Source organism: Zea mays, chromosome 4, assembly GCF_902167145.1.
Source record: "Zea mays cultivar B73 chromosome 4, Zm-B73-REFERENCE-NAM-5.0, whole genome shotgun sequence".
Lineage (NCBI taxonomy): Eukaryota > Viridiplantae > Streptophyta > Magnoliopsida > Poales > Poaceae > Zea > Zea mays.
The window spans coordinates 147,598,059-147,670,147 of record NC_050099.1 but is presented as its reverse complement, the minus strand read 5'-3'; the positions used below and the strand labels follow the sequence as shown (position 1 = coordinate 147,670,147).

Sequence of the window (72,089 nt, the reverse complement as noted above, 5' to 3'; positions counted from 1 at the left end):
CCAGAATATGTGGGTAATCATCCTGCAGCTTCTGTTGCTTCGGCTAGTCAGCCACAGGCTTCTTGGCCATAGCTTCCACCTCCGCCAATACTACAACCTGCCTATTCACGGGGACAGCAGCCAGAAGGGAGCCAACAGACCCATCAGCAACGAGATTTCAGGGAGGAATCCGAAGCTCGCACAGTCAACAGTACTGTGCCAGAATCAAAACACATATATTGAGAGATATCCTACCTCTGAAGCATTTTCACATTCATTTTCATTTTTTTTAAATAAGGAACAATCAATGTAAACCTAGTTTTCTTGTCATTTTTTATTTCTTGTAATAGCTTTGTTCTTGTCATAGTGAAATATAACTTTTCCATAGACTCACGAAGCTTAAAAATTGCTGAAGCCAAAAAGTCGTTCCTAAGGGAATGCAGAGCTAAAATTCGCAGCGTAAGTTTGTCGAAGCTACAAAAAGTCATTCCTAAGGAGCGCAGCGTAAGTTTCCCGAAACTACAAAAAGTCATTCCTAAGGGAGCGCAGTGTAAGTTTTCTGCTCAAAAGTCGTTCCAAAGGGAATGCAGAGCCAAATACCGCCGAAATATAAGGCGAAGCGCGAAAAGTCAACGCGAATACCGCCGAAATAGAAGGCGAAGAAGTTCAAAAGACGTTCCTAAGGGGATGCAGAACTTACACCAAAAAATAAGCGGTGAAGCCGAAAAATAAACGGCAAAGAGATTTTGATCGTTCCTAAGGGGACGCAGAGGTTGTGTTTCAGCGTGGGTATGTGTCTTCGGCATTAGCATCATTCTTTGCATCATATCATCGCATCATAGCGCATAGCATCACATCATACATCATATCACACCAACGACATGAATTGGAAACAAAGCTGATCTTCGGAGAATGATTTACAAAAATGAAAAGGTGCTAAGGCACAAAGTAAGCTGATAATTACAGCTTCATCAATTCTGTTGTGGAAGAAGGGATCTATTGTGTATGAAGCATTGATGTTTTTACGAAGTGTGGATGTTCTTGCAAGGCATAAAAACTCTTCTTTACGAAGTATAAAAAGAAGGGAAGGTGTTTTTTCGCCGAAGGCTCAAAAACGGTATGTACATAAAGTTTCATGTATCGCAAAGAATTGAATTACAAACAACTTACATATTAGATTCAAAATTATAAACATCAAATATCACAGACTTAGTTCAGCAAATGTTACATTAATATCCTAGAAATATTTTTACAATAACTACTACTCTTCCTTCAGAACTTTTTCTGCAGCTTTGTTAAACAGTTTGGTAACAACTTCGTCGATAATAGCTTCGGCCATATTAATGATCTCTATCGCCTTCTTTGTCTCCGGATCGGCCAGGGGGTCGAACGGCTCCGGTGGAGGAGGTAGCTCAGCTGCGATAGAAAAATCAATCAGTTTGAAGCCACGAAAACAAACGACGAAGATGCAAGCCATTAAGCAATACCTATCCATCTCTCAAGTTCTGCAGCTTTCTCAGCTTTCTTTGCTGCTTCTCGAGAGTCGTGGATATCTTTTTCGCTCTTCTTCATTATTTCATGGGCCATTTCTTGGTCGCCATTTTCCCAAATATCAGTGAAAAATTTGCCACCCAATGAACTTGCTTTGGCTGAGGGATCCTTCGTGTCCTCCACGGAGAAGGCAGCTTCGGCCTGAGCTAGGGTTTTAACATGATTGCAACCCGCCTTCTCCAAGATAGTTGAAACTCCTCTCGCACCAGAAAATGCACAGACATCCCCACGGTCACTCAGGATTTCCTCAAAAGCTTCGGCTTCTCCGTTGATCCACTCGATAACACCCTCGGGATCGCCTCGTATGAAGTTGTCTTCATTTGAATAAGGGCCCACATTGGTGAAGCTTGTCTTAATTTTCTTCACGCACTCCACAGATTTTTCAAAATATCTTTCCTTGGATGCGCGAAGTTCTGCAATTGTTTTTTCTAAATAATTTTTCCAGTATTCGCTGGCATCTCGATCAGCTTCAGCGACAGCGCATTTTACTTTGACCTCAGCTAGTTGTTTCTGAAGGTCTTCGATTTCATTCTTCTGGGCCTCAGCTTGAGCATTGGAGCTAGCTTCGTCTTCTTTTATTTTGTTTACCAATGAAGCAGCTTGAGCATTGGAGCATTGGAGCATTGGAGCTAGCTTGAGCATTGGAGCTAGCTTGAGCATTGGCAGCAGTCCTGGCCGAAGCAGTGGTTTTCCTCTTTTTTCCCCGTCCCCGCAGCGGGTAGCAGTAGTCGGGGTAAACAAAACCAATGGCATCAAAAACTCTGTTGAATCTCTTTTTTCCCCGACCACCAAAGGATGCAGATAATGCATTATCTTCTGTTTTGGAATACGGCCCAAGCAGTTCATCACTTGTAGCTTCGATACATTTCAGCCAGTCATCATTCGGTTCATCAAATTTATCTCCATATCTGAAGGTGTATTTTAGTCGAACCAGCTCACCTTCGTTAGACTTGGTGACAGTCTCCTTCGGCATTTCCCAGCTCTCTACAAGTGGCCATACTCTGAAGGCTATATGCTCCTGGATTGAATCTCTTGTACCAATAAAAAAGCAAACAGTACCGAAAGCCTTTTGGCATGCTTCGGCGGCTTCGTCAATCTCAACCTTTGGCCTTCGAAGGCCGAAGCGGGACCAAATGGGGCGCATAATAACTTCTTTAATATCTTCCCTTGCCTTCAAGTCATTCTTCACGTAAAACCATTCCTCCATCCAGGCTCCAGGCCACCTTTTTCTGTATGTTGGCACCGGATAGCTTGCGTTGGGGCGGGCAGTAAATCCATAACAGACAAAGTTATTGTGATATTGTTCCTTGCTCATGGCCTTCGTCTCATATGCAAGTTCAAGCATACTGCAGAAACATTTCGCGCTTGGCTCCACTCCCTGGCTTCTCACAGCCCAGACAAAAATTCCCATTCTAATAATAGCTTCGGGGGTTATCTGATGAAGGAAGATCTGATAAATTTTTAACACTTCGACCACAAACCTGCTCAATGGAAACCGAAGCCAAGCTTTGAAGAAGCTTCGGTAAATCACAACCTCGTCTTCCTCAAGGGCAGGGACGTTGTTGTCTCTGCCAGCTCTCACAATAGACATATCCCGAAAGTATCTTCCTCTCATGCTCTCAAGGTGATTTTGTTTGATGGTCGATTTTCCGAAAATCGAATGACTTGGCCTCCAGGGCCGGTCCTCAGAATCTTCACCCCCACTTTCAGCATCATAACTATCACTATCACCAGTATCTTCAGACAGACCCTCCAATATCTCTTTTGTAATCTTCTCTGTATTTGATTTTGCCATCGATTCTAAAAACCCAGCTATATAAGGATTCGCAGCCTTCTTCTGCTCAAAGAGCTTCTCCTCTTCGGTTAGCTTCGTCTCAGCAGCAACTTTCTTGTCTTGAGACATCTTTTCTTCGGAAATGGCGAAAATGTGTCCTTCAAACCGAAGCTTAGAAAGCTTGAGAAACTATGCAAGCGTTGGTGAGCAAGAGCTATAAAATTGAGCAAACAAAAAAAGTGGCACAAACAACGTACCAAATGTGGTCAGGGTGAGTTCTTATTTATATGCTTGGCGCACTCCAAATTGGAGGGTCACGTTTGTCATTGACTGTTGCTATTCTAGCAAAGGGAAGGTGTTTGTTCGGACCTTCGGCTTAAGGCCTTCGTCCATGACGCAGTCTGAATTTGTTATCTTAAACAAATTAATACTGCGAGGGGCTACTGTTGGGGGCCTTCGTCCTCTGAAGGTCCTCAAAAGTATAATTTAACAATGTCTTTCAAGTATGGCTTATGGACATGTACCTTCGGATTACACGATGAGAAGGGCGCGATCATGACGAAGGTTGCCGATACTTAAAAGGGAAAAGGCTATCCAGTCCTCATAGATTTTTCTATAAGCCAATAATAAATGTAAAGGGCATGAATGTAATTTCTCACAGGCTGCGTCCTATGCCTATAAATAGATGAACAGTACCCCCGTACTGTTCACGCTGACTGATATTCACTCGTGACTCACGCTTGTACTTTTTGCCTTCTGTCAAGCCGAAGGTACATATGTAATTCAATATTGTCTCTATTTTTCCATGTTAATATAATGAGGATGAATTGATAGTGTTATGTGATCGTTCATGTTGTTTAGTATATTTCATATACTTCTTCTTTTATTAGTATATGCTACGATGAAGAAGGTATGTCTTCCATGACCTTCGTCTGAAGATCATTATATCCTAAGGGAGATAATGCTTCCAAGGACGAAGGGCATTAACATTTAACATTCTGTGTTGCCATGTTCTTGATTCATAGCATTTGAGAACAAGTCCCCAACAAGCATACTACGAGTAAATTTAAATTTCTCATTTTCAAGCTCATGCTTGACATTTTTAGCATCCAACTTAGCTATGTGGTCATTTTTGTCTTTAATCAAAACAAGGTGACCACTAATAGCATCAACATCAATATCTCTACATCTAGTGCAAATAGTAACATGCTCAACAGTAGATGTAGAAATAGGGCAAGCATTCGATTCCTCTATCTTAGCAATCAAATTCATTTTCTTATATTTAAGACAGGAAATTGAATCATTGCAAGTTTTTAACTCATTAGTCAAGTTTTTGCATTTTTCAACTTCAAGAGCAAAAGCATCTTTTAGCTTAATAATTTTTGTTGTTCTCCTTAACGAGTAGATCTTCATGACATTCCAAGACTTTATCCTTCTCGTTAATGAATTTTATCAATTCATTGATTTTTTCCTTTTGTTCTAGGTTTGCAAAAAGAGAAGACAAATCATCATCAAATCCTCATCATCAGAAGTAGTATATTTAGGGGTGTCTCTAGTGTATACCTTCTTCTTCTTGCCCTCCTTGGCCATGAGACACTTGTGGACGACGTTGGAGAAGACGAGACCCTTGTTGATGGCGATGTTGGCGGCGTCCTCATTAGAGGAGGAGTCGGTGGAGCTCTCGTCGGAGTCTCACTCCTTTCTCATGTGTGCCTCGCCACCCTTCTTCTTGTTGTAGTACTTCTTCTCCATCTTCTCCTACCCCTTCTTGTCGTCATTCCTGTCACTATCACTTGCATATGGACATTTAGAAATATAATGCCCGTACTTACCACACTGGTAGCAAACCCTCTTGGAGTGGGGTTTGTACTCCTTCCCCTTCCTTTTTCTTGAGGATTTGCTGGAAGCTCTTAATGATAAGAGACATCTCCTCGCTGTTAAGCTTGGAGGTATCAATTGGGAGCATTTTGGTTGGCGTGGGCTCCTCCTTATTTTCTTCTGTTGCCTTGAATGCAACATGTTGTGGCTCGGGTGTGGAGGCGCCGCCTTGCTCCAAGTTGACAATATATTTGGAGTCTTTGGCCATAAGTTCAAAACTCATAAACTTGTGAATCACCTCCTTAGGAGACATTTGCTCATACCTAGGATTCTCACAGATTAATTGAACTTGAGTGGGGTTATGAAAAACAAGATATCTTAGAATAACCTTGACCATTTCATGGTCATCCCACTTGGTGCTCTCGAGGTTGCGGACTTGGTTCACCATGGTCTTGAGCTATTTGTACATGGCTTATGTCTCTTCTCCTTTGTTGAGAATGAACCGACCATCCTCAATTGTTTTCTGCTTGGTGATATTGGTGACTTTGTCCCCTTTGTGCGCCATCTTGAGGACGTCCCAAATTTCCTTGGCACTCTTCAACCCTTGCACCTTGTTATACTCCTCCCTACTCAAGGAAGCGAGGAGTATGGTGGTGGCTTGGGAGTTGAGGTGCCTCACTTGGGTGACCTCATCTGAGTCATAGTTCTCATCGCCCACATGTGGTGCCTGTGTTTCAAACTCAATAATATCTCAAATGATTTCATGGAGTGAGGTTAGATGGTGCCTCATTTTATCACTCCACATAGAATAGTCTTCACCATAAAAATATGGTGGTTTGCCTAAGGGAACAGAAAGTAAAGGAGCACATTTAGGAATGTGAGGATAGCGCAGAGGAATCTCATTATACTTCTTGCACTCTTGGCGCTTTGAAGATGTTGATTCGGCTTAGGAAGTTGTGGGCGCGGATGAGTCAGTCTCGTAGTAGACTACCTTCTTTCTCTTCTTTTTTCATGTCACAATTCTTTCCGTGCAACTTGATGAAGCCAGAGGATTCTTCCTTGTCCTCCTTGTGCTTGTCGTCGGATACGTTGACCTCCTTTGATGAAGTCTTGCATTCATGCTTTGTTCCCAAAGACTTGGGTTTCTCCTCGGTGGCCACCTCATTTTTGGCATCTTCACCCGACATCACTTCGAGCGGTTAAGCTCTAATTGAAGTTCCGGACCCTAGTACCAATTGAAAGTCACCTAGAGGGGTGAATAGGCTAAATCTAAAAATTATAAACTTTAAACACGAAATTCATCTGAGGTTATTGTTAGAACAAGTAATAATGAAATCGGAGTGCAAAATATGGTTCTTCGGGATGCAAGTTGCTCAATCAATGAGGATAACTTTGGTAGGTAACTCAAAAAGATTGCAAGCAAGACAACTTAGAGAGGGGAGAGGAAGAATCAAATCTAAATACAAGATTAACAAAAAAGTACAGGCGATTTGTTTTCCGAGGTTCGGTTCCAAAGAACCTACTCCCCGTTGAGGAGGCCACGTAGGTTGGGTCTCTTTCAACCCTTTTCCTCTCTCAAACAGTCATGTAGACTGGTGGAGTGCTTTTCCTTAATCCTGAGGGTCACTTAGACCCCGCAAGGATCACCACACAATTAGGTGTCACTTGCAAGCTTTACAAGTCACTGAGAGTTTAGAAGGAGATATAGAAAGCACGATCAAGAAAGCCAAGCAACAAGAAAAACATAAGATCACACTCTCTCTACACTTTCCAAGGCACTAATCACTAATAATCACTAGTCACAATTATGGCACTTGGAGGAGCTTGGGAGCTTTGATTGTGTCTTGGAGTGATATGATTGCTCTTGCATTGAATGTGGATGAATGTAATGCTTGGATATAATGAATGGAGGTGGTTGGGGTTGCATTTATAGCCACCAACCACTTACTGGCCATTGCCAACTTTCTGCCACACGCGGACGGTCCGCCCCTGCACATCAACAGCTGAAATCGCAACGGTCAGCAGTAACGGCTATATCAATAGCTATAAGTGAATTAAATGTGTCATCAGATGTCAGATAAAGCAATCGTGAATGGTCCGACTGCGCACCCGGATGGTCCATGAGGACGCTATAAATCAATTATACTAAACCCGACACCTTCGGGTTTTTTCTGCTTCTCAACGGGTGGACGGTCTGTGCCATAGGGCGGTCTCGGACGATGCTCTTCTGCCCTTTGGACAGTCCATAGTAGAAATGTGGTTTTCAACATAGTTCCTGTCCGAGGTCTCGCGGTGTCGTAGAGGGGTCGATGGAAGGGCCCAGACAGTTCACGCACAAGTGATTTTTCCAAAAGGCTCTCCTGTCCAAAATAATCTATGTTATTTCAGACATTTGACTTAGAACTGAGATGGATGGACTTATGCACATGTGAAATAGTCAACTAGGCAAACTAGTTAGTCCATAAGGTTGTAATGGTCATCAAGCACCAAAATCAATTTAGAGAAAATGGTTAAGGCCATTTCCCTTTCAGGTATAATCAGCACACATGCGTCACTCTACCTTATTATTTTTTAGTACAAGAACAGGGTTTACGAGCCACTCGGGGTGTAGAACTTCTCTAATGAATCCTACCGCTAATACCGAGCTAACTTTTGTCGGATCGTCTTCTCTTGAGGGTAAACCTCTAGCTTGTGCTCGGCTAGCGCGCTGGGAATCGCAGGCATTCTGCAGGTTGCCATGCAAACACGTCCTGGTTGTCCTATAGTAACCGAATGAGCATCTCTTCCTATTTGGGAGTAAAGCCTGAGCTGATGGTTGACGTCTTGCAAGCGCCGGGGACCTAGGCCCAAGCCGGGGCGTGAGCCGGTGTGACTCACGTCGCAACTGCTTGGGGTTTGGGCATGATCATTGCCAAGGTTGCCCTAGGCCTTGACAGGGGCTTCTGTCACACCTGGTTTTGGAAGGCAAACCGAATGTGAAACATGTACGTGCCAGGATCAGAAACTCACGTACACAGCGATTACATAGTTGGACATCATCACACATTGCTCAAAATAATAGCAGAAATAATACTTTATTACATCAAGATGTCCAAGACACCCACAAAGTCATTAACTTAACATAGTCACTAACATAATCAAAGTGTGGATACGAAACGTAGAAGATAGGGCCTTCACAAGCAGCTGACTGAGGGTTTGCCACTAAACACAACTAGAACTCATTGTAGTCCTATAACTCCTGAAAGTCCTCCATGTTGCCTTTATCTCCTCCTAAGCACTAATTACAATGGGGACAACCTGGGGTTGGGGGTTTTTTAAAGCAAGGGTGAATACACATCAACGTACTCAGCAAATGTCTCGTTTAGATAAAGTGGACTAGCTGTATGTGGGGTTAAGGTTAAAGCAGTTGCTTTTAGTTGATCAGATATTTATTACCAGTAGGCAAGCCAAGGTTTAGTAATAAACCCAAGTTATTACCCAAAAGTACTCCCTCCAAGAGGAAATACCAGAGACCAAAGTTATAATCATCACCATTAATCATCATCATAAAAGTATCTAGAGTTACTCTAATCAAAGAGGATCCCAAGGCTGCTCTTAACCGTGAGCACAGCTGATATACCAGTTTCTAACACTCTGCAGAGATTGCACACTTTACCCACGAGTCATGATCCATTTTTGCCTCGGGTCGATCAGACCCTCAAACACTACCAAGGTGAGTAGGCAAGGTTTCACTACGTAATCTTTACAAAGATTCCATAGAGGTCATAGCCATCCGTTAGGTTTCTCCAGTTTTATAAACATAGTACCTCTCCCCACAGGAAGAGTGACTAACAAAACCAAATCGAAAGAACCTCGGCAACCAGCCTCAGTAGAGCAAGTCTTGTGTCCGGACCCCATTGACGGCACCACGACGAAGCCGACTACACCTCAAGTTCCTCTAATTAATCAGCTAAGGGTGTCCCATTCCACCCTCATGGTTGTACTGTTATCCCGGATGGTCTCTCAACGAACAGGTCCTTACGAAGAGGTACTCAGGAAATAGCCTGAGTCCCCTAAAGTATCATAGTTCATCATCATTATCAAGATAACATCATCGTATCATAAATATTCTCATCATGTTCGTTGATTTAAAGTAAAGCAATAGCATGAAGCTAACCATAATAACCCAATAGGTATTCAAGGACAAGGTAAACACAAGGCTAGTAAATCCTTAGGTTTGAATTAAGTAATGCGGGACAGTGAATTATAAAAAAGTAAGTAGGACATAATGTGTCAGAGGACACTTGCCTTCACCAGGTTGTTGCTCAGGAAAGTCTCCGACAACACACTCAGGAACCACGGACTACTCGTTGTCTACGCAAAGCAATCATGCATTCAACACATTTTGGAAATGATAAAGGAACAATACACCAAACATATGCAATCAAGTGAACACAAGTTCAATAGAAAAGTACAAACAAAAGAGTGAAATGTAGATTCTAGGGTAGACAAATAGACTTAGGGGTTTGTGGTTCTCTAAGTACTGCTTATCTTTGTGGATTACATAACTTACTATAGTCACCTTAATGGATTATTAAAATTATACCAGGGATGGGTTCATACCTTACATGATATTAACTTCACAAAGTTAATCACTTAACTATCATTAGGGTTTTCCTTTTTATTTCCTTTAAATAATAAACCATTACTTTAAATGCACCTATAGCCTAGACATAAAATTAAGACATACAGACAGTAAAAGATACTAATTTAAACAGGTAGAGAGTAGTTTTATGAACATTTTGCAATTTGAACCACCCAATTTGGAGTTCATATGCAAAAGATATGAAATAAACAAGTTTTAGAATTTAAAACCCTAAACTAGACCTATTTGTGTGATTAGAGTAAAGTCAGGGGTTCTTTCTGCAAGATCCCAGGGGCTCGGCTGCAAACTCCAGGGACGGCAGGTTCTAGTACCAGAGAACTGGGGGTTCTCTTTACAAAATTGCAAACCGAAGGGGTATCGGGCTTTCCCAGCCGTTAGATCTCAGGTCGACGGCCAAGATTAGATCCAGCGGGGTGAGCGTGCGGGCACGGACGCTTGACAGGTGGGGCGAGACGCTGACGCGCGGGGTCCACGGGACAGCGACGCGCTAAGGGTGGGGCCGATCGGTCAGCGGACGCGCGCGCGCGGGGGCGGGCGGCTAGCTTGGCCGAAAGGCCGATGAGGGAGGGGGTTCGAGCTACTTTTCCTTTTCTTTTATTCTGATTTTTCTAATTCATTTTCCTTTTGTTTTTCTCTTTTGGATTTAAATTCAAACATGCTCCAAATTCAAATTCAAATAGTTCAAACATGTGCATCAAACAAAAAGAATAATTTAGGTTCGGCATGATGCAACATTTCATGACTCCCATAGGTTTTGATATAGTAAAGAAATAACTAATCTCCCACCTAATAGACACAATTCTAATAAAAAGGAAGAGAGAAGAAAAAGAGAGAGAAATAAGAGGTAATCACCTGAATTTGATAGACATTAGAAAAAAAAATTTATATCCCAAATTTAGAGTGTTATAGCTTCCTCCTAAACTAAGTAGTGGTGCGGGGCCTCTTGGCCTCCTTCCCCACGTCTGCTACATGGTGCAAGGAACCATTACTGTCCACGACGCAGGAAAGGGATCCAACGTGAAAAACCTTCCCGGTGGTGAAGCGGACGACAGCGTTGAAGAAGATGGCCATGGAGCTGTCATGGATCGAGGTCGCAGCCCCTACCTGGCGCAACGGGTGTCGAAGTTTGGTCCCGACGGTGCTCTACAGGGTGAACCGTGTAGTCATCGCACTCGATGGTTTGTGGTATGCACGACAAAACACAGAGAATTATACATACTCTGAGTTCGTGCAGGTGTATTACGCTGCGTTCTTGGTTACAAAGAGTTACCGAGATGTTGCCAGCTCTCCATCGCTGATGTTGCCAGCTGCACAGCATGTCTGCTGCCGTTTGTCTGTCAGGAAAATGCCGGCTGTCGTTTGTGCCCAGCTCCCATCCATTTCTTCAAAAGCCCAGTCCAATCAAGCCGTGACAGGCGTTGCCGACAGTACCCGCACCGCGACCGCGGAGAGCCGAGAGGTGGTGGGTGGCGCCGGGAGCGACTAGGCCCCAGGCGGTACCGCCGCCGCTTCAACAGTTTAACGCTGGGGGGCTGCACGATCCTGCGAGCGAACCTGAAAGCTCATGGGCCGGGGGCCCGGGGGGAGAGGGGCAAGCGCACCTGGTCCCAAGCGGGCAAGCGTCTCGCGGTCCCGTCTTTGTTGACGCCCAATCTTGTGGTAGTATAGCTCGGCGCCCCGCCAGGTCAGTGCATGCAGCAGCCAGAGCTACGGCCCACGGACAAGCATCTGTGGCGTGGGCCTCCGTCCGGCCCCGTCTTAACTTTGGATAATAAGCCTTGCGTTGTCTGCTTGGGAATTTTATTCAGGTCATCTGACTTGATTCGAATCCACGCGCAACGTTGTCCTTGCTGGATTCGCGGTGTGTCTTGTACTACTACTGTATAACAAGATAGCTAGTCCCTCTTGTCATGTCGACGTCGTCGTCTGGAATGTCGGTTTCTTTCGAGTCCGAGAACAGTTCCTGGATTATATTAGCAAGAAGCTATATCCAGACGTAGACGTAACGTAGCAGCACCTCCAGGTGCAGCGCACGCAGTTAACTCCGTGGGACCACGTAGCGGAAAATTGAAAGGATTGTGTACAACCCCATGTATTTAGATCGATTGTTTATGTATAAAATACTCCCTCCGTTTCGTTTTAGTTATCGCTGGATAGTGCAAAATTGAACTATCCAGCGACAACTAAAAAGAAACGGAGGGAGTATATTAACACACTGTATGATATTTCTTCCATTTCAATATATAAAGCTTAACCACCTTCGATTTAAAGACTAAAAAATATATTTAATTCTCTCTATCAACGTTACTACTACTGCATCGATGTACGTGTGATTACAGAGAACATGCTTATATTATGGTAAAAGAATAAAAAATGGTTACGCCTTATATACTGGGACAAGGGAGTACAACTCCGAGCCTCTATATCATAAATATAGTTAAGACACAGTATGCATAGAAATCCGTAAAGAGACAGGCTCTTCGCGAAGAGTTCATCTGTTGATTTTTTCCACTTGCCTTTCTAAAGACCCCTCAAAAGACCTCTTTATTAATGAGATTGTACATGCACTAAGGGTCTATTTGGTAGGGCTTCGCTTCAAGAATTTCATGTTTATTCTAGCTTCTTCTATCAAAACAGGTCTAGCTCCACGAGCTCCAGCTTTAAAAAATCTCGAAAACTAGCTAGAGGTCAGTTTCATGAAATTCCCAAAGCTAGCTCCTCATAGGGCGCTTCAAAAACACTGTTTTCATACATCCTCGTAAAGTTGGCAAAAGTTACCCACCATGACACTGGTTACATAACATGTCGCTTTGGTTCTCTCGCACGAAAAATCGAGGGTAATCATGGAAGCTCACACAAATCAGATGTATTGTACAAGCTGGAATCCATGTGCAAGTTAAACACTCTTAGAACCCACTTCAACAATTTGCTGAAGGTGTTTCATGGTGAAACTAAAAAATTGAAGCTACAATTGTTGAAAAGAAGCTTTGCCAAATAGAGTCAGCCTCGTTTTATCTGCGTCGGGTTGTGAAACCTCGTACAAAAGGATACAGTAGTAGCTAGCTCAGTGGGTGCTTTTTTTCCGCACGCGCAGTCTAACACTAACCCTGCAGAAAATATCCTAAGTTTTACAAAAGGCCACTAAACTCCCACAGGTGCATCACATCAATCTAAAAATCACCTACAAGCCGCGACATCGACTTGACTAGGGCTAGAAAAATGGCTCGAGCTCGACAAGTCGGGTCAGGCTTGACAAAGCTCGGCTCCGCTTGACAAGGCTCGCGAGCTGGTAACGAGCCGAACCGAGCCAAATTTATGAGCTCGAGATAATCTCGAGCCGAGCCAAGCTAGATTGTGCGAGCTCGCGAGACAGCCCAACAGCCCCAGCCCAAGTCGTCCAGCAGCCTGACCTAGTGGGCTGCCTTATCGAAGCCCGCGAAAGGACACGGTCATACGGCTAACCCTAAGACAACCTTCTAGTTCTGCCTCCAGGGACTAGGGACCAGGACACCGTCATCGTGCCCCCGTGTAAGGGAGAGTGGAGCTGGCCCACCACTCTTCGACGCCGATCTCCCATCCCCAGCTCCCTGTCTCCAGGCTCCAACCCTCTGCTTCCTTTCCCTCAAGCTCAAGAGTCGAGGGCTCGAGGCCTCGACCAGCGACGACCTCCGCCTCTATCTCCGACGACCCCTGTCAATGTCTGGTTGTCTGCCCCCACATGCCCGCCATCGCTTCCCTGAGCCAGTGCCACCGCCTGTCATCGGATCACTACTTCCTTCGACCTCCTCACTACCGAAATCGTGTTCTTTGCCGAGTGGCAAAGGCTATTTTACACTCGGCAAATATTTTATCGGCAAAGGGTTCTTTGACGAGTGCTTTTTTTTCGGACACTCGGCAAAGACTTTGTCGAGTGTTGAAAAGCACTCGGCAAATAAAAACACTCGGCAAATTAAGAATCGAAAAATCAGAAAAAACAGCAAAACATTTTTTTAATTATAGGAGCAACTCTCCAACCCTATCCTATCACCTTACCCATTGTCCTATCAGTTTTCACTATTACTAGTTAGATGCCCGTGTGTTGCAACGACATATAAAATATTCGATAAAATATTAGTGTCTTATCTCGACTGAAAAAGCTAAATGACGCTATTTTACCTTTCCTCATAAATAGTGCAATATACGGGAGCGTTTTTACATCTGTAAGGTAACATAAAGTATAGAAAACAAAAGCAAGGTAATACAAAGTATAAAAAACGAAAGCGCCTAAGGGCATGTACAGTGGGTGTCTTAAGTTGTGTCTTAGAGTGTGTCTAGGGGGGTGAATGTAAAAAATCTCAAGACACGTATCTTGACGAAGACACAGTGTCTTAGCTCTATATTCGAGACAGGAGACTATCTGATTGGTCACTTTAATTTATTGAATGTTTTGATTGGTACAATGAATATGGTAAGACACATGTTTTAGACATGACCACTGTATTATGTTGTGTTTTAGCTGTGTCTTATACTTGGAGTACCGTGCAGCTGTATCTAGGTTGTACATGCCCTAAAAGAAAGTCTACTTGACGTAACTAATTGGTGGATATAATGAGAAAAAAGATGAAGAGCATAAAAGGAATACACAAGACTAAAAAGTGTGGGAAAATCCTATCCAGATTGTTGCTGCAACTTGTTCAGGATGGCATCGACCAGTAGTCTATCTGGCACCTGGTAACGATAGGGAGTTGAAATTTAGAACTATTATCATGCTGCTTTAGATGTTCTTCAAGATTCTGCATTGCCGGGAGAAACCACCTGTAGGAACTAGCTTTTCTATAAGTAGTGACTCCTGCAAAAACACATGTCAGGTCAGACCATCTGTTGGCTTCACACAAACAGAAGTTCCATCAACTATGTGAAAAATTATTGTAACCTTAATATTACAATTCATATAATAAAACAAAATCATCTACAAACCACGTCTTCCACTTGAGTGGACTGTAACATAATTTTTGTTGTTTCATAAGACTATTCAGGCTATTCCACCACTAACCATAGAAGAGGTGCCAATACAGCTTTCAAAACATGGGCTAGCCGATTCAAGTGATATGGCTGTTGTGGCCAAACAGAAGTGATTGTCACGATTATCAGCACCTTCTTCACGGGAATGTCAGATTCTCTAATAGCAAGTGACGATTCAGCAAAATCCACCTCATCATCCAATAATGCAGGAACTGGAGGGCTCTCTTGAATCTGAGGCTCGTTGATCACTTCGACCTCTTTCTCTACTAAAACTGTCTCAGACTCCTTCACTCTGGTACCCACCGTTTCAGTCTCAATCACACCCTCATGGAACAGAGGCATCTTGTTTTTAGATACTATTTTCTTGTAAACATCAACAGAGAATAAATGTATGAACCCAATGAAAATGCCTAACATGGAAAAGAACGACAGACTGCAACTCTCCTGCAGCTCAACCCCTTTGATTTTAATCTCTTCTGCAATCAGCTAATCAAAAAATATATGATTTGAATATTTTTAAAAAAATAAGATTTGACTAGTTGAATAAAAAATTAGAACATATTATTCGGCACTGTATAAAATATTCGATAATATTAGTGCTCTTATGTTTATTTGTCTTTGTGTTTAATGTTACATCTAGAGAAGCATAAAAAGAAGAGGCTGGATCATGATCCAACAGATTAAGATACTCGTTTTTATATTTACACACAATGCCTAATTGCACGTTAGTCGTGGCCTGATTGTACCTTACATAAATATACAAATTTGTCGGGGACCATAATTAGGGGTACCCCCAAGACTCCTAATCTCAGCTGGTAACCCCCATCAGCACAAAGCTGCAAAGGCCTGATGGGCGCGATTCCGGTCAAGGCTCCATCCACTCAAGGGACACGATCTCGTCTCGCCCGAGCCCAACTTCGGGCAGGAACAGTAGACCAAGGCAGATTAACGCCTCGCCCGAGGGTCTCCTCAAACAACGGACGCACCTTCGACTCGCCCGAGGCCCAGCTCGGGCAGGCTTCACGGAGAAGCAACCTTGGCCAGATCGCCACGCCAACCGACCGTATCGCAGGAGCATTCAAAGCAAGGATCGCCTGACACCTTATCCTGACGCACGCTCTTTAGTCGACAAGGCCAAAGTGACCGCAGTCACTTCGCCCCTCCACTGGCTGACCTGACAGGAAAACAGCGCCGCCTGCGCTGCTCCGACTGCTGTGTCGCCCGTCAGGGTGAGGCTGACAGCCTCCAAGACCGGCCTCAGGCGCCATAGGAAGCTCCGCCTCGCTTGACCCCAGGGCTCGGACTCAACCTCGACCTCGGACGACGGACTCCGCCTCCCCCAACCCCAGGGCTCGGACTCAGCCTCGACCTCGAAGGACGGTCACCGCCTCGCCCGACCCCAGGGCTCGGACTCAACCTCGACCTCGGACGACGGACTCCGCCTCGCCCGACCCCAGGGCTCAGACTCAGCCTCGACCTCGGAAGACGGTCTCCGCCTCGCCCGACCCCAGGGCTCAGACTCAGCCTCGACCTTGGAAGACGGTCTTCGCCTCGCCCGACCCCAGGGCTCGGACTCAGCCTCGACCTCAGAAGACCGACTCCGCCTTGCCCGACCCCAGGGCTCGGACTCAGCCTCGACCTCGGAAGACGGTCTCCGCCTCGCCCTACCCCAGGGCTCGGACTCAGCCTCGACCTCGGAAGACAGACTCCGCCTTGCCCGACCCCTGGGCTCGGACTCAGCCTCGACTCCGGAAGACGGTCTCCGCCTCGCCCGACCCTAGGGCTCGAACTCATCCTCGACTCCGGAAGACGGTCTCCACCTCGCCCGACCCCAGGGCTCGGACTCAGCCTCGACCGCGGAGGAGTCACCGCCTCGCTCGACCTCGGGCTCAGACCGACCACGTCACAGGGGGGCCATCATTACCCTAGCCCTAGCTAACTCAGGCTACGGGGAACAAGACCGGCGTCCCATCTGGCTCGCCCCGGTAAAACAGGTAATGATGGCACCCCGCATGCTCCATGACGACGACGGCTCTCAGCCCCTTACGGAAGCAAGGAGACGTCAGCAAGGATCCGACAGCCCCGACAGCTGTACTTCCACAGGGCCCAAGCGCTCCACCGGCAGCCACGACATCACGTGAATAGGGCAGCAACACCTCTCCGACAGCCACGACGGCATGTACATAGGGCTCTGGCTCCCCTTTGCTAGACACGTTAGCACATTGCTACACCCCCCATTGTACACCTAGGCCCTCTCCTTACATCTATAAAAGGAAGGTCCAGGGCTCTCGTACGAGGAGGTGGCCGCGCGGGAGAACGGGCTGACGCACAGGCTCACGCTCTCTCTCCCACGCGAACGCTTGTAACCCCTTACTGCAAGTGCATCCGCCCTGGGCGCAGGACAACACGAGGCCGCGGTTTCCCCTTACTGTTTCCCCCCTTGTGTTCCGTCTCGCACTGACCCATCTGGGTTGGGACACGCAGCGACAATTTACTCGTCAGTCCAGGGACCCCCCGGGGTCGAAACGCCGACAGTTGGCGCGCCAGGTGGGGGTCTGCTGCGTGTTGACGAACAACTTCCCGTCAAGCTCCAGATGGGTAGTCTCCAGCAACCTCTCCAACCCGGGAAGATGCTCCGTGTCGGGAGTCTTGAGTTCATGTCCCTCGACGGCAGCTACGACATGATACTCCTTCCTCCGCCGCGCGACAACGACAATGGCGGCCGTCAGCCCGCCCGTCGGCGGAGGAATCGACGACATCTTCCCCACGTGGCGGAAGAGCAACATCCGGGTCTGTCCCGTCACCTTCCCCGCCGACGGAGGAGGAGGCGGGGTGGGCATGGCCAAGCAGGAGGCGGCACCTCGTCGGATGTCGAGCGAGTCGATGGCGCCGGTGCCCCAGCGGGGGACACGTCGGGCGTTGACCTCGCGTCTGAGACGAAGACGAGCGTCGTTTCCCCGCAACACGCCAACCCCAAGCAGACGGATGACGCCAGCATGCTCGCGAAGGACTTGCTGGGCGTTAGCCTCGTACCTGAGATGACGGTGCAGTCCGTCCCTGACGCGACTTCGTCACCATCCGTCGATCAAGAGGTATCGTCCATTTCCCATCCTGTGCCTTTTAGATTTAGCTTCGACCCACCGAGCGATCCCGCTTCGGTGGACGCTTTCATAAAGGCATATCCAAACCCTTCGGGGTACCATATGCGGTCAACCTGGGACCAACTGACGGCCGTCTCGACCTACGGGCTCCCGGGTTCCGAGGAAGATGACGAGCCCGACTATGGTTGGGATTTCTCCGGGCTCGGTAACCCTAGTGCCATGCGGGACTTCATGACCACATGTGACTACTGCCTCTCCGATTGCTCCGATAGTAGCCACAGCCTCGGCGACGAGGACTGTGGCCCAAGTCACGAATGTTTCCACGTCGATCTAGGGGGTCTCGATGAAGGCAACCACCTTGGTATGCCGGAGGACGGCGATCCCCCTAGGCCTGCGCCTCGCGTTGACATCCTTCGGGAGCTAGTTGTGGTCCCAGTCCCTGCGGGGGGTCAGGACGCACAGCTCGAGCAAATCCACGAGATGCAGGCCAGGCTCGATGAGGAAGCAGGACAACTTGTGCAGCTCCGGCAAAATATCGGGCAGGAGTGGGCAGGGTCCCGTCAAGCACACCCTTGAGGAGTGTGTCATGCTTCGACGCTACTTCCACAAGGCCGGGCCACCGGCGGAAGGTGGCAGAGCCCACAACAACGACAAGAAGGAGGATCACAAGGCAGAGGAGTTCCCCGAGGTCCACGACTGCTTCATGATCTACAGTGGGCAAGTGGCAAACGCCTCGGCTCGGCACCGCAAGCAAGAGTGCCGGGAGGTCTGCTCGGTGAAGGTGGCGGCGCCAGTCTACCTAGACTGGTCCGATAAGCCCATCACCTTCGACCAGGGCGACCACCCCGACCGTGTGCCGAGCCCGGGAAAGTACCCGCTCGTTGTTGATCCCGTCATCGGCAACGTCAGGCTTACTAAGGTCCTCATGGACGGAGGCAGCAGCCTCAACATCATCTACGCCGAGACCCTCGGGCTCCTGCAGATCGATCTGTCCTCGATCCGGGCCGGCATGGTGCCTTTTCACGGGATCATCCCCAGGAAACACGTCCAACCCCTTGGGCAACTCGATCTGCCCGTCTGCTTCGGGACTCCCTACAACTTCCGAAAGGAAACCCTCACGTTCGAGGTGGTCGGGTTCCGAGGAACCTACCACGCAGTGCTGGGGAGACCATGCTACGCCAAGTTCATGGCCGTCCCCAACTACACCTACCTCAAGCTCAAGATGCCGGGCCCCAACGGGGTCATCACCGTCGGCTCCACGTACCGACACGCGTACAAATGCGACGTGGAGTGCGTGGAGTACGCCGAGGCCCTCATCGCCGACCTGGAGAGCCTCTCCAAGGAGGCGCCAGATGCGAAGCGCTATACCGACAACTTCGAGCCAGCAGAGGCGGTTAAGTCCGTCCCTCTCGACCCCAGCAACGACGCCTCCAAGCAAGTCCGGATCGGCTCTGAGCTCGACCCCAAATAGGAAGCAGTGCTCATCGACTTTCTCCGCGCGAACGCCGAGGTTTTTGCGTGGAGTCCCTCGGACATGCCTGGCATACCGACGGATGTCGCCGAGCACTCGCTGGATATCCGAGCTGGAGCCCGACCCGTGAAGCAGCCTCTGCACCGATTCGACGAAGAAAAGCACAGAGCCATAGTCGAGGAGATCCACAAGCTGATGGCTGTAGGGTTCATCAAAGAGGTATTCCATCCCGAATGGCTAGCCAACCCTTTGCTTGTGAGAAAGAAAGGCGGGAAATGGCGGATGTGTGTAGACAACACTGGTCTAAACAAAGCATGTCCGAAAGTTCCCTACCCTCTGCCTCGCATCGATCAAATCGTGGATTCCACTGCTGGGTGCGAAACCCTGTCTTTCCTCGATGCCTACTCAGGGTATCACCAAATCAGGATGAAAGAGTCCGACCAGCTCGCGACTTCTTTCATCACACCATTTGGCATGTACTGCTACATTACTATGCCATTCGGTTTGAGGAATGCGGGTGCGACATACCAAAGGTGCATGAACCACGTGTTCGGAGAGCACATTGGTCGAACAGTCGAGGCTTACGTCGATGACATCGTAGTCAAGACGAGGAAAGCCTCCGACCTCCTCTTCGACCTTGAAACAACATTCAAGTGTCTCAAGGCGAAAGGCGTAAAACTCAATCCCGAGAAGTGTGTCTTCGGAGTCCCTCGAGGCATGCTCCTGGGGTTCATCATCTCCGAGCGGGACATCGAGGCCAACCCGGAGAAAATCACGGCCATCACCAACATGGGCCCCATCAAGGACTTAAAAGGAGTACAGAGGGTCATGGGATGCCTTGCGGCCCTGAGCCGTTTCATCTCGCGCCTCGGCGAAAGAGGCCTACCTCTGTACCGCCTCTTAAGGAAAGCCGAGCCCTTCACTTGGACCCCCGAGGCCGAGGAAGGCCTCGGGAACCTAAAGGCGCTCCTTACAAACGCGCCCATCTTGGTGCCCCCCGCTGCCGGAGAAGCCCTCTTGATCTACGTCGCCGCTACCACTCAGGTGGTCAGCGCCGCGATCGTGGTCGAGAGAGAAGAAGAGGGGCATGCATTGCCCGTCCAGAGGCCAGTCTACTTCATCAGTGAAGTACTGTCCGAGACCAAAATCTGCTACCCACAAATCGAGAAGCTACTGTATGCGGTAATTCTGGCGCGGCGAAAGTTGCGACACTACTTCGAGTCTCATCTGGTGACTGTGGTGTCATCCTTCCCCCTAGGAGAGATCATCCAGTGCTGAGAGGCCTCGGGTAGGATTGCAAAGTGGGCGGTGGAGATCATGGGCGAGACAATCTCGTTCGCTCCTCGGAAGGCCATCAAGTCCCAAGTCTTGGCGGACTTTATGGCTGAATGGGTCGACACCCAGCTTCCAAAAGCTTCGATCCAACCGGAACTCTGGACCATGTTTTTCGACGGGTCGTTGATGAATACAGGAGCGGGCGCGGGCCTGCTCTTCATCTCACCCCTCGGGAAGCACCTCCGCTACGTGCTACGTCTCCATTTCCCAGCATCAAACAACGTGGCCGAGTACGAGGCTCTGGTTAACGGGTTGCGCATCACCATCGAGCTAGGGGTCCGGCGCCTCGACGCTCGTAGCGACTCGCAGCTTGTCATCGACCAAGTCATGAAGAACTCCCATTGCCGCGACCCGAAGATGGAAGCCTACTGCGATGAGGTTCGGCGCTTGGAGAACAAGTTCTACGGGCTCGAGCTCAACCACATCGCCCGACGATACAACGAGACTGCGGACGAACTGTCTAAGATAGCCTCAGGGCAGACGATGGTTCCTCCGGACGTCTTCTCCCAAGACCTACATCAACCCTCCGTCAAGACCGACGACACGCCCGAGCCCGAGAAGGTCTCGACTCTGCTCGAGGCACCCTCGGCCCCCGAGGGTGAGGCACTACGCGTCGAGGAAGAGCGGGATGGGGTCCCGCCTAATCGAAACTGGCAGACCCCATACCTAGAATATCTCCGCCGAGGAGAGCTACCCCTCGACAGAGCCGAAGCTCGGGAACTGGCATGGCGCGCCAAGTCATTCGTCTTGCTGGGTGACGGAAAGGAGCTCTACCACCGCAGCCCCTCAGGCATCCTCCAGCGATGCATATCCATCGCCGAAGGTCAGGAGTTATTACAAGAAATACACTCGGGGGCTTGCAGCCACCACGCAGCACCTCGGGCCCTCGTTGGAAACGCCTTCCAACAGGGTTTCCACTGGCCAACCGCGGTGGCCGATGCCACTAGGATTGTACGCACCTGCCAAGGGTGTCAATTCTACGCAAGGCAGACGCACCTGCCCGCTCAGGCCCTACAAACAATACCCATCACCTAGTCGTTTGCTGTGTGGGGTCTGGACCTCGTCGGTCCCTTGCAGAAGGCACCCGGGGGCTACACGCACCTGCTGGTTGCCATCGACAAGTTCTCCAAGTGGATCGAGGTCAGACCCCTAAACAGCATCAGGTCCAAACAGGCGGTGGCGTTCTTCACCAACATCATCCATCGCTTTGGGGTCCCGAACTCCATCATCACCGACAACGGCACCCAGTTCACCGGCAGGAAGTTCCTAGACTTCTGTGAGACCACCACATCTGGGTGGACTAGGCCGCCGTGGCCCACCCCATGACGAATGGGCAGGTAGAACGTGCCAACGGCATGATTCTGCAAGGACTCAAGCCACAGATCTACAACGACCTCAACAAGTTTGGTAGGCGATGGATGAAGGAACTCCCCTCGGTGGTCTGAAGTCTAAGAACGACGCCAAGCCGAGCTACGGGCTTCACGCTGTTCTTTCTAGTCTATGGGGCCGAGGCTATCTTGCCCACACACTTAGAATAAGGATCCCCGAGGACGAGGACGTACGACGACCAAAGCAACCGGACCAACCGAGAAGACTCACTCGACCAGCTGGAAGAGGCTCGGGACATGGCCTTACTACACTCAGCACGGTATCAGTAGTCCCTGCGACGCTACCATGCCCGAGGGGTTCGGTCCCGAGACCTCCAGGTGGGCGACTTGGTGCTTCGGCTACGACAAGATGCCCGAGGACGCCACAAGCTCACGCCTCCCTGGGAAGGGTCGTTCATCATCACCAAGATTTTGAAGCCCGGAACATACAAGCTGGCCAACAGTCAAGGCGAGGTCTATAGCAACGCCTGGAACATCTGACAGCTACGTCGCTTCTACCCTTAAGATGTTTTCAAGTCATTCATACACCTCGTTTACATACGCAAATAAAGTCTAACCGTCAAGGAAGGGTCAGCCTTGCCTCGGCAAAGCCCGACCCTCCCTCGGGGGCTAGAAAGGGGGGAACCCCCTCTGCATCAAAATTTTCCTCGGAAAAAGTCTTCCACCAAAACGACTTTCGTGTTTTCCAGCTATATCAGTAACAGAACCCCGAGAAACGAATAAGAGTGCATGTAAATGGCAAGGCCGACCGAGCCGAGGGACTCCTACGCCTCCGGGATACGGATACCTCACTCGTCACCTACCGCGAAAAATAACTCTTACTTGGGTAAGCGATCCTGCTACTGACGAACAAGTCCGGATAAGCGAAACAGGAGGAAAAGAGACACAACTTTATATCACGACGACAAAGTGTTCAGGCCTCGGCGGCCGCGAAAGACACATACATATTCAAAATAAACTGCTCTGGCAGAATCAAGCATCGCCCGGGGGAGGAGCTGCACCCTCGGCTTCGTTTCCACCCTCGGCGAGATCCGCCCCGCCCTCGGACGGCGGCACAAGCAGAAGGATCTCTGCCTCGAAAGTGGACGCCAACACCGCGCTTGGGCCCGCGGCGGCTGCATCAAGCCTCTGAACTTCGGCCAGGGCAGCTTCATCTTCGTCAGGAAGGCAGTACCCCTCGCTAACCCGCTCCAGATCCACATCGTAGTGGGAAGCGAGCAGGGCGAAGGCCCGCCTAACGCCGTGATGCAGCACCTCGCGGAGTCTGCCGCGCGCGTGGTCACCCAAGGCCTGCAGGCGACTCTGAGGGGAGCTTCCCGAGGGGACGTCGTCGAGACCAAAGACCTGGCAGAAGGCCGAGATAGCCTCGGACATGGCCACGTGGTCGGCCTCCCTCTGCTCAGCCGCCTAGGCAAGTGCCTTGGCGGACTCGTTGAGGGCAGATTCGAGCCCTGCAAACAGCCAAAGCAGAAGTCTTCAAACACAAGTTGAAGAATGAAGCTGAATCGAAATCTCGAAACAGCCAAGACATACCTTCGGCCTAGGCACGCTGCTCCGAGGCTGCGGCTTGGGCGGATTGAGCAGACCCGACGGCCACGGCCAGGTCTGCCGCAAGGGCTCCGGCCCGAGCGGACGCCTCGGCTAGCTGGCCTCCAAGGGCCTCAGCCCGACTTTCGGCCTCGGCGGCCCGGCCCCGAGATTGGTCCCGCTCACAGATGACCTGGTCAAGCTCCAACTGTCGCCGCTGCGCCTCTGCGCGTGCCGCCGCTGCCTCTGCCCCCAACTCGTCGCAGAGCAACCGAAGGTCTGCTGCCTCGGCGCTCCGTTGGGAGAGGCGCTCGGTAGCCTCGGCAAGCGCGGTCCTCAGGAACCACAGCGAACCCCAGACGTCGGCCTCGCGGTGGATGAACGACGACTTGGCGGTGCTTAGATCCGTCAGATCCTGAGGAAGGGAAGCAGGGCGTCACAAAGAATGCCTTGATCACGTGAAAGGTATGCCTGAAATCCTTACCTGGAGGATCCTGGGAACGTCCCTGGAAAGGACCTCCAAGGTCGACCGAAGCGACCCCATCGTTGCCTCGGCACACTCACGAAGCCCGTCCCAAGACTGCTCCTCTCGCTCATCGTCAAGAACGAAGAGGGGTTTCGAAGCACCACGGGTCCAGAACCGGAGCGATTGACGCCGCTCGTTGGGACTACGCCGCGCAAGGACAAGGTTGCCGCTCCCTACGACGGGCCGCGGTTCTGCGCCCCCCTCCTCCAAGGCATCGGCACCCCCTACAGTCGGCGCATCGGGTACCTCCTCGGCTAAGGGGGCAGGTTTCTGACCGCCGGCCTCGAGTAGCGGCGCCTCGGCCATCTCAGCATCGGCGGCGATAGGTGGCTCCACGGCCAGAACGGCAACAGCCTCGGCAGAAGCCGGTGCCAGCGCCGGCAACGCGTCTGGTGGGCTCGAGGCCGCGGTCGCGCCAGCAGTCTCCCTCGGCACGACGGCCGCCTCGATGGAGGGGTCAGCCTCGGGAGCTCGCCCCATGACAACTTGTGCCGCATGTGCCCCCTGCTTGGAGGCACCTTGTGTGGAGGCTAGCCGGCCGGCGAGGCCCGATGCGACACTGGCTGCAGAAGCCGACGCCGTCTTGAGGACCTTCCGGGGAGCCAGACCGGTCGAGCCATGCCTCCGTTTGCTGGGAGGAAAAGGAAAGGCAGGATCAGGACATACGAAGAAGGAGCCGGGACAAAGGTATCCTCAGATACTTACCCACTCCGGGCCACGACCAATCGTGCCTGTGGGGAGGCCCCTCGAGCCTCGGTCCCCACGGGCACCACCGAGGTTTGCCCCGCTGCCGGCTTCAGCACCATCCTTGCCTCGGGCGCCCGAGGCACCAGAGGGACGGACTGCCCAGGCGCAGCCACGACGACCTGAGGATCAGCCTCTTATGCAGTCGGCATGGGCAACGGCTCTTGGGGAACAGGCGGGTCGGCCTGACTCCCCGGGGTCACCTCAACTACCTCAGCCAAGGGGTCAAGTACCCCCTCGGCCTGCCCCTGTTCTTCGGACCGGGACCCTGATGTCCCGGCCCCGGATACCGACGGCGCCAGCCCACTCGGGGGCTGGCTCGACGACTCCTAGCCCAGCCTCAGATCCGGGCTGAGGCCAAGGCAGGCAGCCATGTCATCGTCTTCATCATCGTCGTCGTCGTCGTCGTCATCGTCAGGCATCTCCGGCGACGGCTCCCTCGGGAGCCCGTCCCTCTCCGGCCGCCGCCGACGCCTCTCCAAGGCATCCCGAGCCCGCATCCGCTCGTGGGCCCGAGCCTTTTTCGTGTCCTTCTTCTCCTTCTTCTTCTCCGCAGCGACCGGCGGCAGAGAAGGCTTGTGAAACCCCACCTCCTGGAGACGGACGGAAATCTTAGCTGGGAGAACCGAGGGGCAATCTTACACAAGAAGGAAGAAGGAGCGAACACTCACCAGGGATATGCACCCGCGCTCGGGGCGCATCGAGGGCTGGGTAAGAGCACCAGTGTCCAGCTTTCCTACCGTGCCGGCTACCCGCCTGTGGAGGTCATCGGCGGGGAGGGGGACCGAGGACATCTGCGAACCCTCCAAGTCGACCCCCGGCGTCATCTCCAAAAGTGGCAGCCACCGCTCCGTCAAGGGGAGCACCCTCCGGCGATGGATGGCGGCAACCACCCCTGCGGCGGTGAGCCCTCCATCTCGCAGCTCCTGCAAGGCCTCCAGAAGGGGCTGGAGATTCTTCTATCTCTCGCGCGGGGCCCCATAGCGCCAGTTGGTGCCGGCGGCGGTCACCACTCGTTGAGAAAACGATTGGAGCCTCCCATCGTCGTTCCGAAGGTAAAACCATCGGCGCTGCCACCCCTTGTTTGAAGACACAAGGATGGCGGGGATGTACTGTTGTGCACGCGCCTGCCTCAACTGGAGGATGCAGCCACCGGCCCGCACCGCCATGCGGGCTCCGCGGAGAAGAGATGGGTCCACAGATCCCAGTGGGGGTCAATTCCCAAAAACCCTTCGCAAACCGCCGCGAAGATGGCTGCTTGTGCGATGGAGTTGGGGCTGAGATTGTGCAGCTCCACCCCGTAGAAATGCAGAATCGCCCGCATGAAACGACTTGCTGGCACTCCGAACCCCCGCTCATGGAAGGAGACGAAACTCAGCACATACCCCGACGACGGGGATGGGGCGGCTCCGCTCGGAGGGGCCATCCACTCCGGCTGCGGGTCACCGAAGAGGGGACGAAGCAAGCCATCAGCAACAAGGGCCTCCAAATCGTCCACCGTGATGGTAGAGAAAGGCCACGGGTCGTGCGGCGGAACGACGGTCACCCGATTGGCCATCACCAAGCGAAGGAGGTGGCGGCGGAGCGGACAAGTTGCACGACTCTCTTTCTCTGGCTATTCCCTCAGGTTGCAGAAACATAAGCGGGAGGCGAGCAGCAGAGTAAAGAACCGTCACCGGTCCCTCTTCCGAATATATAAAGGCCCAGGCGAGACCCGTTCAACACTTCGCCCGAACCCGCCGCGAAATTCAAAACTCAAAGGCGAAACGCCCGTTCCTCGAACGGCTCGCGCACACACAACGGCTACCCCGCGAACCACTCGTCCTGTCGCATTAACTCTGCCATGATGACCGCGTCAAAAAAGGTACGCCACGTCGTTCAATTTCATATCCCTTTTTCTCTTCCCCCTTCTCTCTCTTGCTACAGGGACTGGGAAAGGGGATACTCCGAAAGGGATCCTTCTCCGCGAAGGAAGCGGGCCCCGAGCCCTCCTACTGATCAGAGGTTCGAAGGCTGGCCCCTCGGAAGGGTTCGACAGCCGCCTCAGAGCACTCGGGCTCCGCGCCCACTACTGGTCAGAGGTTCGAAGGCTGGCCCCTCGGAAGGGTTCGACAGCCGCCTCAGGCCACTCGGGCTCCGGGCCCACTACTGATCAGGGGTTCGTAGGCTGGCCCCCGAAGGGTTCGACAGCCGCCTCAGAGCACGCAGAGCGAGGGATGACTCTGGGTACGTCCGATACATGGCCAAGGCTCGGGCTACGCTCCCGAGGTACCCTAGGACATTTCCGAGACCAGCAAGAGCGATTCTGTAATGGAATCCCATCAGAGGGAGGCATCGAGCCCTCGGACCCTATCAAACGGGACCGGGTCCGGCAAATCACCTGCAGGTACTTTTGGAGCGTGCCTCTGGGCCACTAGCCGACCCTTATCGAACGGGGCACGGGCGTCCACTCGGATCACCCGTTAGCAACTCACTGGAGACACCATGTTCGGCGCCCTCCGAGGGCAACATGGCGCTTCCCCCCCTCCTCCTTGCGGAAAGGCGACGAAGGGGCGTATGAAAAAAGCCGAGTCAGTCCTTGACCGTCCTCTAGCTCTGTGCGGAGGCTCAGGGGCTGCTCTCGCAAACCTGGCTCTGGCCAAACCGTTGACAGCGTAAACATACCAGCCCAAGAACTCAGAACCTGACTACGCACCCGGGCTACGGCCAGTTCGCATGAGGGAACAACCAGACCGGCCGAGGCATCACGAAAGGCATTAAGACCTCGAAGGAGTCAAACCACTCCTCCGAGGCCTCGGGGGCTACACCCGGCAGGTGCGCTCATGCGCACCCACCGGAACGAAATACAACCGAGAAAGGCCGGTCCCCTTGCAAAAAAGTGCGACAAAGCCTCCAAGCGAGTACTCACACTCCCTTTGAGGCTCGGGGGCTACTATCTGGGACCATAATTAGGGGTACCCCCAAGACTCCTAATCTCAGCTGGTAACCCCCATCAACACAAAGCTGCAAAGGCCTGATGGGCACGATTCCGGTCAAGGCTCCGTCCACTCAAGGGACACGATCTCGTCTCGCCCGAGCCCAACTTCGGGCAGGAACAGTAGACCAAGGCAGATTCATGCCTCGTCCGAGGGTCTCCTCAAACAACGGACGCACCTTCGACTCGCCCGAGGCCCAGCTCGGGCAGGCTTCACGGAGAAGCAACCTTGGCTAGATCGCCACGCCAACCGACCGTGTCACAGGAGCATTCAAAGCAAGGATCGCCTGACACCTTATCTTGACACACGCTCTTCAGTCGACAAGGCCGAAGTGACCGCAGTCACTTTGCCCCTCCACTGGCTGACCTGACAGGAAAATAGCGTCGCCTGCGCTGCTCCGACTGCTGTGCCGCCCGTCAGGGTGAGGCTGACAGCCGCCAAGACCGGCCTCAGGCGCCAAAGGAAGCTCTGCCTCACCCAACCCCAGGGCTCAGACTCAACCTCGACCTCGGACGATGGACTCCGCCTCGCCCGACCCTAGGGCTCGGACTCAGCCTCGACCTCGGAGGATGGTCACCGCCTCGCCCGACCCCAGGGCTTGGACTCAACCTCGGCCTCGGACGACGAACTCCACCTCGCCCGACCCTAGGGCTCGGACTCAGCCTCGACCTCGGAAGATGGTCTCCGCCTCGCCCAACCCCAGGGCTCGGACTCAGCCTCGACCTCGGAAGACGGTCTCCGCCTCGCCCGACCCCAGGGCTCGGACTCAGCCTCGACCTCGGAAGACGGACTCCGCCTCGCCCGACCCTAGGGCTCGGACTCAGCCTCGACCTCGGAAGACGGTCTCTGCCTCGCCCGACCCCAAGGCTCGGACTCAGCCTCGACCTCGGAAGACGGACTCCGCCTCGCCCGACCCCAGGGCTCGGACTCAGCCTCGACTCCAGAAGATGGTCTCCGCCTCGCCCGACCCCATGGCTATGACTCAGCCTCGACTCCGGAAGATGGTCTCCGCCTCGCCCGACCCCAGGGCTCGGACTCAGCCTCGACCTCGGAGGAGTCACCGCCTCGCCCAACCTCGGGCTCAGACCGACCACGTCACAGGGGGGCCATCATTACCCTACCCCTAGCTAGCTCAGGCTACGGGGAACAAGACCGGCGTCCCATCTAGCTCGCCCCGGTAAAACAGGTAATGATGGCACCCCGCGTGCTCCATGACGATGGCAGCTCTCAGCCCCTTACGGAAGCAAGGAGACGTCAGCAAGGATCCGACAGCCCCGACAGCTGTACTTCCACAGGGCCCAAGCGCTCTTCCGGCGGCCATGACATCACCTGAACAGGGCAGCAACACCTCTCCGACAACCACGACGGCATGTACATAGGGCTTTGGCTCCCCTTTGCTAGACACGTTAGCACATTGCTACACCCCCCATTGTACACCTGGGCCCTCTCCTTACATATATAAAAGGAAGGTCCAGGGCTCTCGTACGAGGAGGTGGCCGCGCGGGAGAACGGGCTGACGCACAGGCTCACGCTCTCTCTCTCTCTCTCCCCCACGCGAACGCTTGTAACCCCCTACTGCAAGCGCATCCGCCCTGGGCGCAGGACAACACGAGGCCGCGGTTATCCCTTACTGTTTCCCCCCTTGTGTTCCGTCTCGCGCCGACCCATCTAGGTTGGGACACGTAGCGACAATTTACTCGTCGGTCCAGGGACCCCCGGGGTCGAAACGCCGACAAAATTATATTCATCAACAATTGTTTGTACCAGATACTGCATCACATAAATTCACAGATCATATGAAACCCAAAGTGAACTACCTTATAAATAAAATTTATATTACTAATGTCTAAAAAAATTTAACTTAAAATTCTACACGACAAATCGAGGTAGTCAACAAAAAGAAAAGAACTAAAGGCCCAACATAGAGCTTTACAAGTGCAGAACTCTACAAGAATCACAGCAAAGAAGAACAGAACAAAGGAAGAGAAGAAAATCAGGTGGTGAAGCAGAACAAAATGAATACAAAGGGACCATTTTCCTCCCACAATACAGATTGCTGTTTGATGCTTGAACCCCACGTCACTTTCGCATCATAGGAAATAGTCAGGTGTCCTACGAGTAATTACATATAGCTCTCCCCTTCTTAGGGATGGTTCAAACTGCAGAATCACATCACCAGAACCCATAAGATGCCATGCCACAGTAGTGGGACCTGTTATGTGATAAATGTAACAGGAAATTAGTTCTAAATTGAATACAGGAAGAACTATTGGTATCTAATAAATGTAACAACATAAACACAAAAAGACAAGTATAAAAGTAAAAATTGAAATACATGTTTATTCTACCTACACGTAATATTGTAAGGAAAAAGAGAAGTTGAACAATACACAACAGTATAAAAAACTGAACCTTTCTTTTTCTACAAACCATTATTGTATCTAATGGTATAATGATCAACATCAACTCCTAGAGGGGTGAAGCCTGCCCTTGTCAAAAGGTTTCTTGCATCGTGGACCTTGAAAAGTGCAATACAAGGCCACAGTTAAACCAAATAGATCATAACATGACAAGATAAATTAGTTATATGAATGTAAGATTCAATCAGACTGTCGTAAAAGTGTGCACAATCTATTTTGTAAGAAAAACTCAAGCAGTAACTTTACCATGAAGTGGTATAATAAATATATAAAGTGAGTACATAAAAATATCCTTTTAGCAAAATTCAGAACACAAAGTAGCCATACTTGCCCTAAAGGGGACACTCGAGGATCGATGCCCCCTTCACGTTCCATTTGAACAACTGTGCATGCAATTCTAAGCTCCCTGATAAAATAAATAGAGACAGGACAAGTCAGATAAAGAAATAAAAATGACAAAAATGAAAAAGTATTGTATATAATTGTTGCCAGAAAATCATGTTGCAACGCCAAGAATTGTTGCCAGAAAAGGCCATCAGGTTGCCAGAAATATATCTGTATCATTGCTCTAGGTAGATCATGTCCAATCAAAGTCCAAGACATCTTATTATCAAATCATGTGAGCTTCAGAATCCATGAACAACATTAATGAGTAAATGTTGCAAGAACTGTATGTGTGTTTATGATTATTGTGTTCTAAATTTTGCTAATGGTTTGACTAACTGGATTGTTATGGTGATCCTGAATTTCTTGGTATGGCTAATGCATTTATCTATTTCAGTAACTTGAACTCAACATCTTTGTCATACCTATTGTTTCCTCTTAGCTATTGTGATTTGATCGAGGTTAATTTCTAATACAGATCGAAGCTGGCATTGAAGAACTCCATTCCATTAAAAACAATTGTGTTTTTCTGTTAAGGACTTAATTCCATTAAATAAATAACAAAACAACAAATATAAGAGTTGCGAGGATCCAAACATATATACAAATCTAAAAGAGAACATATTCTAAGATCCAAGCATGTATAGAAAGAGAGAGGAGTCAATCAAAAAGAGAATTAGTAGTGCTACAAAAAGTAGGGTTTTCTTTACCTTGGATCTGTCAATTCCTAACTAAAAGAGATTGATCCCATAGGTATTTTCTGACATATGAAATATCAGTATGTCATATAATTAGTTTGTTACGTATGATGGGAAGAGGTCCAGCTCAAGTAGCTGCAACAGCAGCAACAACAGATGGTCTTACATGGTCGTTACCAACTGCACGAACAGATATGGTTCCTGAATGACCATCTCCAATAACTATCAATTCATCTTCAGTTCATGGGATAGACAATACATCAATCACTAATCAAATGATGAAGTTAATGTCAAATGATAAGTATAAAAATATTAACTCAATGGGAACCTGATTCAAACTTGCTTACCGGCACTGAAAATGGTTTCCAAATTTAGTGCAGTCTTAGACAGTTAGTGATATAGTGGAGATGAAATAGAAATGTTAGCTTCCGTATCAATCATAGGACTGCACAGGGATGAAGATAAGTACCATGCATTTGATTTATAAATAACAAAAAATTGTTGTTTCGACATGTGATCAAATGATGAAGTTAAAAGCAAAGGATAAGTATAAAATTATTAACTCAATGGGAACCTGATTCAAAATTGCTTAAAGCTACTAAAAATAGCCATCATATTAGTATAAACCAATTAGCAATTCGTAAAATTAAGATTTCTGGGACTTTACCAAAAGTCCAACGGAGAGGGCCTAAAAAAGTGAGTCGTAGGATTTCCAAAAAAAGTCCAGTAAAAAAGAAAGTGTACTACGATGGAATAGAAGAGCCCCTACACTGTTACATGTACATAGCACAGTGACAAAAAATAATGGATGCACGGACAATGTCATTCGATAGTTTTAATGGGCTTATTATACTATAGAGAAAATGAATACTACATGTAGGCCAATATTATAAAAAATAAGCACAACAGAAGTTGCTCAGACCAAACACATACTACCAATATTTTTGTTAGCATGTGAACCAACGATCATGGTATAAACAGGTAGCATGCAAGGCAGAATGGTACTGACCTTTTAGCAAAGATTTTGGAGAACAACTACACTTTTGGCTGAAAGCCTTGCTTCATTTGGCACTTCAAACTATGAAACATAAACTCTATCAGTGATGTTCTTTATCAGTGATGTTCTTCAAATAGAAAAGTGAATACCTCAAAGAAATAATAGAAACCATAACAAGCACCTGATATTTTGATTTTGTGAATTCCTTAATGCTAAACCAAATTCCACCAGAGTTTAGATGGGAATAAGCTGATATGTTTCCCTTCAAGCAGCAACATTGTTCAGTTTATGGCCTTTAGTAGACTTTTGAGTTTGTCTATTTTCATGACCCTAAAAATCAAAATAAAAAGTAAAACTGCAATATCAAAAAATCAACAATAGTGTTTGTGGCAGAGTGCAGATATCAAAAACAAAATATTACCATGCCTATGAATGCATGCCCCCTCAGAGTTTTTGACTGCATGTCACTTAGAGTAATTACAGAGTTTTTTTAATATGAATGAGCCAATTCATAGATGGCAAATGCTTTTTTTGAGCCAGCTTCTTATCCAATTCCCAGAGAAGACATGTACTCAAGATCAGTTACATCAAAGTCACGAAGACGATATCAGTAGACCAGTGCCCTAGCAAGATTGTTTAGAATTATCACGGGAATAGCTATTATGATAATACCACCAGTGCCCTAACAAGATATTTGTGAGTCCAGACAACTAATTAATAGCTAAAAGTGGTATAGACATACAGCTTTCCACCCAGAATGATTGTTTTAACAGCTTTTGATCAATTAAAAGAACTGTGATAAGCTATCTAGTCCCAAATTGCGCCAATTTCTAAAGTAATACAACATAGGAAATGAATTAGCAACCCCATATGGTTGGCAACATGTAAATGGTAAATATTATTTTGATTGAGATAGAAAAGGCTTAGATTAAAAAACATTCAGGCATGGAAAACTTATGTGTGTCACGGACAACCATATAAATGAATAGTGAAGATAATTACAGTTAAAACTATAAATGCTTTCAGACATTTCGGTATCAAATTTGAATATAGTGTACAATAACCCACCAGTGACATGAATGGATTAGCAGAATTAATGAATGGAATCTGGTTTCCAGGTTGGCTACCTTGATGAAAGCAAAGTGAACAAATCATCAGGCAAAAATATAGAACCCCAATACATTTTGTAACCATGAATACTGAAACATAACAGAACTAAGAAGTTTGCTAGTTGAACATATAGAAAACACCTGAAGTACTGCCATTGGAATCTGAATGCAAAAATCCACTGCTTTGCATTCTAGATGAAAGGGATGCTTCTGGCACTTCAATGTTCTCTAACAAACCATCTGCCACCGGGAGACGAATGAAATGGTGAATACATTGTTGTTGGGGACTTGTTCTCAAATGCTAAGAGTTAAGAACAAGGCAACACAAAAAATGTTAAATGTTAAAGTCCTTCGTCCTTCGGAGCATTATTTCACTTGGGATATAATGATCTTCGGACGAAGGGTATGAAGGACTTACTTTCATAAACATTACATATCATAATGAAGAAGGAATTACATGGAATATAAAAGATAACATAAACAGTTATGTATTATTACCAACTTATTTCTATTTTATTACTATGGAAAAAATGGAAATAATATCGGGTTACAAGTATACCTTTGACTTGAAAGAAGGTAAAAGTACAAACGTGACGCAAAAACAAATGCCAAGTCAGCGTGAACAGTACGGGAGTACTGTTCACCTATTTATAGGCACGGGTCGCAGCCCATGTAAAATTACATCCAGGCCCTTTGCTTTTGATAATGACTCTATAGTAATCTATCGGGGTCTAGATAGTCTTTTCCTCTTCAAGTCGGTTTCCTCTTTCCTGCCATCATGCCGAAGCTTCCTTGCGCACAGCTTCGGCTCTGTTCCATCCTTCATTCTCTTTGTGTTTCTTCATACAACAATTTTGACTTGTCCGAAGGGTTCATGTCCGAAGGTACCTGCTCATGTATTATACTCCAGAAACATTGTCAAATCACGTTTTTGAGGACCTTCGGAAGCCGAAGGCCCCCAACAGTAGCCCCTCGCAATATTAATTTGTTAGGATAATAAATTCAGATTGCGATATGGACGAAGGCCCTAAGTCGAAGGTCCGAAAAAACACCTTCCTCTTGCTAGAATAGCAACAGTCAATGTCAAGTGGGGCCCTCCTGTTCTCAATGCACCAGATGTATAAATAAGAGCACACCGCAATGTCATTTGGTACGCTTTCTTTGCCATCTGCTCTTGCTTACTCAGTTTTTAGCTTCTGCGCAACAAGACTTGCTTAATTTGTAAGTTTTTAAAGCTTCGACTTTAAAAGCGGTTTTTAGCATTTCCGAAGATGTCTGAAGATAAGAAAGTTGTTGCTGAAACAAAGCTGAGCCTTCTTGAGGAGAAGAATCTTGGATTTCTTGAATCAATATCAAAGACAAATACATTAAAGATTACAAGGGAAATTTTGGAAGGTTTATCTGAAGATACTGGTGATAGTGACAATTATGATGCCGAAAGTGGGGGGGGGGGGGGGAAGACTCGGAAGATCGACCCTGGCGGCCAAGCCATGCAGTTTTTGGAAAATCAACCATTAAACAAAGCCATCTTACCAATATGAGAGGTAGATATTTTCGGGATTTGTCTATTGTGAGGGCTGACGAAGGAGAGAAAACTTGTCCTACTCCCGAGGAAAATGAAGTCGTGATCTTCCGAAGCTTCTTCAAAGCTGGGCTTCAGTTTCCTCTAAGCAGTTTCGTGGTTGAAGTTTTGAAGGTATTTGAAACTTGCCTTCATCAAATTACTCCCAAAACCATCATAAGGATGGGAATCTTCGTATGGGCCGTGAAGAGCCAAGGTTTGGAGCCAAATGCAAAAAGTTTTTGCAATATTCATGAGCTATTATATGAGACGAAACCCTAGGGTAAAGAGCAATATCATAACAATTTTGGCTGCTATAGCTTTGGTGCTCGATCTGGGTCAAGCTGTCCCGTGCCAACCTTTCGAAAGAAATGGCCCAGAGACTGGATGAAGGAATGGTTCTATGTGAAAAACGATTTGAGGGCATGAGAAGATATTAAAGATATCATCATGCGCCCTATCTGGCAGCGTTTCGGACTCCGCAAACCGAAGGTGGAAATGGATGAAGCAGCCGAAGAATGCCAGAGGGCCTTCAGCATAGTCTGCTCTTTCATCGGGACTAGGGACTTAGTTCAAGAGCACGTGGCCTACAAGATATGGCCATTGGTAGCTAACTGGGAAATGCCGAAGGAAACCATCAACAACCCACACGAAGGTGGCCTGGTTCGACTAAAATATACCTTCAGGTTCGTGGACCAATTTATCGAGCCAGACGACGATTGGTTGAAATGCGTTGAAGCTACAAGTGATGAAGTGCTCGGACCGTACTCAAAGGCAGAAGATATTGCGCTATCAGCGGCCTTCGGAGGCCGGAAAAAGAAGAGGCTGAACAGAGTTTTCGATGCTATCGGATTCGTCTATCCTGACTACCGTTACCCAATACGGGGTCAAAAAAGAAAAGGTACAGCTTCTATGAAGGAAGTTGCTTCGGCCGTTCCTAGTGAGCCAACACCGAAGAGAAAAAAGATGAAAATTCTTACGCACGGCCACGCTATATTGAGCCGGCCACAGTGCCCGAGTTTGTCGGTGAGGCTTCTTCGGCTACTGAAGCCAAAAAACCTATACCTGCGCAGAAAGCTGAAGAGCCGTCTACAACACCGAAGGCTGAAAGAACTGAAGAGTCGAAAGCTGAAGGGACAAAAATATCAGAAATTTTAAGCCCTTTGGCAGAGGTTGGAGTGCCACAAGCTCAGAAGGGTCCGGCTGTGACCCCCAAAAGGAAAAGGATGGTTAATGTTTTGGATGTACTGGAGACAATAAAGTCTTCAAGCTCTACGCCGAAAAAAGTTGCCGAAGCTCAAAAAACACAAATTGAAACAACAGCCTCTGGAGGCGAAACTACAAAGCACCAGGCTGGAATCAAAACTGGACCTTCAGAGTCTGCCAAAGAAAAATCATTGGAAACCAAAGGAGAAAGTAGAAAGGAAACTTTAAAGCAAATTCTGACTAAAAAACTCTTTCTTCAACTCCCGAAGCACCTTCCAAATTGCCTGATTATATTGTGCGACATGCTTCGGGCAAAATACTATCTGAAGAAGAAAAACGAGAAGCTCATCATTGTGCCCAGAAATTAAAATATCCGAAAGGGGCGTTGATATTCAATGGCAGTGGAGAATAAGACTTCTTGTACTGTCTCCCAAACAGCAAGGAGATCTCTGTCTGCCGGGATATGGCACGAAGCTTCGGCTTCCCAACTCTAGAAGATGGGCTTTCAGTTTTGTCAAAAGATGAATTGGCCGACAACTTAGCATATAACAGCTTAAAGGTGAGAAAATACACTTTCTGCGTGATTAGAAATTCGTGTGTTGATTTATTAATATCACACTCCTTTTGCAGGGCCTTATTCTCAGCAATGCCCTAAGAGCGCAAAAAAGTACCGAAGATGAAGGGTGCACCATGGCTTTAAACAACCTTCGTTCCGAAGTAATTGAGCTAAGGAACGAAGGTCTTGAGAAAGATAAAATATTAAATTCATTGGTGAATAAAATAAAAGAATACGAGGCTGCTTCTAAAGCCCAAGCTGAGGCCCAGAAGCGCGAAATTGAGGATCTTCGGAAACAGCTTGCTGAAGTAAAAGAAAAATCGCAGTTGCAGAAGCTAAACGAGAAATTAGTGAACAATGGACAAATCATTTAGAGAAAAACGTTGAAGAGCTTCATGCATCCAAGGAAAGGTGTTAGGAAAAGTCTATAGAGTGTGTTAAGAAAATAAAAACTAGCTTCGCCAATGTTGGCGCACTCTCTAACGAAGACAACTTCGTAAGAGGTGATCCTGAAGGTCCGATTGATTGGATCAGCAACGAAGCTGAAGCTTTTGAGGAAGTTTTGAGTGGTCACGGGGATATCTGCGCTTTCTTAGGTGCCCGAGGAATCGTGGCTATTTTGGAGAAATCAGGCTACGACCATGTGAAAACTTTGGCTCAAGCCGAAGCTTCTTTAAGTATTGAAGATACAAAAGACCCTTCGGCCGAAGCCAGCTTGGTGGGCGGAAAATTCTTTACTGACATCTGGGAGAATGGCGGCCGAAAGATGGCGCACGAGATAATAAAAAAGACTTAAAAAGATTCTCATGATGCAAAAGAAACGATGAAGGCAGCTGAAAAAACTGCAGAACTAGAAAAGAGGATAGGTATTGCTTAATAACTTCTAACTTTATGTTTTATTTTTGCGACTTCGAACTTATTTACGTTTTCTATCGCAGCTGAGCTATCTCCTTCCCCAGAGCCCTTCGAGCCAACGACCGACCCAGAAACAAAGAGAGAGGAATAAATCGCTAAAATGGCCGAAGCTATTTTAGATGAAGTTGTTTCTCGACTGTTGAACGAAGCTGCAGAAGCAGTTTTGAAAGAAGAGTAGCTGTTATTGTAAAAACATTTGGAATGTAATATTTGCTGAACAAAGTGTGTAATATTTTTATAATTTTGAATGTAATATATAAATTGCTTGTAACTTAATTCTTTACGATGCATGAAACTTTACATACATACCATTTTTGAGCCTTCAGCGAAAAAAAACACCTTCCCTTCTTTTCATGCTTCGTGAAGAATATCCATATTTCATAAAAACATCTATCTGTCGTAAAATCAGTAAGCAATAGATCTTTTCATTGTAGAGTTTGACGAAGATATGCTTCTTCAATAATTATCTTGTGCCTTGGCACTGCTTCTTCGAGACAATCTCCGAAGATCAACATTGAACCCCCCTCTTGCATTATTGATGCAATATGATGTATGATGTTATGCTATGCAAATGATGTGATGATGTGATGTTATGCAAAATGATATTTGTGCCGAAGATCAGCGCTGACTTTTCGCTGCAAGCCTCCCTTAGGAGCTTCTTCGCCTTCTATTTTGGCGGTATCAGCGTTTATTTTTCGCTGTAAGCCTCCCTTAGGAGCTTCTTCGCCTTCTACTTCGGCGGTATCAGCGTTTATTTTTCGCTGTAAGCTCTGCATTCCCTTTGGAACGACTTTTGAGCAGAAAACTTACGCTGCGCTCCCTTAGGAACGACTTTTTGTTGCTTTGAGAAACTTACACTGCGTTCCTTCGAACGACTTTTTGTTATTTTAGAGGTTCTCCTTGTAACCATAAGTTCTTATGCTTCGGCAACTCCGTTATTCTGTGGAGAAGGTATATTTTTACTATGGCAAAAACGAAGTTATTACAAGAAATTGAAAACGACAAAAAACACTTAGGCTTTCAATAATTGTTCCTTATTAAAAAGAAAATGATACTGAATGCAAAAACTGTTGCCGAGGTAGGATATCTGTTAGTAGATATGCTTCGATTCTGGCACAGTACTATTGACTGTGCGAGCTTCGGACTCCTCTCTGAAGTCTCGTTGGTGGTGAGTGTGCTGACTCCCTTCTAGCTGCTGGCCTCGTTGCATTGGTGGTGGAGGTGGAGGCTGTTGCCAAGGTGCCTGAGGTTGGCTTGCCGAAGCAACAGAAGCTGCAGGGTGGTTACCCACATACTCTGGAATATACGGTTAGTGGTACGAAGTAGTACGCATAACTTGCTTCGGCTGACTCTATTGGGTGCAACTTCTGCTATCTCTTTCTGTTTCTCGATGGTGACATGGCACATCCTGGTAGTGTGGCCCTTGTCCTCACCACAGAATAGACAATAAATCTTTCTGGGCTGGTCCCCAAACCTTCCTCCGAAGCCCCTGGCGCCTCTGCCCCTTGGAGCTGGGGGCCGAGGATAGCTCTGTTGCTGCCCCGAAGCTTGGGAGGAGTATTGGGGCCTCTGCTACTAACTTCCCCTATCGTCATTCTGAGTGGAATGAATTGATCTGACATGCCTAGGATGGATTCTCCCTCCAAAGCCCCTAGCCATTTCGGAGAACCTGTAAGCTTCCTCCCTTCTCTGTCGAAAGTCATTGTCAGCGCGGATGTACTCATCCATCTTCTGAAGCAGTTTCTCCAGGGTCTAAGGGGGCTTCCTGGCGAAGTATTGGGCTGAAGGTCCTGGCCGAAGCCCCTTAATCATGACCTCAATGATAATTTCATTGGGCACTGTTGGCGCCTGTGCCCTCAGGCGCAAGAACCTTCGGACATACGCTTGGAGGTATTCTTCTTGATCTTGCGTGCATTGGAACAAAGCTTGAGCGGTAACTGGCTTCGTCTGAAACCCTTGAAAACTGGTGATCAGCATGTCCTTCAGCTTTTGCCATGATGTGATTGTTCCTGGCCGAAGAGAGGAGTACCAGGTTTGTGCAACATTTTTGATTGCCATGACGAAAGATTTCGCCATGATCGCTGTGTTGCCGCCATAGGAAGATATTGTTGCTTCGTAACTCATCAGAAACTGCTTCGGATCTGAGTGTCCGTCATACATGGGGAGCTGGGGTGGCTTGTAAGACAGAGGCCAAGGTGTAGCCTGCAGTTCTACTGACAGAGGAGAAGCATCATCAAAAGCAAAGTTTCCATGATGGAAATCCTCATACCAGTCATCCTCGTTAAAGAAGCCCTCTTGATGAAGCTCTCTGTGCTAAGGCCTTCAGTTTTGCTCGTCTTGAGCAAGATGACGAACTTCTTCAGAGGCTTCGTCTATCTGCCTTTGTAGATCAGCTAGCCGAGCCATCTTTTCCTTCTTCCTTTGTACTTGCTGATGGAGCATCTCCATATTCCTGATCTCTTGGTCCAAGTCATCCTCCTGGGGCGTTAGACTGGTGGCTTTCCTCTTCTGGCTTTGGGCCTCTCGAAGAGAAAGGGTCTCCTGGTTCGGGTCCAGCGGCTGCAGAGCTGCATCCCCTGTTGCTGAAGCTTTCTTTGGCGGCATGACGAAGGTCGATGCTTGCCGAAGGTGTTCGAAACTCAAAAAGTGGAAGTGAGTTCACCGGAGGTGGGCGCCAATGTTGGGGACTTGTTCTCAAATGCTAAGAGTTAAGAACAAGGCAACACAGAAAATGTTAAATGTTAAAGTCCTTCGTCCTTCGGAGCATTATTTCACTTGGGATATAATGATCTTCGGACGAAGGGTATGAAGGACTTACCTTCATAAACATTACATATCATAATGAAGAAGGAATTACATGGAATATAAAAGATAACATAAACAGTTATGTATTATTACCAACTTATTTCTATTTTATTACTATGGAAAAAATGGAAATAATATCAGGTTACAAGTATACCTTTGACTTGAAAGAAGGTAAAAGTACGCAAAAACAAATGCCAAGTCAGCGTGAACAGTACGGGAGTACTGTTCACCTATTTATAGGCACGGGTCGCAGCCCATGTAAAATTACATCCAGGCCCTTTGCTTTTGATAATGACTCTATAGTAATCTATCGGGGTCTAGATAGTCTTTTCCTCTTCAAGTCGGTTTCCTCTTTTCTGCCATCATGCCGAAGCTTCCTTGCGCACAGCTTTGGCTCTGTTCCATCCTTCGTTCTCTTTGTGTTTCTTCATACAACAATTTTGACTTGTCCAAAGGGTTCATGTCCGAAGGTACCTGCTCATGTATTATACTCCAGAAACATTGTCAAATCACGTTTTTGAGGACCTTCAGAAGTCGAAGGCCCCCCAACAATTGTGCTTTTGATTTTGTCCCAACATGACCTGCGATATGATTCCAGTTATCATTCAACTTTTCTATGCCCTCCAACAACAGCAAAGTTTCCTGATCTATCCATCTGTGAGAATCTAGGATCCAATAGCTTCGAACAAGACGATAATAGTAATGACTGACATGTATGCCACATAAAGCATTGAATCTTTTTAATATTAAAACAAGGATGTCGCCCCATAGGTAAATGCCCGTACGTTGTGACGGTACACAATTATAAGATAGAATAGATTTTATTAGCAGTACAGTGGTTGAGTGACACGAGAGGGTCCAATAAGCTAATGTGGTAGACCCTCCCCACAAAAAGTATTCATAATAAATAATTTTAATATCAAAGTGAATATATTGTCTATATACCAAACATTAAACTGATAAGAATAAATATTACAATTTATTTTAGTCAAAAGACCGATAAATATATAAGTTAAAAAGGAATTGTACCCCTTTATTATACATCGCTCGATTGTTCGTCATTATTCAGCTAGTGGAATGGTACTATCGCTGTAGAGATGTTTCAGCTAGTGGAATGGTACTCCTCCTGAGAACAAAATTCACGCAAAAGAAAAAATTTAGAGGTTTCAACTAACATCCTGATATACAAGAATCTGATACAAATAAACTTGCCTGGTACATGCTACATTTTGTTTCACAATCTTCATGAGAACCTAAAGTTGTGGCATGTACAGGCTCATGTTTAGGCACGTGGACAATACATCGTCTGAAAGGCCTGTGTTTACAGTACCAATCTGCTCTCCCAAAGAAAGCAACTCCTTCAAAGCAGAGTGTCACAAATCATATAACTAATTGGAGATACATAGCATGACAAACAAAAACTGCTTACCGACTGAAGACAGAAACTGCTTACTGATCTGTCCAGTTATCATTTCAGCACATATTTTTATTTTGTATTTGGTATCCATCAACCAAATATCCATAGAATTTTTCAAATATCTCTTGAAGGAGAATAATGGCAAGTATGCATGTCACCTTAATTTGTTTGACATACCTTAACCATGACCTATACAATGGGATAATATATATTATTCAGGTTTTAACATAGATTCACATTTTATGTTGTCAGAACAAAGCAGAATGAAACAAATGGGAGTATTTCTCTATTCAATGAGAGCATAAAATCTAGAAAAAGGGACATTATCATGACAAATATATTAGGTTTGGTGTGAAAAAGCGACTCTGATGTCTCCAAGAACATGGGGGTATGCGTAGCTTCAAAAAAATTACCATATCTATGGTTCTCTTCTTCAGTTCACCTGCGTTCTGACGTTGTCATACAACATAGTGGTATGTGACGTATTTGCCGCCGTCTCACTGGCCTGATGATCTTCATGCCCTGACCTCGTCTGAGGCCATAGTACCTAGCAATAGGATCCGTAATCTATATTATTGGAAGCTGTTTGGTCCGATGCATTTAGAAAAAGGGAAGGGTTACAAACTTCAAGGGATGTATTTTGCTAAAAATGACCAAAGATGGTTAAAAGTCAAAAACTCACTACTTAAAGAGGTTGGGGCTGTAGAAAGCTCAAACTTTACGTTTTGTCTGATGCCCCACTGGCTGAGGAGTGGTAATGAATATGCAAGTGTGAGTAAGTGGCAATACCTGAGTTTCCTTTAACGTGTACCGCTCCAATAGCGTCTTCTTCTCCTCATTTGTGAGCACATGATGCTCAGAAACAAGAACATGCTCCTTGATGTTTATAAACATCTCGACCTCCTGTTTATCAGTTCAGCTATCAGAAACGACAATGACATAGAATATCATTGGTCAATGCACAATTGCATGCGGGCCAAACATTGGAGTAGCTTCTTGCTGTCCAGACTAACCTAGAAAACTTTCAGATGGATCTTTGGCTCTAGTTCTACGAGGAACGACTTTGCTAATGGAGCTAGGTTCTACTGAAGAACTAACACGACTCTGGTTCCGTGGATCTGCTTGATAACAGAATGTTCAAGTTTTGGATCTGCTTTGTTTTTTGCTGGATCTGGAGAGAATGCTCAAGTCGATGGTTCACCTCAATCAGGCGTGTGAGTTGTGGCCCAAGGCCTGACTATTACCTGCCTCTTCAAGATCCAGCTCGTCGCGGATGGCAGCCGTGACCGACGACGTCCTTACCCTGCTGGCGGGAGCCTGAGGGCACGGGACCTGGGCACCCGGGCATCGCGCGAGGTGGGGCAGGGCTAGCGGGGGCTGTGGATGCCTTCGTTAGCCCCGCGTCGTCCCCTCTATCGAGGAGCGCCACGCCGTGGGACTTGGCGAGAACCCCTCCTCCACGCTGTCCCAGGCCATTGCGGCGTTGTGGGAGCTCCGCGTACTCGCCCTCCCATCCCACACGCTCTCAGGGGCCGCGATCTGGGTGCTGCGTTGCCTCCGCGTGCTCGACCTCTATTGGGAAAATCTGGGCCAGGGAGGGCGAGCGGCGCACCGACGCGAGAATGGCGGGGGGGACGCAGGGCGGAGCATGTGGGCCACGCACGGACAAGGCACGCGAGGCCTCCTGGAGCAGCGCGAACGCGAGCCTTCCTGGAATGGCACTGACGCGATGATGGCGTGCGGTGAGGGCACATGGCGGACGGGCGCGGAGGTATGCGAGCGTCACCTGCTCTTGCGGGATCTGCAACGCCTCCGCTAGGGCCTTTAGGAAGATGAGCTTGGGGATGGGGTGGTGGGGGCCAGCGGCGTCGCTGCAGCCGGAGAAGAAGGCCAACTCGTGCTGGTGTCTCACCGGGGGCAGGGGCGGCTGGGTGGGTGGGGGCATCGCAGGGCGATACGACCATGCGGCAGCCATACGAAATCTGGGCGGCGATCTCGGGCGGGATTGTCTAGGGTGCGCGTCGATCTCGGGCAGGATTGTTAGGATTCTCGGGGTTGCCTACGGGAGTGGTCGGGGGAGAGGCGGAGAGGCAGAACGGTGGTGCACGGTGTGGACGCTTACACACCGTGCTTATAGAGTAGTAGGGATTTTGAATCAAATTTATATGTTTTGTGAATGTTGAGATTCGAACTCGTAATCTCTCTCGCGCATACCCTCCTATACCACTACACTACTACACCAATTATGTTTATATTACGTTTTCATTCCCCATGTACTATAACAAACCGAAAGTAATTTGATTATTTAAGGCACTAAATGAGTTCATTTAAAAATGTGACCAACTATAAAGTTGCATAACTTTTTGAGATCTACAAGTTTATTTTAATAGTTTCTACATCCGAGGCCGTTTACAAAATTTGAATTTTAAATTTGAAAACTTCACACGAATTTTTCAATGATAAGATGATTTCAAATCAAAAAGTTATCAATTACAAAGTTTCATTACATTTCAAGACCTACAACTTTTATTTTGGTGGTTTTTCCATCCGAGGTAGTTTAAAAAATTCAAATTTCAAAATTCAAACATAGTTTTGCATGACAAGATGATTTCAAACCAAAACATTGTCAACTACAAAGTTTCATAACTCTTCAATACCTACAACTTTCATGTTGGTAGTTTTTCTTTCGAGGTCGTTTTTAAAATTCAAATTTTAAATTTTTAAAATTCAGACGTAGTTTTCGTTGACAATATGACTTCAAATGAAAAGGTTGTCAACTACAAACTTCTATAACTTCTCAAGATCTACAAAGTTTATTTTAGTTGTTTGGTCATTTGTTCATCTCACATGATGGTTCTAACAATATGCACAAATTCTATACATCTCTCTCGTAATTTCATAAACTACGAGAGAGATATAGGTTTTATGAACAAATTTATTTTTATTTTGTCATATGAACAATATACAAATTGTACATCATGATGAGTTATATAAATTTGTAGTTGAAAACTTTTTCATTTGAATTAATTTACTGCTTGAAATGTGATTTTTAAATTGTCTTTATCTAGTGTTGGAAAAAAGCACTCGGCAAAGAGCTCTTTACCGAGTGTTGTATTTTTGACACTCGGCAAAGAAACTCTTTGCCGAGTGTCAAAAATAAAACACTCGGCAAAGAGTTTTTTCGCCGAGTGTTTTTTTTACCGAGGGTTTTTTTGCGTGGCACTCGGCAAAGAGCTTATTTGCCGAGTGCCAAAAAAAAACACTCGGCAAAGAGCCAAATTCCGGTAGTGCCTCCATCCAGCCGAGATGGCAAGGTAAGAGTAGGTCTGAGGATTTCAGTATTACACATTGAGGCATTGAGCTGACAGCAATCAGCTGGTCGAGTATGGTACTGTACAGAGGAAGACATGAAGCAATTTTTGGTGGTGTAATTAATTTTAGGATTTTTAGGACTTAATTCCCTCCTGTAATTCTATATTTTATTGGCTACATTTTACACTTTTTTTTCCTGAGATATAGATATAAATTTTACATCTTTTTTCTATACACGGTGTTATAATTATACGACAGTAGAAAGCCATAAACTATTCCTAGCTATATCTAATGTGTTACCGTAAACAGTTTGGCTCGCGAGCTAAATCGATTCAGCTGGGGAGCACGTTCGGCTTGTTTCCAGCCCGACATTATTCGCCACGGAGACGATGAACATGACATGGAGAAACGAGCTGAATAAAAACAAAGCTCGATCTTTAATTTTTAAAATCTGTACGGATCACTGCACGTGGGCTAGGCATACATCATCATCGTCCCAGTATGGCTCCGTGCAGCAGCAACCATGAAGACGGCCCAGCAGAATAGCAGTTCCTGCCATTGGTGCATGTGCATGCACGCAGAGAGTCTCGTGAATCGTGATAGACTCCTAGTGGCAGACGACGACACTACTGTGTTCGACCTCTTCTCCACTCCGGCCAGCCTCGTAATCTCAGATCGTCAGGATTGTGAGATCGTGAGCTCGAGACTCTTGTCGGATCAGAGACTTAGAGCTCAGCTCAGAGCTATAGCATAGCCAGCGCGGCAGGAGAGGCAGGAGGGCCAAAGATCTGCTGCATGCATGCCGATAAAGAGGGTCTGTGTCGACGTCCGTACGCCATCATATTTTTAAGCAGGCTTTTCCCGCTACCAGTTCCCAGTTCCAAGAAGCTTGATCGACCCCCGACAGATTGTAAGCACTTAAGTACCTACTCTACACAGGAGTATGTATGTGTAACCTGCGAACTGCGATTGGCTCGGTCTTTGTAAAATGTAGTACACGCGAGAATAATCCCAGATTCCAACCTAAGCCTCACGTGCAGGCATGCATGGCATTGCGTGCTTCGGTCGAAGGCATGGCATGATTGGATTCCGGCCATAGCACAGCTGCGTGCATATGATCACGGTAAATAACACATATTAAATATAGTAACAAATGCCTTATTCGGTATGTGAATGTGACTGTACAAGACTTCAATACTAGCATGTCCTAATCTCTATTATCTCTATAAGACGTTAGTGTAGACGTACACAATCTGTGGTGCACGGTTTTACCCCCGACGGCTCCCTCCGCGCCATCCTCGCCTGCAAGCCCTCGTGATTCCAGCGCCGTCGTCGCGATGCCCGCGCACGCGCACCCCCTCGGCCCCTCCCCTCGGCGCCCCTCGCTTCCACCCGCCCTGACGCCCCTCGCCCCGTCTTCCCCCAGCCGCAGCCTTCACCTCGACAGAGGACGCATGGCCGCTGCGCCCGCCCTGCTCGCGGTGACCCCCCTCCCTCCCCCGATAGTCGTCGTCGTTCCATTTTCCCCAACCCTCCATGCCCTTCTCCAAGAAACAGAGCGACGAGATCAACCCAGCAGCAGGATCGATCGTTCAGAGATGATGATGGATTCCGCGGAGCATCAGAAGGTGTGTGCCCCTTCTCTCGTCCTCGTCAACAACGCTTATCCGCGATGCCCCCCTGCCACCCATCAACGCGCGCCTCTGATGCCGCCCCGATCGCCCGAGATCTACCGCGACAGCCGCCCCTCCGGCCTCTGATCCAACACGGGGGAAGGGCGGCCCGCATACCGCGGCGTGCGAGTACCGCGCTGTGCGCCAGAGGACGTGGGGCAAGTGGGTGGCCGAGATCCGAGAGCCCAACAAGCGCACCCTGCCACCCGCCTCTGGCTCGGCTCCTTCGCCACTGCCGAGGAGGCTGCGCTCGCCTACGACGAGGACGCGCGCAGGCTCTACGGCCCCGACGCCTTCCTCAACCTGCCGCACCTCCGCGCCTCCGATGTCTCCTCCTCTGCCACGCACCAGAGGCTTAGGTGGCTCGCTGCCTCCGCCAGGGGCGCCGCCGCCGTCCCGGCCTACGGCCTGCTCAACCTCAACGCGCAGCACAACGTATACAATCTTTTGGCACATGTTCCTTTGATGGATTTTCAAAAGGAATCAACATTTGATATGTGGAGTACTGTTGGTAAGTATTTTATTATTTGTTTGACACTTTAAAACTTTCCTCTTATTTATAATGCAGTAGTAATTTCATGTGTTTCTGTGAGCCTACAAAATAATTCCCATTTAAATGATTTATGCTTTAATTCGTGCTATTATGAACCCACATATGTGTATGCATTTTGTTCTGATTAGTGTTCTTACTCTTGACTTCTGGTTTTGTACTTCTGATGAAGGTCTGTCTTCTAAAGGAGAAAATGACTCTTCCATGGTACTTCATTATTTTACATCTTAAGCTCAAATGTTCTGGGTATTAACTGATGGAATTATTTAGGAAACTAAAATTGAAACTAAAATTGAAGTTCACCAAAGCATGGCTGTCTTTTCTCATGTTACCACTACCACTTGATGTGTACAAGGAGGTAAAGATGTTCTTGCCCTGAAAAAGGTAACTATGGTAACTGTTGTATCTGAATTATAAACCCTTGCAGCAATGTTTTTCTTATCCTATGCGCAGTTTAGCGCATTGTGGTATGGTAACAATATAAGAACTTAGGAAGATGAAAATATTCATTGTCTGTTTCCTCATCTACATCACGAACACTCACTTTATTTTGTAGTAGTTAGGTGCTTCATTGTTGGCTATGGTTTCCTGTCTTGATTTTTTGAGGTATCTTGCAGGTCCTTGCTTCAATTCATCAAAATGTCATTCCTTCAATGTCAAACCCTTCCATCTTATGGTAGGTTGTACGATTTCTGTATTATTTGCACATCATTTCATATTTCACTGACATATATCTTGTCGTATGTATACTTTTATTTATTTATTCTGCAGTGATTTCTTGACTAGATCATATGGTATTGGTTGTGTTATTAGTGTGATGGCCTTAAGTGGTCTTTTCATTCTTATGACACAACACAGTCTGGAGTATCGAAAATTCTATGAAAAGCTTTATGCACTACTCACTCTTGTTGTTTTCATGGCAAAACACCGATCAGTATTTTTGCAAGTAAGTAGAAAAAGTATTTTTGCAAGTAAGTGTGGATATAATTATTTGTTATTGAATCACAAACTAGACAACAGTTGTGATTTTTGATCTAAATGGAGTTAACGATGATGTTAGCTGTTACGCCTTGCCAGAAACAAGCTGACATCTATGAGAGAACTTTTAAAAGCTGACCTTTGTATGCTTCTGGGAATATGATTGATTGGTTTAGTTGATTCCTGGAATGTAACTACCTACAGGATAAGCAGTTGAAGTCTCATCCTCCAAAGAACGTTGAATCGGAAATCTTGTCTGAGCATATCAAGAAAGAGAAGGGAGGCAGCAAAGGCTGGAAAATGACCATACTATCTGAAGAAAGGAACATGGGGTGGAATGGAGGAAGATGATAAACGGCGGCGGTGGCCAGAAGAGGTGCAACCCAAATATCATTCGCTTTCAACACCACATTGAGTCCGACCCCAAGTTCTTCGACAAGTCGTGGCGTAAGCTCCATGACACCATTCGCGAGATCTACAACCACAACTGCACCGGCCTCTCCTTCGAGGAGCTCTACAGGTTAACATTGCATGCTTGCCCCTGGTCCCTTGGCTTTTTTTGTTGCCGCCCCGTTCCATCAGATTCTGTTCAAGGCACTTAGGTCGCGCTATATGATCGTAGATGATTCAGATAGATAGCGGTCGTGAATGGATTGATTGTTGTGCTGATTGGTGATCTGTAATTTTTCATGTTTTAATTTATAACCAATCCCCGTGTGGGCTTGTCAGCTTCTATGCATGTGAATAGATTAGTGTAGTAGGGCTTGTCCTGTTACCATAATTTGTCAACATGATATTAGGATAATTTGTGTTTGGTGCAGGTGCCTCCATTTCTACTACTTCAACCTTGGTGCGAGAGGATCTTTACAGATCCAAGCTTACCTTCGATGGGAAAGAAAAGGAAGGTAGTCATACACACCAGAGAAAGAAAAGGCAAGCTTTTCATACTAAACATTCCATCGTCCATCTGGAATTTGATGCACTAAATTAATAGTTAACTAAAAATAGGTAGTTGTTGTGTTTCCCCCAGGAGGAGTATGAAGCTGCAAGAGCTAGGTTAATAAAAGAATTAAATAGAGGTGTTTCTTTAGAGAAGCTTTGAGTGAAATTGATAAAACCACCAGAAGCACATGAGTTAGATGAAAGTAAATCTCCTGCATCTCGAATGTCTTCTGATAAAATTCCAGAGGACCTTGTACAAGTGCAGACTTATATCAGGTGGGAGAAAGCAGGCAAGCCAAATTATCCACTGTAATATAGCTTGTTGGTTTAAGGCTTCATGGAGGTTCTTATTTCACTTTTTTTCAGGTAGGATTTGAGGAAGCAATGGAAGAACTACATGCTAAGGTGTACAAGGGACTCTCTATTGATCAGATGAGGCAACAATGCAATATAAGAATCTTACCTGATAGTAAGCATGCATCTCGCTCATATTATCGTTCAGCGCCAGTTCTATTACCGGCTTCTCCTAATTATATTTTTTTCTCAGGGAACTATCTTGATTATACCTAATATGGTATTGGATCAGCTTGCAGTGCTCCAATAGAGATTTAGATGCGGTGCAGTTGCTTTTGTTTGGTGCCCTTGAGCATATGAGGCATTGATTGTTTCAGCAATGTAATATAATAATCTTAATTAAGCATCAATCTACAAATATAAATCAAGGTTGATAATCCTTACATTAATGGTTGTTACTAACTTCTACTTGCATTCTGATCAGTGATGCTTGATCACAATGATCACTCCCTTGTTGGGTACCAGAAGAACACCTACAGGTATTCAACCACGGATGGTGAGTTTCATCCATTATATATCCACGTGCTAAAATGACTGACTTGCTCCGCTGCTCGGGTATAAAAATGACGATGCCTATGATTCTCTGAAGGGAAGCCATACCAGGTTCTTGCGTTCCTGTCATATCCCACTGAAACAGGTTTGAAGAGAAGCGCTCGACGTGGCGCAGGTCTGTCAGATTCTATGGTGTAGTTCAAGGTGAGCCAATCCCCTTAGCCCTATCCTTTGTGTGAAATGTTGCTCAGTTATCATGGTGGTTCCAATAGCCTAATAGAAACATTTACTGAATTCATCTGTTTTCTGTGAGACAGATTCATAGTTTTCTGTGTTTTTTTGTCAAATGAGAGTAACTAAAACACACTAATCGCACTAGAGAAATTCAGTAACTGATTCACACTCATGCATCATCTTATTTTGATGGAGGTCATTCTGTGCTCTTGTCTGAAATATGAAAAAAATGATGACACAACTGCTACACACCACGGAAACTGGCTCACACAGGGCTCTACCTGCTACACACAACAGAAACAGATTGATAGTGTCATTTCAAAGTGACACTAAAATCCAGGTCTTTGTGAAAAGATAAATATGAAAAAATGGTGTCGATGATTATTTGATATTGAGATAATTGGGATGACAAATGGTTCATCATCACATCTTATCGTTTCGAGTTAGGCTCTTGTTAAAATGATGATTAGGCTCTTGTTCAGTTAAGTAGGTCTCGGTTCTCTTAAAATGATGATTGTTAGGCTCTTGTTAGTAGGTGGAGATGTTATGGCCACTGTTGCAGCGAATCATTTTTAAGTGATGCAAAAGTAAATTCAAGGATACTATTGTGAACCATGTGCTTCTGAATTTTGGATGGATGTTTTCTTTATTAGTTCAAGGTTTCTGGAGGTGGACAAGTAGTTTGCCGATATACAAGAGCATGTATCAATTTGCTAGATCACTATATTTATAAATTTATCAGAGATTTGCTTATGTAGAGCACTAAAATTTGCTTGATTACCAAAATTGTTCGTTGAAGTTTTTTCAATTTATGTACGTCACTCAAAACACTATGGAATATTTCTAAATGATTTGTTATAAGTGCTACTGCTTTCTGTGCTCTGGTTCTGCCAACAAACAATGCCCAACTGAGAAAACTGGGTCTGTACTCCCTGGCCCTGCAGCTGTCCGGTGCCTCCCTCTATGCATCTCTGTAGTTTGCATATTAATAGTACTAACTGCTTGAACTGTGGTTGTGATTTGCCATGTGCTTCTGAATTTTGGATAGATTTTTCTTTAGTTCAATGTTTGTGGAGATGGATATTATGCTCCAGGATCCTACAACATGACATCACATCAATTGTAAAGGAGGTAACCAATTTTTCTAGACTGTATTGGGATTGTTTTTGTACCAGACTGAAATGTTTGCTTATCTTTCTGCTTCATGAAATGGTGTACTATTAGGCTCTTGTTCAGTTAGTAGGTCTCAATTCTCTTAAAATGGTGTTGTGTACAAACATAAATGGTTCTGTTAGTCTCGTCAGTGGGTGGAGATGTTCTGGCCACTGTTGCAGCGAATCATTTTTTTAAGTGATGCACGAAAGTTTGCTAGGTCACTATATTTAGAAATTTGTCAAAGATTTACTTATGTAGAGCACTAAAATTTGCTTGATTACCAACATTGTTCGTTGAAGCTTTTTTTAATTTATGTGGGACACTCAGAACACTATGGAATATTTCTAAATGATTTGTTATAAGTGCTACTAAGTCTGTCAAAACTCAATTGTTTGTTTCAACCAAAAGGCATCGACACAAGACTAACACTCACATGTAGTCCGACATAGTCTACGAGTAATGCGATCTTAGTCTATATATAATGATAGGGATCACTGTGAATTAAAAAATGATCTTACTTTCTAACTGTTAGCTGTAATAATGGTCTTATATGCACATTTCAACTCTTTGCAAGGTCTTTGATATCATGGATACAAGAATATCACTTAACAAACTGTGTCAACTCTTGAAACAACACAATGTGCTTGCAATCTAGCCAATTCAAAAAGGTGACATCCTATTCTCTTACTGGGTAATTTTTTTATTTAATAACATCCTGACTGTTCTACTTGATCCTTTATTCTTAACATCGTTTTTGGCTGTCTGTGCAACATTGCCTCCAGTCTCCAGTAACAAGCTAGACTACATAACATTGTCTTACTAAAACCCTATGTTCAATTAGCATAATCAACCTATTACTTCAAGCAGTTTGCAATCATATTCATAGTCTGACTGAAACCATGTGTCATGTAGTATTAGGTTTGTCATCCATTACCAAATTTCATATGGTGTTGTTCGGTATATATTGACATGTGTCTAGGTATGTGAAAGGTTAAATCCTTAAACCACTTCCACCTTTCACTGTTATTGTTTGATTTTAATATGACATCACGATTTCATGTTTTCAGAAGCTATCGAAGAACTATTGCAAGGCAGTACTGAGTTGGAGCATTTGAGAAATAGAGCTACCAAAAATTCATATGGGCACTAAATCCCCTTTCCATCCCTCAGTATATCATGTCACCCCACATCGCCTTCCACCCTTCCTGCTCTCCTTTTCCTTCTCTCCTTCGGTTGCTGACATACCGCTAACAAGAGTATAACGTGGCAAGTTCAAAATTGTGGTCAGGGTTTAAAGTTCAGACATTCATTTGCTACATGTTTTGATTCATCTCAGGACCTCGATTAGAAGTTTATTCATGAAGCATCAAGCAAGTTCTAATGTTTGTTGTTCTGTATTTATATTTTGTTCTGATTTTTAATTTCGTGGCAACGCACGGGCATATACCTAGTCGTATACATAAGACACGATTTTCATTATGCGCATGCATGCGTACCATGCCTCAGTTATAAAAGTTTGTCTCTACCTATCATGGCTCCTTGCATAGTTGCATGACATTTTTTTACTCACCTTACTCGATCAACTTAGATTCCCTGTCAACCGTAATCAAGAAGTTAATCCAAATCGAACACACTCACACACACACACCAAAAATATAATACTCACTCCATTTTAAAATATAATTCGTTTGACTTTTTAACCTTAACTTTGACCACTCGACTTATTCAGAAAATTTATGAAAAAATAAAAAAAATTAAGTCATAAGTAAAGTATATATATATATATATTTGATAATAAACAAAACCATAATGAAAATTTCTGTTGTGAATAATATATATATATATATATATGTCGTTGAGTTTGGAGCGCAGGCACCACAGGTGGGCGACGAAGATTATGACTCGGACGAGGCCACCCAAATTAGGCATTTCAACTCCAAGCAACTTCTATAATCCTCGCCTCCTTGTGTCGAAAGGAGTATAATAAGGTGCAAGGGTTAAAGAATGCCAAAGAGATTTGGGACATTCTCAAAATGGCGCACGAAGGGGACGAGGTGACCAAGATCATCAAGCGGGAGACGATCGAGGGAGAGCTCGGTCGATTCGTCCTCAACAAAGGAGAAGAGCCACAAGCCTTATACAACCGGCTCAAGACGATGGTCAACCAAGTGCGCAACCTCGGGAGCACCAAATAGGATGACCATGAAATGGTCAAGGTTACTCTAAGATCCCTCGTTTTTCGTAATCCTACTCAAGTACAATTAATACGTGGGGATCCTAGATATAAACAGATGTCTCCCGAGGAGGTGATTGGCAAGTTTGTGAGCTTTGAACTTATGATCCAAGACTCCAAACACATTGCCAACTTGGAGCAAGGCACCACCTCTATACCTGAGGTGCAACCCGTTGCATTCAAAGCAACAGAAGAAAAGGAGTCTACACCAAGTAGGCTTCCAATCGACACCTCCAAGCTCGACAACGAGGAGATGACTCTCATCATTAAGAGCTTTCGCCAAATCCTCAAGCAAAGGAGGGGGAAGAACTACAAACCCCGCTTCAAAAGGGTGTGCTACCGGTGTGGTAAGTTCGATCACTTAATAGCTAAATGTCCATATTCTAGTGAAAGTGATAGGGATGAAGAAAAGAAGGGGAAGAAGAAGATGGAGAATAAGAAGTACTACAAAAGGAAGGGCGGCGAGGCGCACATGGGGCGGGAATGGGACTCCAACGAGAGCTCCACCGACTCCTCCGATGAGGACGCAACCAACATCGCTGTCAACAAGAGAAACTTCTCTTCCCCAACATCGGCCACAAGTGTCTCATGGCTAAGGACGACAAGAAGAAGGTATACTCTAGAGCAACCCCTAAATATACTACATCTGATGATGAGGGTAGCTCTAGCGACAATGAAGATGATTTAATTTCTCTCTTTGCCAACCTTAACATGGACCAAAAGAAAAAATTGAATGAATTAACAGAAACCATTAACGAGAAGAATGATCTCTTGGAATGCCAAGAGGACTTGCTCGTTAAGGAAAACAAAAAATTTGTTAAATTGAAAAATGCTTATGCTCTAGAAGTAGAAAAATGTGAAAATTTGTCTAAAGAGCTTAGCATGTGCAATGATTCAATTTCATGTCTTAGAAATGAGAATGCTAGTTTAAATGCTAAGATTGATGAATTGAATGTTTGTAAACCCTCTACATCTTCCGTTGAGCATGTTACTATTTGTACTAGATGTAGAGATATTAATGTTGAAGCTATTGATGATCGCATTGCTATGATTAAAGAATAAAATGATCCCATAGCTAAATTAAATGCTAAAATTGTCGAGCATGAGCTAGAAAATGAAAAGTTTAAATTTGCTAGAAGCATGCTCTATAATGGGAGACGCCCTGGCATTAAGGATGGGATTGGTTTCCAACAAGGGAGCCAAAACAACACCAAACTTAATGCCCCTAAGAAATTGTCTAATTTTGTAAAGGGCAAGGCTCCTTTGGTTCATGATAGAGAGGGCTACATTTTATATCGTGCCAACTATCCTGAACACAAAATTAGGAAAATTCATGCTAGAAAACCTCATACTATTTCTCATCATGCTTTTATGTATAAAAATGAGGCTTCTAGTTCTAGGCATACTACTCATGTCAAAATGCCTAATAAGACCTAGTGCATCAAATGAGCATAACATTTCATTTAAAATTTTTGATGCTTCTTATGTGCTTACTAACAAATTAGGCAACGTAGTTGCCAAATATGTTGGGGGCAAACACAAGAGTCCAAAAACTTGTGTTTGGGTACCCAAGGTGCTTGTTTCTAATGTAAAATGACCCAAGACCGTTTGGGCACCTAAGAACAAGGCCTAAATTTGTTTTGTAGGTTTATGCATTCGATGGATCAAGTTGGATAATCGATAGCGGGTGCACAAACCACATGTCAGGGGAGAAAAGGATGTTATCCTCATATGAGAAAAATGAAGATCCCCAAAGAGCTATTACATTTGGGGATGTAAATCAAGGTTTGGTCAAAGGTTTGGGTAAAATTGCTATATCTCATGACCATTCCATTTCTAATGTTTTTCTCGTAGATTCATTAGATTACAATTTGCTTTCTGTTTCTCAATTATGCAAAATGGGTTACAACTGTCTTTTTATTGATATAGGTGTTACTGTCTTTAGAAGAAGTGATGATTCAATAGCATTTAAAGGAGTGTTAGATGGTCAACTATATTTAGTTGATTTTAATGATAACAAAGCTGAACTAGACACTTGCTTAATCGCTAAGACTAACATGGTTGGCTCTGGCATCACCGACTTGCCCATGTTGGAATGAAAAATCTTCACAAGCTTCTAAAGGGAGAACACATTTTAGGACTAACCAATGTTCATTTTGAGAAAGACAGGATTTGTAGCGCATGTCAAGCAGGGAAGCAAGTTGGAGTCTGTCATCCACACAAGAACATCATGACGACTGACATGCTGCTCGAGCTACTCCACATGGATCTATTCGGCCCGATCGCTTACATAAGCATTGGCGGGAGTAAGTACTGTCTAGTTATTGTGGATGATTATTCTCGCTTCACTTGGGTATTATTTTTGCAGGAAAAATCTCAAACCCAAGAGACCTTAAAGAGATTCTTAAGACGGGCTCAAAATTAGTTCGGATTGAGAATAAAAAAGATTAGAATCGATAATAGAACGGAGTTCAAGAATTCACAAATTGAAGGATTTCTTGAGGAGTAGGGCATCAAGCATGAGTTCTCTTCTCCCTACACACCTCAACAAAATGGTGTAGTGGAGAGGAAGAATAGAACTCTATTGGACATGGCAAGAACCATGCTTGATGAGTACAAGACACCGTATCGGTTTTAGGCTGAGGTGATTAACACTGCTTGCTACTCCATCAACCGGTTATATCTTCACCAAATCCTCAAGAAGACATCATATGAATCCCTTACTGGTAAAAAGCCCAATGTTTCTCATTTTAGAGTCTTTGGGAGCAAATGCTTTATTCTTATTAAGAGAGGTAGAAGTTCTAAATTTGCTCCCAAAGCAGTAGAAGGCTTTTTACTAGGTTATGACTCAAACACAAGGGCATATAGAGTCTTCAACAAGTCCACTGGATTAGTTGAAGTTTCTTATGACATTGTGTTTGATGAGACTAATGGCTCCCAAGTGGAGCAAGTTGATCTTGATGAACTAGATGATGAAGAGGCTCCGTGCGTCGCGCTAAGGAACATTCCATAGGGGACGTGTGTCCAAAAGAATCTGAGGAGCCCACACAAGCACAAGATCAACCATCATCTTCAAAACAAGCATCTCCACCAACTCAAAGTGAGGACGAGGCTCAAGATGAAGAGGATGAAGATCAAGACGATGAGCCACCTCAAGAGGAGGACATTGATCAAGGGAGAGATGATGATAATGAAGACAAGGAAGATGAACAACAGGTTCGGGATCAATGACCACCACACCCAAGAGTCCACCAAGCAATTCAAAGAGATCACCCCATCAACTCAATTCTTGGTGATATTCACAAGGGGGTAACTACTATATCTCGAGTTGCTCATTTCTGTGAACATTACTCTTTTGTGTCTTCTATTGAGCCATACAGGATAGAGGATGCATTAAGAGATCCAGATTGGGTGGTGGCATTGCAAGAGGAGCTCAACAACTTCACAAGGAATGAGGTATGACATTTAGTTCCACATCCTTACCAAAATGTTGTATGTACCAAATGGGTATTCCGCAACAAGCAATACGAGCATGGTGCGGTGATAAGGAACAAAGTCCGACTTGTTGCAAAAAGTTATTCACAAGTCGAAGGTTTGGATTTTGATGAAACCTATGCACCCGTAGCTAGGCTTGAGTCAATTCGGATATTACTTGCCTATGCTACTTACCATGGCTTTAAGCTTTATCAAATGGACATGAAAAGTGCCTTCCTCAATGGCCCTATCAAGGAAGAGGTCTATGTTGAGCAACCTCCCGGCTTTGAAGATAGTGAGTATCCTAACCATGTTTATAAGCTCTCAAAGGCGCTTTATGGACTTGAAAGGGAAATAGCCTCAACATTTCCTATAATCGATTTTGGTGTTTGACGACCATCACAAACCTGGTGGACTAATTAGTTTGCCTAGTCAATCATTTCTCAACTGCATAAGTTCATCTACAACTATTCCAAATAGGAGAAGCTTTTTGGAAAAACACATAAGCGTGGACCGTCCGGGCCCTTGCGGCGGACCGTCCGTGACATCAGGGTGACCCTCGGACAGGAACACTGCAAAAACACAAGTTTACACTACAGACCGTCCGATGAAGAAGCGAGCACCATCTGAGACCAAGCGCATACCGTCCGGCCTCAGGCGCGGATCATTCGGTCGGTGAAAAACCAGAAAAAACCCGAAGGTGACAGGTTCGGTAAAATGTATTTTTAGCGTACTCGCGGACCGTCCGGGGTGCACGACCGGACCGTTCACGATTGCTTTATCTGACAACTGACAACGCATTAAATGCTCTATAGTCGTTGATATAGCCGTTACTGCTGACCATTGCGATTTTAGTCGTTGATGTGCATAGGCGGACCGTCCGGACCAGGGGCGCGGACTGTCCGCGGTCGGTAGGAAAGGAGCAACGTCTAGGAAGTGGTTGGAGGCTATAAATACAACCCCAACCACCTCCATTCACTTCACCCAAGCACTCCCCTCATACACATTCAATACAAGAGCTAGCAATCCATTCCAAGACACAATCAAAGCTTCCAATCTCTCCAAGTTCCACAATTGAGACAAGTGATCATTAGTGATTAGTGACTTGAGAGAGAGTGATTCGTGTTTCATTTGTTGCTCTTGTTGCTTGGTTTCCTTAATCATGCTTTCTTCATCTCTCTCTAAACTCTCTAAGTGTTTTGTAAAGCTTGCAAGAGACACCTATTTGTGTGGTGATCCTTGCGGGGTCTTAGTGACCCATGAGATTAAGAAGAAGCACTCAACCGGTCTAAGTGACCGATTGAGAGAGGGAAAGGGTTGAAATAGACCCGGCCTTTGTGGCCTCCTCAACGGGGACTAGGTTCTTTGGAACCGAACCTCAGTAAAATAAATCACCGTGTTCACTCGTCAATCTTCACTTGATTTGTTTTTCCCTCTCTAAAAGTTCCTTTGCTCATATTGATTTGAGTTTGCTCCCAAAGGTCATCCGCAACTCTAAGCAAGGAGAACTATCTTCCACACTCCAATTTACTTCTAACGCTAACACCGGCCTTAGTGCAAGTTTAAGTTTACAAATTTCAGGTTTCGCCTATTCACCCCTCTAGGCGACTATCAATTGGTATCAGAGCCAATGCTTCATTAAGAGCCTAACCAACTCGAAGTGATATCTGGAGATCACACCAAGAGGGAGATCATGACCGGCGAAAAGCCCGCGGGCTCGGGGAAGACTCTCTCAAGAGAGTCCGGCAACAAGTACAAGGAGGAATCCTATTTCTGCATCAAGTCACATCGAAGGGGTGACAAGAAGAAGAAATTGAAGAAGGTGGTCTACTACGAGACCGACTCTTCATCACCCTCCATGTCCGGCACCGAGTTGTCCACTACTTCTAAGCGCAATGAGCGCAAGAAGTATAGTTAGATGCCCCTACGCTATCCCCGTATTTCAAAGCGCGCTCCATTACTTTCCGTACCCCTAGGCAAACCACCATATTTTGATGGTGAAGATTATTGCATGTGGAGTGATAAAATGAGGCATAATCTAACCTCACTCCACAAAAGTATTTGGGATATTGTTGAGTTTGGAGCGCAAGCACCTCAAGTGGGGGACGAGGACTACGACTCGAATGAGGCCGCCCAAATTAGGCACTTCAACTCACAAGAAACTTCTATACTCCTCGCCTCTTTATGTCGAGAGGAGTAAGGTGCAAGGGTTGAAGAACGCCAAAGAAATTTGGGACGTCCTCAAAACCGCGCACGAAGGGGACGAGGTGACCAAGATCACCAAGCACGATACAATCGAGGGAGAACTCGGTCGATTCATCCTCAACAAAGGAGAAGAGCCGCAAGCCATGTACAACCGGCTCAAGACAATGGTGAACCAAGTGCGCAACCTCGGGAGCACCAAGTGGGATGACCAAAAGATGGTCAAGGTTATTCTTAGATCCCTCGTATTTCGTAATCCTACTCAAGTTCAATTAATACGTGGGGATCCTAGATACAAGCAGATGCCTCCCGAGGAGGTTATTGGCAAGTTTGTGAGCTTTGAATTGATGATAAAAGACTCCAAACATATTGTCAACTTGGAGCAAGGCGTCACCTGTACACCCGAGGTGCAACCCGTTGCATTCAAAGCAACGGAAGAAAAGAAGGAAGAGTCTACACCAAGTAGGCTTCTAACCGACGCCTCCAAGCTCGACAACGAGGAGATGGCGCTCATCATCAAAAGATTTCGCTAATCCTCAAGCAAATGAGGGGGGAAGGACTAAAAGCCCCGCTCCAAAAGGGTGTGCTACCGGTGTGGTAAGTCTGGTCACTTTATCGCTAAATGTCCATATTCTAGTGAAAGTGACAGGGACGAAGACACGAAGGGGAAGAAGAAGAAGGAGAAGAAGAGATACTACAAGAAGAAGGGTGGTGAGGCGCACATGGGGCGGGAATGGGACTCCGACGAGAGCTCCACCGACTCCTCCTCCAACGAGGACGCCGCCAACATCGCCGTCAACAAGGGCCTCCTCTTCCCCAATGTCGGCCACAAGTGTCTCATGGCTAAGGACGGCAAAAAGAAGAAGGTACACTCTAGAGCCACACCCAAATATACTACATCTAGTGATGAGGGTAGCTCTAGCGATAATGAAGATGATTTAATTTCTCTCTTTGCCAACCTTAGCATGGACCAAAAGAAAAAAATTAAATGAATTAATTGAAACCATTAATGAGAAGGATGATCTCTTGGAATGCCAAGAGGACTTGCTCGTTAAGGAAAATAAAAATTTGTTAAATTGGAGAATGTTTTTGCTCTAGAAGTAGAAAAGTGTGAAAACTTAACTAGAGAGCTTAGCATGTGCAATGATTCAATTTCTAGTCTTAGATTTGAGAATGATAATTTAAATGCTAAGATTGAGGAATTGAGTATTTGCAAAGCATCTACTTCTACTGTTGAAAATGTTTCTATTTGCACTAGATGTAAAGATGTTAATATTGAAGCCATTGATGATCACCTTGCTATAATTAAACAACAAAATGATCATATAGATAAATTAGATGCAAAAATTGTCGAGCATGAACTTGAAAATGAAAATTTTAAATTTGCTAGAAGCATGCTCTATAATGGGAGACGCCCTGGCATTAAGGATGGAATTGGTTTCCAACAAGGGAACCAAAACAACACCAAACTTAATGCCCCTAAAAAATTGTCTAATTTTGTTAAGGGTAAGGCTCCCATGGTTCAGGATAGTGAGGGTTATATTTTATATCCTGCAAACTATCCTGAACACAAGATTAGGAAAATTTATGCTAGAAAACCTCATACTATTTCTCACCATGCTTTTATGTATAAAAATGAGGCTTCTAGTTTTAGGCATTCCACTCATATCAAAATGTCTAAAAGGAAAATTCCTAATGCATCAAATAAGCACATTTCATTTAAAACTTTTGATGCTTCTTATGTGCTCACTAACAAATCAGGCAAAGTAGTTGCCAAATATGTTGGGGGCAAACACAAGAGTCCAAAGACTTGTGTTTGTGTACCCAAGGTGCTTGTTTCTAATGTGAAAGGACCCAAGACCGTTTGGGTACCTAAGAACAAGGCCTAAATTTGTTTTGTAGGTTTATGCATCCGGTGGTTCAAGTTGGATAATCGATAGCGGGTGCACAAACCACATGACAGGGGAGAAAAGGATGTTCTCCTCATGAGAAAAATGAAGATGCCCAACGAGCTATCACATTCGGGGATGGAAATCAAGGTTTGGTCAAAGATTTGGGTAAAATTGCTATATCTCCTGACATTCCATTTCTAATGTTTTTCTCGTAGATTCTTTAGATTACAATTTGCTTTCTGTTTCTCAATTATGCAAAATGGGCTACAACTGTCTATTTACTGATGTAGGTGTTACTGTTTTTAGAAGAAGTGATGATTCAATAGCATTTAAGGGATTGGTAGATGGTTAGCTATACTTAGTTGATTTTAATGATAACCAAGCTGAACTAGACACTTGCTTAATTGCCAAGCCTAATATGGGCTAGCTTTGGCATTGCCAACTTGCTCATGTTGGAATGAAGAATCTTCATAAGCTTCTAAAGGGAGAGCACATCTTAGGACTAACAAATGTTCATTTTGAGAAAGACAGGATTTGTAGTGCATGCCAAGCAGGAAAGCAAGTTGGAGTCCATCATCCACACATGAACATAATGACAACTGACAGGCCACTCGAGCTACTCCACATAGATCTATTCGGCCTGATCGCTTACATAAGCATCGACGGGAGCAAGTAGTGTCTTGTTATTGTGGATGATTATTCTCGCTTCACTTGAGTATTCTTTTTGGAGGAAAAATCTCAAACCCAAGAGATGTTAAAGAGATTCTTAAGGTGGGCTCAAAATGAGTTTGGATTAAGAATCAAAAAGATTAGAAGCGATAATGGGACAGAGTTCAAGAACTCTCAAATTGAAGGAATTCTTGAGGAGAAGGGCATCAAGCATGAGTTCTCTTCTCCCTACACACCTCAACAAAATGGTGTAGTGGAGAGGAAGAATAGAACTCTATTGGACATGGCAAGAACCATGCTTGATGAATACAAGACACCGAACCGGTTTTGGGCGGAGGCGATTAACACCGCCTGCTACTCCACCAACCAGTTATATCTTCATCGAATCCTCAAGAAAACATCGTATGAACTCCTCACTAGTAAAAAGCCCAATATTTCATATTTTGGAGTCTTTGGGAGCAAATGCTTTATTCTTATTAAAAGAGGTACAAGTTCTAAATTTGCTCCTAAAGCAGTAGAAGGCTTTCTATTAGGTTATGACTCAAACACAAGGGCATATAGAGTCTTCAACAAATCCACTGGATTAGTTGAAGTTTCTTGTGATATTGTGTTTGATTAAACTAATGGCTCCCAAGTGGAGCAAGTTGATCTTGATGAACTAGATGATGAAGAGGCTCCATGCGCCGCACTAAGGAACATGTCCATTGGGGATGTGTGTCCTAAGGAATCTGAAGAGCCTCCACAAACACAAGATCAACCATTATCTTCCATGCAAGCATCTCCACCAACTCAAGATGAAGACAAGGCTCAAGAAGAAGAGGATGAAGATCAAGATGATGAGGCACTTCAAGAGGAGGACATTGCTCAAGGGGGAGATGACAATGAAGACAAGGAAGATGAACAAGAGATTCATGATCAAAGACCGCCACACCCAAGAGTCCACCAAGCAATTCAAAGAGATCACCCCGTCAACTCCATTGTTGGTGACATTCATAAAGGGGTAACCACTAGGTCTCGAGTTTCTCATTTCTGTGAACATTACTCCTTTATGTCTTCTATTGAGCCATACATGATAGAAGATGCATTAAGAGATCCAGATTGGGTGGTGGCAATGCAAGAGGAGCTCAACAACTTCACAAGGAATGAGGTATGGCATTTAGTTCGATGACCTAACCAAAATGTTGTAGGTACCAAGTGGGTATTCCGCAACAAGCAAGATGAGCATGGTGTGGTGACAAGGAACAAAGCCCGACTTGTTGCAAAAGGTTATTCACAAGTCGAAGGTTTGGATTTTGATGAAACTTATGCACCTGTAGCAAGGCTTGAGTCAATTCGTATATTACTTGCCTATGCTACTTACCATGGCTTTAAGCTTTATCAAATGGACGTGAAAAGTGCCTTCCTTAATGGCCCTATCAAGGAAGAGGTCTATGTTGAGCAACCACCTGGCTTTGAACATAGTGAGTACCCTAACCATGTTTATAAGCTCTCAAAGGCGCTTTATGGGCTCAAGCAAGCCACAAGAGCATTGTGGCAGAACCGCCCAAATTATTCCTGCTTAAGTGCCTAAGTCACGCCTCAAGGGACGCAACACACTTAAATCGAAATAACCCGTCAGTCCCTCAGATCTAGTATGATAAAGCCACTTAACCAGGATCAAATACCACAATCTCGCACGAAGGTGAGTCACAGAAGAAATACAGTAAAACAGGAAACCTCAATTTAAAGTACTGAGTTATTACATAGATCAGAGTTTTTCAAGTAGCGAATAAAGGTTCACAACATAGAATGCAGCGGATAATCGATATCGTCGGTAGCGAGGAATCAGGCAAGGCCTAGCCCACTACTCCTCTTGCTCCTCTCCTGTCGGAGCAGCATCCCACTCAACCGTCCAACCCGGTGGCAGGGTGGTAGGCCAAGTCACACTATCAACCATGTCCTGAAGCATACCTGCAAATATTATGCCACAAGCAAGGCTGAGTATACTAATACTCAGCTAGACTTACCCGGTGTGAGGAAACTACTCCTCTACCTCTAGACCATGCAGCTGTTTGGCTGAGGGCTTTGGTTTGCCAAAAGCACTAGCTGTATCTAAAATCAAGTTTTAGCTTTTCAATGTCTAGCCTCATTAGATTAGCTAAGTTTGCTCTTTCTAAGCATACATGGTAACAAGCATTTAGTACAATCAACAAGTTATCTTATGTAAACCTCATTTCACTTCTTACTCAATGTAGTACAAGGGGTCAAGCAGTCTCATTAGCTGCGAGAAGCAGACGATTCGAATCGAGTTTTTATCCTTGCAAGGTAAACCTAAACACACGACATGTCAGAGCACTCTGTCCCCACACATGTCAACCGTCCCCATCGATTCCCCATTCGCGGCCAGGGCTCACCGCCTTGGCATACAATGCTTCACTGACCCCGGCTGCCGCCGTGCTGTGACCGCGCTTGTACCCGACATGTGCTTAGTACGTTCAAACGCTTGACTCAGGTATCCACACATTAATCTTAATTCCTTTTCCCGTCTCACGGACAAGGCATCCTCCCTGGATCCAAGTCCATAGACCATCATAGATCTCGTTATCAAGATGAATACAATCAATTCCTGACCTCACGCGAGTGCTAGAAAAATCACTCGACTTCTACCGAGATCCTGATTAGCAAAGTAGCTACTCGACCTAGCATACTAGTATCCATCTTATAAAGGAATCCTAAGTTCATGCAACTAGAGGTTTCAAGCAACTCCTACACTTAAGTGCACATTACGATCCTACAAGCATTAAGTGTAGTAAAGTAGCATATAATAATATGGTTATGCATAAAAACCGGGGCTTGCCTTCAATAGCTAGGGTTGCGGGGAGATCCTCAGTGGCAGTCTCGGGAGCTTGCTCCTGGTCTTCCTCTTGGACAGTTCCTTGCTCGGGGATGAACACGTACTCTCCGTCAGCTAGATTGCAGTCTAATGAATGCAATAAGTAAGATACATACATGATATGATATGTAATTTAGCAATTAAACTTTGACGGTAACTTTTCTACTTAATCAGGTAGAGTTAAATCTTGCTACAAAAGATTCTTGTGGTACATTTAGCAATTTAGGGTCAAGCTTAGTTAAACTAAGTGGTAAGTCTATTTTGGTGTTCCACTGATTTCCTTTTAATGTCTTAGTGAGAACTTAATAAGATTTCTAGTTAAACTTATAGGAGCGAGGTTTATTATTTTTCTTTCTTCTTTTTATTTCCTTTATGCTTTTAGGGTGGGTTTGAACTACAAGTTATTTTAATAAATTTCCAAAACTTCTGAGAAAATTACAGTAGCTTCTTACTGGTGCATAATTTTCTGTCCCAAAATTCGGGGTTTAAAAAGTAAGTAGTTCTTTCTGGATAAAATTATTAAATACTAGGGCAGGAGGGATGTTTTGAACTATGGCTCCTTTCTAACAGAGGGTTATTCTCTAATACATATTTTTGCTGGCATTTATATGTTATAACATGACTTTGTACAAATTTCTATTTATTTATACTTATTAGTTATTTTGCTATGATTTTCTAAAGTTTCTAGCCAAAGGGGTGCTTTCTACTACCACTATATTTGAAAAATATCAAACAACAGATTTCTGATTTTTCCTAGCTTCTTCTTTGTGCAAGAGCAATCATTTTGAAGTTTGACATTTTTTTGCTTAAGGGAAAGGTGGTAGGAATTATTTGGATTAAATGGCCTTTTCATGAAGTATTGGCAATGGTATTAATTTGCAGCCTTCAATTGGGTTTTGCATTTTTCTCTAGTGGCTTATCTCATCATTGATCTAGTATAATTTTATTTACCCATTATTGCACTATTTTTGGGTTGCTCATGATTTATTTGGAATAGGACCCAATATCAAGTTTTATTTGTTTACCCTACATAAAATGATGAGCTGGGGTGGTTATCATTTTTGTAGTGGGGTTCTAGTGGTTATAAGTCCACTGGATTTTTATTAACAATTTTGGATTTGTTTCCATAATTCTAATAATTGTTTTCTAGTTGGAATAATGCTAAATAAAACATTTCACCTTGATTCTGTTCTGGACTAGGGGTCCTTTTATTTTTCCTAGGTTCTCTGTTACTTAAGTAGGCTAGGGAAAATAATTTCATTTACTGCTCCCTATTTTCTAATACTTCTCTGATTTTCTTAACTTTTGGGCAAAAATGGCTTTTATTGGATAACTATACTTAAACTTCCAATACTGGGGTGCTCACTATTTTTAAACAGTGTCTAATTGGGTTTTGAACATCTACAAATTTTCTCAAGCCTAGCACAGAAGCATAACCATTTTTCTTTAATTTAAAAGGGTTTGGTCAGTTTCTGTATTTAATTCCAAACTCTAAAATTTAGAACAGAAAGCATGTGGTTCAGTATTTTTAATTGATAGTATTTTTAATTGATAGTCCATAATTGACAGTGCTTTGTCTTTTGTGTATGGACGTGGCGCGGTTTTAGGCTAGGGACAGAGAGTTGTAGCGTCATCAAGGTACTAGTGTCAGATTGCCTGGTCCCGAGGTCAAACGGTGCCAAAACCGTGCCTAATGAATTTGGTTTGAGTTCAAACTTTTGCAGAACATGTTCAAGGAAATTTAGCACTACTTTGATATTTGGACTTCTTGGTTTTGAGTTTTGAAAAATAGAGAACGCAATTGATCTTTGGAAAGGGTTCTAAAATTCAGAATTCTGAATTCTGAATTTCCCCATAGGACCTTGGTTCAAGGGCTGATTTGGGGATTTTGGAGAAACCAAATGGCCAAACTTTCTTACTATGATTTGTTGGTTATTTGGTGAATTAAAACTTTGTAATTTGGTCTTTACCAAAATTTGTATTTTCCCCCCAAGATTTCTCCCAATTACCCTTTATGCTTAATTGGTTCACTTAGGGTTAATTAGGGTTTGAGATTTTTCCTTCCTTAAGATTCATTACAAGATTAAGGAGAGTTTGAGAGGACTCATTATAAATCTTTGTTCTCATCTTTGAGGTTTATCTCTTCATTAGGTTTACATGTGATAATAGTTTGGGTTAGGTCAAGGAAGAACCCTAGGTGACACTGGGGTGTCACAAGCATGGTATGAAAGCCTGCGAGACTTTCTTATCACTAATGGCTTCAAAGTCGGAAAAGCCGATCCCACTCCCTTCACTAAAATTGTTGCAAAAGACTTCTTTATATGCCAAATTTATGTTGATGATATTATATTTGGGTCTACTAACAAGTCAACTTGTTAAGAGTTTAGTAGGATCATGATACATAAATTCGAAATATCTATGATGGGGAGTTGAAATATTTCCTTGGATTTCAAATCAAGCAACTCCAAGAAGGCATCTTCATCAGCCAAACTAAGTACATTGAAGACATACTTAAGAAGTTTAGGATGAAGAATGGCAAACCCATCAAGACACCCATGGGAACCAATGGGCATCTCGACCTCGACACGAGAGGTAAGTCCATGGATCAAAAGCTATACCGGTCGATGATAGGTTCTTTACTCTACTTATGTGCATCTCGACCGGATATTATGCTTTCTGTATGCATGTGTGCAAGGTTCCAGGCAAATCCTAAGGAAGTTCACCTTAGAGCCATGAAAAGAATCATGAGATATTTACTTTACACTCCTAAGTTTGGGCTTTGGTACCCCAAGGGATCTACCTTTGATTTAATTGGGTATTCCGATGACGATTATGCCGGATGTAAAATTGATAGAAAGAGCACAACAGAGACTTGTCAGTTTCTGGGAAGACCTCTAGTGTCATGGGCTTCAAAGAAACAAAACTCAGTAGCTCTTTCCACCGTCGAAGCCGAGTATATTGATGCAGGCCATTGCTGTGCACAATTATTTTGGATGAGGCAAACCCTTAGGGACTATGGCTACAAATTGAGAAAAGTCCCTCTCCTATGTGATAATGAGAGTGCAATCCGTATGGCGGATAATCCCGTTGAACACAGCCGCACTAAGCACATAGACATCCGGTATCACTTTTTGAGAGATCACCAACAAAAAGGGGATATCGAAATTGCTTATGTTAGCACCCACAACCAACTAGCCAATATCTTTACCAAGCCCCTAGATGAGAATACCTTTAGCAAGCTTAGGAATGAACTAAATATACTTGATTCTCAGAACTTTGATTGAAACATTACACACATAGCTCATGTATATACCATTGATCATGTCTCTTTTTCTTTTGGCACAAATGCATATTTCTTATTCTTCTTGTGCCAAGACTAAGACTAATGTGCTTTCAAGTGTATTTCTATCCTTAGTCTTAGATTGAAAGGGAAATGGAGTATTCGGCAAAGACAACGCTTCCACTCCAACTCTGACCGTATCATTTACCCTTTGCCATTACTCATGTAAATCTCAATGGGTATGACCCTTCACTCATATTTATTTTACCATTTGGGAGAAAGTATTAGGCCCCAAAGGGGGAGAACTGTAAAGGGCTCTCAAGTTCTCTGTTTTTGGCGATTAATGCCAAAGGGGGAGAAAGTATTAAGCCCAAAGCAAAAGGACCGCACCACCATTTCAAAATTTTCTCGAAAAAGTTTATTTCAATTGGTATTTGAGCTAATTTTCAATTGGTATCTTATTTAGTTTCAAAATATCAAGTTAGTATGAAGAATTTCAATTATTTGGTATCCATTTCAAAAAGGGGAAATCATTTCAAAAACCCTCTTGAAAGCTAAGTGGAGAATTATTTCAGGGTGAGGTTTTATTTAGTCAAAGGAAAAGCATTTGAAATAGGGGGAGGAATTTCAAATCTTAAAATACTTCTTGCAATCATATTCCTATACCTTTAACTATTTGCAAAAGATTTTGAAAAGCTTTTTCTCAAAAGATTTGCAAAAATAATCTGAGTGGTGCAAATGTGGTCCAAAATGTTAAATATATCAAATCAAACTTATATGCTTAGAAATGCTTTCATTTCAAAAATAACTTATGCACATTTGTCAAAATTGCAAACTAGTTACATTCCTACACTTTGTATTTGCTCTGGTTTGTGTTGGCAACAATCACCAAAAAGGGGGAGATTGAAAGGGAAATAGCCTCAACATTTCCTATAATCGATTTTGGTGTTTGACGACCATCACAAACCTTGTGGACTAATCAGTTTGCCTAGTCAATCATTTCTCAGGTGCATAAGTTCATCTACAACTATTCTAAATCGACTATCCAGAATACCATAGATTATTCCGGACAGGAGAAGCTTTTTGGAAAAACACCTAAGCGCGGACCGTCCGCGACATCAGGGTGACCCTCGGATAGGAACACTGCAAAAACACAAGTTTACACTACGAACCGTCCGATGGAGAAGCGAGCACCGTCCGAGACCAAGCGCGGACCGTCCGTCCTCAAGCGCGGACCGTCCGGTCGGTGAAAAACCAGAAAAACCCGGAGGTGACGGGTTCGGTAAAATGTATTTTTAGCGTCCTCACGGACCGTCTGGGGTGCACGACCGAACCGTTTGCGACTGCTTTATCTGACATCTGACGACGCATTAAATGCTCTATAGTCGTTGATATAGCCGTTACTGCTGACTGTTGCGATTTTAGCCATTGATGTGCAGGGGCAGACCGTCCCGACCAGGGGCATGAACCGTCCGCGGTCGGCAGGAAAGGAGCAACGGCTAGGAAGTGGTTAGAGGCTATACATACAACCCCAACCACCTCCATTCACTTCACCCAAGCACTCCACTCATACACATTCAATACAAGAGCTAGCAATCCATTCCAAGACACAATCAAAGCTTCCAATCTTTTCAAGTTCCACAATTGAGACAAGTGATCATTAGTGATTAGTGACTTGAGAGAGAGTGATTCGTATTTCATTTGTTGCTCTTGTTCCTTGGTTTCCTTAATCATGCATTCTTCATCTCTCTCTAAACTCTCTAAGTGTTTTGTAAAGCTTGCAAGAGACACCTATTTGTGTGGTGATCCTTGCGGGGTCTTAGTGACCCGTGAGATTAAGAAGAAGCACTCAATCGGTCTAAGTGATCGATTGAGAGAGGGAAAGGGTTGAAATAGACCCGGCCTATGTGGCCTCCTCAACGGGGACTAGGTTATTTGGAACCGAACCTCGGTAAAACAAATCACCGTGTTCACTCGTCAATCTTCACTTGATTTGTTTTTCCCTCTCTAAAAGTTCCTTTACACATATTGATTTGAGTTTGCTCCCAAAGGTCATCCGCATTGATTGAGCAGCTCTAAGCAAGGAGAACTATCTTCCGTACTCCAATTTAATTCTAACGCTAACTGTGACACTATGAAAATCATTAAATAAAAATAATACATTTAGTTATTAATGGTAATAAATTTTATTTTAAGTGTTTGTTATTTGTTTGCATTTAGAATGATTTCTGATTGCTCATAATGGATTTCGAATATTGAATATCATTTTCTTCTTAAATTAAAAAAACACAAATAAATAATATAATAATTAGTCTAAAAAATTAATATTTTTATTTATTATAAATAATTTTTGGGTTAATTTGTATAAATTTTAGGAGTATTTAAATATGTATTTCGAAATTAGAAAAAAAAAGAAAAAAATGAAACCCTAATTCATTTGGCCCACTAGGGGCCCGACTAGAAGGAGCCGACAGCCCCATTGACCTAGCTGCCGCCAGGGGGGAAAAATTCCCCTTCCTCCTTCGCGCGCGGGCCCCAACCGGCCACCTCCCTTCTCTTCCCTCCTCCCTGCTTCTTCCACAGGCCGCCGGTGCTCCAGGAGCTCCAACCCGAGCCCCACGCCCGCGACACCTGCGCCCCCACCGGCCCTTCTCCTTCCTCAGCCGCCGCCGCCTCTTTCCTGCTCTTCCACGCGCGCCGCCAAGCTCCCTCTCCTCCCTGTCTCTCTCTGCCCGACGCGCCACGACCTCGCTCGGCCACACCGCGCGCCTGAAGCGCCTGCACGTGACCCGACGCGCCCAGCCTACCTCACGCGCCCGCGCAGCCGACTGCACTGCGCGCGCCCATGACCAAGACCCGACCAAAGCCGTGACCGAAGCGCGACGCGACCCCGACCGCGCGCTCAAGACGCGAGCCGTGCAACCCGATCGACGCCGTGCACCGCGACCTCGCTGCCGAGCCGCAACATCGACGCCAACCTGCACCGCGCCTGACCGAGCCCCACGGCCGACTCTGAGCCCGCACCGTTCGTTCGCCGTCCCGGCATCAATGGCGTTTTATTGGAGCCGTTACTCCTCTCCCATTATTCTCTCTGTTGATGAATGCAATTAATGGTGTTTGATGACGCCGGCTGACTCTCCCTCTCCTCTCCCTCTATAAATTGGAGACGGATCTCTTCTCCCTCCCACAGTAGAACTCTCCTCCTCCCCGAGCTCCCTCTCTCTCTCGCTCTCCCCATTCCTGAGCTCGTCGTTGAACCTCTGCTGCTCGCACAGCGACGCCGGTCCCTACTGTTGTTTCCCCGCCGTCCAAACGCATCACCATCGCAGTTCGCCGTCGTGAAGTTCGTCACCGGACTGTCCGCGCGCCCGTTTGTCGTTCAACGGAGCTCCGCCCGTGCCCACGCCGTTCACCGCCGCCCACCCAAGGTTGAAGACAACCCACTGATTTATTTTATAAATCATGTTTTGAATTTTACGATTTATCGTTGTAATATTGATGCGATTTGGCGATTCACGTGTATGATTTTAGATATTTAGATGTATACGTGTAACCAAAATCGAACCCCGCGATAATACTTTAAATATGCGTATGATTTTATAATTCTAAAAATGAACACGGTCACTAGTCACTACCGCGGCGATTTTCATACTAGAATTGTTTACGGATTTGTTTTTGCTTTAGTGTGTGAAGTGACAATCGGTTAGTAATGATATAAGTATAATTTTAGTGATATAAGAAATTGAAATAGGAACTAAGCCACGTATTTTCGAACGAATGAAAAATGTATAGATTTTACTATTCATAACGAATGTATTCGTAAGTATAGCACTTAATTACGTAGAATAGTAAAATACTCCTTTATGTCATAATA

At 45.5% G+C, this 72,089-nt stretch overlaps 2 long non-coding RNA genes across 2 annotated transcripts; both read left to right on the top strand.

Moving 5' to 3' along the window:
• Positions 1 to 46,649: 46,649 nt before the first annotated feature.
• LOC103655577 (uncharacterized) lies at positions 46,650 to 48,383 on the top strand. The gene is made up of 4 exons (XR_004857830.1): positions 46,650 to 47,399; positions 47,611 to 47,796; positions 48,056 to 48,114; positions 48,210 to 48,383. It is a non-coding gene; the product is annotated as an uncharacterized lncRNA (long non-coding RNA).
• Positions 48,384 to 49,450: 1,067 nt separating this feature from the next.
• On the top strand, positions 49,451 to 52,974 carry LOC103653790 (uncharacterized). The gene is made up of 7 exons (XR_002268800.1): positions 49,451 to 49,634; positions 49,725 to 49,827; positions 49,906 to 50,033; positions 50,137 to 50,408; positions 51,487 to 51,569; positions 52,168 to 52,261; positions 52,661 to 52,974. It is a non-coding gene; the product is annotated as an uncharacterized lncRNA (long non-coding RNA).
• The last annotated feature ends 19,115 nt before the right edge of the window (positions 52,975 to 72,089 follow it).